Here is a 72,089-nt window from a genome sequence, read left to right as displayed (position 1 = left end):
TAATTACATTAAACATGAAAATGTGGGATGGGATAATTGGATTGCTTGTATATAATATTTTAAATCACCACTTTCACATCCTGGGGGTATAAATATATATATATATATATATATATATATATATATATATATATATATATATATATATATATATATATATATAATTCCATGTAATAAAGCAAATTCAAAAATGAGGTTGACAACCTTTTATTAAGTCCTATTAACCAAATGAGTTTAATTTGAACACATAATTAGAAGTACATAAGAAAATACCTGGTACCAGATGCATGTTACAGATGTAGGAATGAAAACTATTAACATTTGCCATGAAATTTGTGACATTACTGCAATAGTTCCCACAAATTCGAAGATTGAGACAATAAATTCCTCAAATTGACGTGGAACATCAGTATCAATTGCATTTTGATCTATAGACATCTGTATACAAAAAAGAGTATGCATTTAGAATTATTGTAACTATTATGGAAATAATACAATATCATCTAGGTTCATGAGTTTAAGTATATTTACTAACCCGATTTAGAATCCTTCCACTTGGAGTAGAATCAAAAAATGACAGAGGAGCACGGAAAATGCATAAATGCATTTTATTGAAAAGTGAAGTAGCTGTCTTGTATCCTACTATTACAATAAGCATGGACCTTACTAATACACAAAGAGAGCTCCCAAGGGTTAAAGCAATATAAACAGAGACGATAGTGGATCTTTTAATTTGAGGTTTCACATCTTCTAAAGTTGGAGTAACCAATACCATCCAATAACTGCTGAATATTCGAAGAAACTGAAAAAGAATTTCTGCTAGCAATATCAGTGGGACTAAAGCTCCTTTATAAACAGCAGAAACATATTTGCAGTAAACGAAAGACTAACTCCACCTTTTTCTCTCTTTTCTTCTTGGACAAGCTGCTGCCCTGGCATAACCAATGTTTTACTTTTGTAATTCTTTTGTTCCCTATCTTTATCATTTTGAATAAATTTCTCACCATACAATACACTATCATGTTCTTTCTCACCAACAGTTGAATTATTATCCAAAGTAGTTTTATAATTGTAAAAAAACGAGTTCCGCCATAGCTTTTGTATGTGGACCCACTAGCTCCATAAAATCAGTTCCTGGTTTAAGAATATCTTCATACCTTCATGTTTGAGTAATTTTACCATCTCTCATAACCTATTAAACAAGAAAATATCAAATAATCACTGTCACAAGAAGTTAAATATTTAAATTCATAAAAATGTGTCATATACATTCTCACCAATATAAGATCCGCAGAAGGTAGAAACTCTACTTGATGGGTAACATAAATAACTGTTTTTAAACCCAAAATTCCTAGCAAACATTCCTATCACAAAAATTAAATGCTAGGATTTAGGTATTGAAAAAATATATATGTTTACTTAACATATATATATATATGTATGTATGTATATATATATATATATATATATATATATATATATATAGAGAGAGAGAGAGAGAGAGAGAGAGAGAGAGAGAGAGAGAGAGAGAGAGAGAGAGAGAGAGAGAGAGGGGAGAGAGAGAGAGAGAGAGAGGAATTGAAAAGAAATTACCTTAAATAAATGAGTTCCTGTGTGAGCATCCACTGAGCTAAAGGGATCATTAAGCAAATAAATATCAGCATCATGATACAAAGCACGTGCAATTTGAATTCTTTGTTTCTGGCCTCCACTCAAATTGACTCCCCTATCTCCTATGATTGTTTGGTCACCAAATGCAAATAATTCTAAATCTTTCTTTAACGAACATGCTTCAAGGATCATCTCATACCTTTCCTTGTCCATTTCTTTACCAAACAATATATTATCAATTATTTTGCCACTTTGTATCCAAGGTGATTGTGCAACATAGGCCTTCTTCCCATTTAACTTAATGGCTCCAGATACCTTTGGAACTTCTCCCAATATGTAAGAAAATAGGCTAGATTTTCCTGATCCAACAAAACCACAAACAACCACTTTCATCCCATACCTTACTTGAAAGCTAAGATCTTTTAGTGTGGGATTAGGGGAATTATGGTCCCAAGAGAAATATCCCTTAGTTATCTCAAAGGCAACCTCTACTCGATCTGTCGAAAGCTTTTGTATTGTATTCGGGTGAAAATCATCCAGACAAAGAAATGATGTTATTCTATCAAGGGAAATTTTAGTCTGAACTATCATGAAAACTGTGTCAGGAAAATTATAGATGGGACCTCGTAACATTGCAAATGTTGAAAGTGCAGATAGAATCTTTCCAGATTCTAATGGAATTTCCATAAGTGTACATAATCCAAAAGTAACCACCGATACAAACATAGGAGCAGACGCGTAAACAAAGGCAGTCATAGCTGACGTATAAAGCAACTTCTTCAACCATACTATTTCAAAGTTCCTTAGCTTAGTTATCTTAGCTAAGAACTTCATCTCCCATCCCTGGAGCTTAAGAATCCGCATATTCCTTAATGCCTCAGACGTTACCTTCATCCTTTGATCCTTTGAGTCCATTAATTCCCCCTGAAACTTGTTTTGAAGTTTTCCAAGTGGAAAATTGGCTATCATCAAAATTATTGTGGCAAGAAATGCAACAAGTGAAGCAATTCCAAGGTTCTTGTATAAGATCAATAATGCTAGAACAATTTGAAGAGGCACTTTCCATGTATCATGCAAATACCAACTAAAAATACCAATCCTTTCAACATCAACACTTATCAAATTAATATTTTTCCCACTATTGTAGCCTTGCTTTGATAGGCTTGAAAGCTTGATACCCTTCTTATAAATTGTTGCAAGCAAGACAACACGGATCCTGATTCCCATCTTCCGCAATTGAAAGAATAAGTGTCTCTCCGAGAAGCATCGTGTGATCTTTGAGAAGAAAAAAATGATAACTAATGGATAGCCTTTATACTTCAGTTGGTGAGGGTTATTGAGATATTGAATGAATTCGTCAATAAGATATGGTCCAACATATGAAGCGAATACTTGTACAATAGATAATAGAGTTGTCCACAAAATCTCTTTCCATATTAAGAGAATCAATGCCTTCACTAACTTCAGTGTGCTTACCAAGTCACTTCTCACACTGTTATTACCACTATATTCAAGTTTTTCTTTAAAATTTGCAAACACAACACTTGCACTATCGTAATTTGCAAGCTGAGGAACATCGCCAAGGTCCAATGTCTTTCCATACCCAAGTTTAAGCAAAGGATTCATCCAGGAAAATGTAAAAATACTAAGAAGACTAGCATTTGCATAAGGAGAACTGTCTACACCAAAATTTGAACCTTTTCTAGAGTCTCTATAGCTTCCACTAGAACCAGTTTTCAGAAGAGGCTCTGAAAGATGAAAATGTTCATACCCTTCACTCCTTCCAGAAAATCCAACATAGCAAAAGAACAAACCAAAAATAATCGAGACAAAATCGGAGACCCATATAAAGAAAGGTGAGGATGAATATTTCCAGTACAAATTCAAATGTATGAAAAGGTAAGAAGAAGACATTAGGAAGTGGAAGGTCCACCAAATCCTTAATAGAATTGGCAACCTATGTTCACTTGAATTGGAAAACTTCATATGCAAGTAAGTAGAGATTAGAAACCAAGTGAGTGTTCTGAATGTAAAATCCAATTGGACAACAATCTTTAGATTAGACCAACTGTTGGGGTAATTGTATTACAAAATCTTCAAACATACAAAGATGAAATCGTAATACAATTGAGAGATGAAGATCGTCTTTAGCAAATTTGAAGAGCTTGTAGTAGCAACCGAACGAACCACCGATTGATGAGGTTGAGTCACACCTTGATGCTGTCTTTAAGGTAATTGATGCACCCTACTACCAAGGGTTCTTCGCACCACCACCTCCAAGATAAAGCAACCTCCAACTAGAAGATGAGGTAGTTCTTCTAGTCCCTTAAAGGAGCCAAAAGCTAGAGCACAACACTTAGACAACTCAAGAAAGAAATGAACTTTGTAAAACAAATAATGTGAGTGAGGAGAGTCACAATAGCACACAATATGCAAGGAAGGGTTGGGTTTATATAGGCCCAAACCACACCTCCCCACTAGGGGAGAATCAATTCTCCACTAATGGAGAATCAATGGTTGTCCCTCCTCCACTAATGTGAATAAACCCCCTTGACCTAACCTCCCCACTACGGGGAAGTAACCTCATATTCACTTCTTTGGAATGAATAGGCTTTAACCCATTCAAAGACCTTAACCCCCACTCATGGTAATGGCCATGAATGGTCATGAAGTTGAAATGAGAAATAAAGGTCAAGAGTTAGAATTTGAGTAATTCCACCATTCAAGTTAGCCCACCTCATCACCATGATCAAGACCTTAAGACCCATGACCAATGTCATGAAGAGCCCATAACCAAGGTCATGAAGGGCCTCCTTTACTCATGGTGCCTCATTACCACCCTTACCTCATGGTGCCTCATTACCACCCTTACCTCAAGGGTCCCACACACAAACAAAACAATTAAATAAAAGAAATGCAAAAACTAATTTTGAAACTTAATATATAGATAATATAGATTTTAATAAAAAACCTAACAATCCCCCACAAGTTTCAAAATTGCAAAAAGGACTCGTGTTGTGACTTTATTAGACACTAAAGGACACATCGTTGTAGGTGTCTTCGGACTTGAACCTACACTAGGTCTAATGAGTCGCGCTACAAAGTACGGGAGAGTCGACTCCTTGAACCTTTCCTCATTAGGAGCTGACGCCCCATCATCCATGTCCTAAAGGTCGACTTTTGGAGCTACCTTTTACACTACACATTGGACTTTGAATCGGCCATGTCCCTTATCTTGGATTCATGAATGTTTAGAGCACTCGCCATAAGTTCTCATTAGTGGCGGCCAAACCACCTACACCCACTTAGGTTAGTCTCGATGTGCACCACAACTAACACACCCCCACATTCCTTGGGATTAGACTAATTAAGAGCTTCGCTCAACCTTACCCTTGTGGTAGTACTATTACCTTCATCTACACCCTAGAATGGAATCATTATAAATGGTAGTACGAACCGGCTTCCCATGACTCGTTTGTACCCCTTGAACCTAATTCAGGTATTTAGCCTCTTCACATAGGTAGGGTATCCATCATGTGACCCGAGGATAAGGCATTAACCCCATCCTGTAGATGCAATACACAAGTTTTTGACAGACATAGCCTTTGTGAACATGTCAGCTTGATTCTCGACTTCACATAATCGATAGCTATCATTCCTTCATCTATGTCCTGTCGCACAAGATTGTGTCTAAGGCGATATGCCTCCTTTTACCATTGTACACCTTATTCTTGGCTAAGTGAATAGCCGCTTGGTTATCACAATGTAGTGATACCGATGGCGCGGTTTTTCCACAATGGTATATCCGCCATTAAACTTCTAAGCCATTCAACTCGTTCTCGCCTTCTCTAATGCTATGAACTCAGCTTCCATGGTAGAACCTGCTCCACATGATTGCTTTGTGGACTTCCAAGAGATTGCACCACCTGCTAGTGTAAACACATACCCACTAGTGGCTAAGGATTCGTTTGTATCCGAAATCCAATTAGCATCGCAATACCCTTCTAAAACTGTTGGCTTACCACTATAGTGTAAACTATAGTCTATAGTACCTTTTAGGTACCTTAGTAATCTATCAATTGCACTCCAATGCTCTTTACTTGGATTTTGAGTATGTTGACTCAACTTTCCTACCGCAAGAGCAATATCCGGACGGTACAATTCATGAGATATGAAATCGAACCAATGATTTGTGCATACCTTTCGGTCGGTTCACCCAAGTTCCTTTTCAAATGACATCCCACCTCAAAAGGTGTTTTGACTGCTGAAAGTTCATGGTAGCCATACTTTGTAAGTATGTTTTCCACATAACGAGCTTGAGATAGTGAAATACAATTCCCTTGCTTGATGATCTTGATCCCAAGAATCATATCAGCTTCCCCTAAGTCTTTTGTGTCAAAATTAGACATCAAAATATGCTTAGTTTGATTCACTATTGCCAAGCTCGTCCCCATTATCAACATATCATCTACGTATAGTAGAATAAATACACCTTTACCACCGTGAAACTTGCTATATAAGCACCTTTCAGCATTGTTGATGATAAAGCCATTTGAAATTAGAGCCTGTCTAATTTTTCATGCCATTGCTTAGGCGCTTGCTTCAATCCATATAAGGATTTTCTAAGCTTGCAAACTTTGCTCTGTCCTTTACAATACAACCTCTGGTGTTTTATGTAAATTTCCTCTTCTAAATCACCATTTAAAAAAGCGGCTTTTACATCCATTTGATGGATGACCAAGTTATGTATTGACGCAATTGCTAACATAACTCTTATTGAGGCAATTCTTGACAGGGGCAAATGTGTCAAAATAATCGATGTTTGGTGCCTAAATCCCTGACAACAAGTCTAGCCGAAACGACAAGGGACCCACACAACTTCTTTCGAGATATCCACTGGTCTCCAAAGTTAGAGCCAATTGGTAAATCTACCAACCCAAGATTATTCGCCAAGATTGAATCAAGTTCACTCTTGATTGCCTCCTCCAAAAGATGGCATCTAGTGATGTGATAGCCTCTTATAATTAAGAGGATCCATCTACCAAGTAAACAAGCACCATCATCCTATATTTGGGTCGAGTCGCTTGCTTGTTTGATTGATTCCATCACTAATACCCAATTGATTGATATCTCTTCAATTGGATCCAACTCCCAGATCAATTGGCTCTCCTTACTTATCGGAAGGCGGAGTTAAAGGGAAAATTCTCAAAGAACTCAACGCCCTTGATCTATGATGCTATTGGTCAATAACATCATCCATGGATTTAATTACCATGAATCGGTATGCCGTGCATTTATCGCATACCCCAAGAACACACAATCACATGTTTGGGACCTAGTTCCTTCGGAACCGGAATAACACCTGGCCAAACAGCCCCAAACACGTAAATGTTTTATACTTGGTTTTCTACCAAACCATTCAAATGGAACCAACCGGTCGTATGTGGGATTCTATTAATAGATAACATGAAGTCAACAGGCCCCCCACAATCAAGTGGTACATTAGAACTCAACAACATGGAGTTCATCATCTCTTAAGAGATCACCTTCCGCTACCCCAGATCCGGTGGTAAGGAGCGGTCGTTCATGGATGATTCCATTTTCCTCACAAAACTTATCAAGATTAAAAACCAGCCTCTATCGGTTCTAAGTCAATCCTTGCCAAGTTGATTTCAACCCGTTGTAAGTTATAAATGCCTCCGGCCTCATCCTTTGATTTGAGCAAATAAATCATGGTATATCTAGAATAATCATCTATGAAGGTGATAACATAATTGTTTCCTCCTTGACTCATATGACTTATAGTCACTTAAGTCACTATGGATCAATTCCAAGAGATCACTCCTATCCATAGTCTGTGAGGCATGGTTAACTAGCCTCCACACAAGTTTTACACTTGTCCGGGAGATTCCACCTCGGTGATCATCCCAACGCATAGTTTGATGATATATTTTACACTACTATGACCTAACCTACCATGCCACAAATCAAAAGAATTAGACGAAACAACAAAGTAAGGGAAGAGGTACTAGCCTCAATTACAACATTGGAAATACTAAGTACAAACAACCCCTCACTAAGATATCCCTTCCCACAAATACATTGTTTTAGTGATAATTGCCTTATCACTCAAAAGCCAACTTACCTACTATTAAGCAAAGGAATTGAAATTAAATTTCGCCAATATCCGGCACATGGAGAAATTGGTGAGAACAATAGTTTTCCTGAAGTAAGTTTCAAAGTCACCACCCCCATAACAGGGGCACTTGGGAGTTTCCCATAAATACCTTCATCATTTGAGCCCATGGAATAGGAGGAAGAATCTTGAGATCACCACAGATATGTCTGTAGCACCGCTATCCAACACCCAATCCTTTGGTTTCAACCAAATTGGCCGGATCATAGCTACAAAACATCATCTTCAACTAGGTTCACCTAACTTTTGAACCTACAATCTTAAAATGGCCAACCCCACAAACAAAACAAGGTCTCTAGAAGACTCATAAGATGACTTCTCTGTTTGCGTTGGCCACCAAGTTCGCAGGCGATCCAAGGCTACCGTCGAACCGGTCCAATCTTGATCCACAACCAACTGGTCTAAGGTCAATCGATGTTTCATAGACATCTTGAAAGCATCCAAAAGGTGGAAGTCTCAATCAAGGCACCGGACAAATTCAGTAAGACCATTCGCTAGCTTCCCAACCACAAGAAATAAATCAAGGGTGATATTGTGTCACTATCTCATAGTAAAATTTAGAAAGCTAGCCACCAAGTATCTTTGAACCAGATCTTCAAGAGAATACTAACCAAAGCATCCCAAACGAATAAGCATATTCTAATGAACATACACATGGTATAAGTCATTAGATAATGCATCGAATCGACTTACAGGAGTCCGCGAACCAAGACCCGCCCTCAACAGGATCAAACGGGCATGGGCCAAGGCAAATGCCACCCAATTGGCTAAGGCAAAAGCAACATGCCTCCACCGAAGTTGACCTCCAAACGCTGATTGTAACGGGAAATCCTCACTACCCAAAGGGATAAGATCCCCGTGGAATTACATAGTGGGGATTGAACAGAGTAGCAAGGAATGGATATCTCATACCATCTATGGCAACGAAAGTGCGTCACCTTGTTGTTGACATTACCTCAACGGAGTTTGAAGGACTCCCCGGTTAACCACAACAACGGGTTGTGCCCGGTTGAAGTCGCCATTCCAAGACTTGCCATTGGATCTTCCAAATGAATACCAAACTGTGGGTAATTGTATTACAAAATCTCAAACATACAAAGATGAAATCGAATACAATGAGAGATGAAGATCGCCTTAGCAAATGAAGAGCGAGTAGCAACCGAACAACCACCGATGATGAGGTTGAGTCACACCTGATGCGCTAAGGTAATTGATGCACCCTACACCAAGGGTCTGCACCACCACCTCCAAGATAAAGCAACTCCAACAGAAGATGAGGTAGCTCAGTCCCAAAGGAGCCAAAAGCTAGAGCACAACACTTAGACAACTCAAGAAAGAAATGAACTGTAAAACAAATAATGTGAGTGAGGAGAGTCACAATAGCACACAATATCAAGGAAGGGTTGGGTTAAAGGCCAAACCACACCCCCCACTAGGGAGAATAACCCACAATGGAGAACAATGGTTTGTCCCTCCTCCACTAATGTGAATAAACCCCTGACCAACCTCCCCACTACTGGGAAGTAACTCTCATATTACTCTTTGGAATGAATAGGCAACCCATCAAAGACCAACCCCCACTCAGGTAATGGCCATGAATGGTCATGAAGTTGAAATGAGAAATAAAGGTCAAGAGTTAGAATTTGAGTAATCCACCATTCAAGTAGCCCACCTCATCACCATGATCAAGACCTTTAAGACCCATGACCAATGTCATGAAGAGCCTCATAACCAAGGTCATGAAGGACCTCCTTTACTCATGGTGCCTCATTACCACCCTTACCTCATGGTGCCTCATTACCACCCTTACCTCAAGGGTCCCACACACAAACAAAACAATTAAATAAAAGAAATGCAAAAACTAATTTTGAAACTTAATATATAGATAATATAGATTTTAATAAAAAACCTAACACCAACCATGTCTATACCCAGAAAAAAAGCTTAACACAGAGAGGAGAAGATTATATGATGCTAAACTTATGCAAGATATGAGGGTAGACCGGTATAAAAGGTACGTATTTTTCAACACTGGTTTTGGATTTTGGTTAGGCATCATGGGTCTCTTACAAAACCATAAAATAAGAAAAACTAATACAAAAATTAGATGTGAAGAGGCAGAAAGACCATTTAGAAAAGTGATGGTAGAAGACTGCGAAAAGAATAACCAAGCATTTATATCATTCTTCGGTTCTCCAAAAGCATCCATGTTTGTAAGTTCTCTTTCTTCTTGAGCAATTTGATTTATTATGATAAGCAGTTCCAATTCGAACTCTACTAGCAATACCACATTTTGAATTGATCTAGATCCATTTGCAAATTTGTTGGAAACTCTAGAATCTAAATACCAATTTCTTCCACCTCGTAGGTGCTAAACAAACTGAACCAACTTTGGAATATTGATGTTACTATGAGACATACAAAACTGTAGTTGAACCTGTTGAAGATAAAACAAAACAAAATAGTATAAGTCTATGGAGTAAGAGAATACTAATCTTTTTACAAAAAATCATAATTGGATTAGCTACAGTAACACGAGAAGAAATAAACCAATAAGATATTGTAATTAACCTATTGGAACTTATCAAAATGAACATCAATTGAAACATTTTATATGTACCAGATATTGACAATATACGTAGTCAAAAATGGTGATCCAAGAAATGTAAGCAAAGAAACATAAATAATAATAACAACAACAATAAAATGAGTGGTGGTTACTAAATTTTAGGAGTAAATTACTGGGGAAATTTTAAAATGATATTTTGTGTTGTCGAGGTCAAAATTATTATTAGGAGGAAAACAAAAGCATTAAATAGGTAATAATAAATATTTTTTTAAAATTAAAACCCATCAAAGTAAAACTTTTTTAAACACTGTATGAAATAAATCTATTTCAAATGCAGTACATGAAGGAAATTTTTCCAAAGTATATGCAAGGCGTTAAGGGCAGTACTATAAAATCACAAGACATCGAGGGCAATTTAGGAAATATGAAATTATCTAACCATGTTTTAGCGGAATTTGCTAATCCAGAGCACCATTATAAAAATTTAAGAGACATTTTGGGGGTACCTTTGCAAACTTTTTAGGCTGGGTGCTTGTCGCTATTTATTTTGGGGTGTCCTTAAAATTTTTCCTAGTAATAATAATCAACCTATGAATAAAATGATCAAATGTTAATAATGCAAATACATTCAATATGATATGAATAAGACTCACATTATGAGTTCATATACAAATTAAAGTGTCTTCAAGTCATGGGGCTAAGCCATTGTCATTGCTAGCTAAAACATTTTACAAATAATCTTTGATGACCACCCTCAAACTAGACATTATGGTTTTTCTTTTTCTTTATATAACAAATAAAGGAAACATATGCCACAACTAATAGCAATAAAAAGTACTTAACCTTAAAAGCAATTGTGCAATACAATAACAAAGAATTTATGGACCATCAAATTTGGAATATTTGAACTATTAGGCACCAAAGTTAAAAATTAATAGCGATTCCAGTTGAGGTCCAAAAGTTTGATGTATGATGATCTTTTGCTTTTGATCATTCTTAATTTAAATGTCATTGTTTATACTATTTCTTCCAATCAAAAAATAACATAAAACAAAATCCATAGCTAAGGCAGTTTTTGGCATCAATTCTCATTCTCCATTATACCTAATTAAAAGAAATATGGTACCAAAAAAAGTGAAAGAATTCATCTTCGGCAAAAGATGAAAACTGATTTGGCAACTTTTGTCTAGAATAAATTATAAAATGAAAAATAAGTTTGTATTAATATATCCACCTTGCTCATCTTCCAAGTCCAACCTTTCCTACCATATCTAAAATCAATTTAAGTGCATCTTGTGGAATTCCATGAATGCAATGTCCCAAGATCATTGCATTCCGTAAACTATATTCCTCTCCAACATTCCATCAAACATACCTTTGTGTGAATTCCACCTTTTGACATTTACAGTACATATCTATCAAAGTTGTGGAAGTGATCAAGCTCAATTTAGATGGGTTTTTAATGGGAAAACATCATCTGCTGTGCACATTTCTCTATTGTATACAGCAGTGCACTCAAATGCAGACAATAGGCTGAAAAAGCAAAAAAATTACAAGTCTATTTTAGACTTTTTTAATTTGAAATTATGCTTTAAATTTCAGCCTATTATTTGACATTTAAATGCACTGGTGTGCACAGCAGAGGATTTTTTTTTTCAATTTTTAATGAGAAACGGATGAAATGACTTACCTTCCTTTAGCCTAGCAAACTTGCCATATTTAGTAAGTATACTGTACACTAAACATTGTTGTATCACTTTCTTTACATCAAATTTCCAGCATCTCTCTAAATAACTTTGGGCCGGGTTCCAAACCGAGATGAAGATTCAGAATCCGAGATTATACCCGTGGTGGAAAATCTCTGGATTCATGAAATCTAGAAACGGCCAAATATTTTTTAGGATGAATCCACAAATTTTATTCCATAGCTAAAGAGTTACTTTATGAATTATGACTCCATAGATTTGAAATTTCTAGATATTTGAAATCTCCAAACTCATGTAACCAAACAGACCCTTAAACAATTTCCTGGTTTCCCACCGTCTTAATATCTAGATATCATGATGTTCCAAGAAACCACATTCCTTTATGGCATGATGCCAAACAGGATATGGGCAGTAGCAAAGTTACCCAATTTTGCATAACCATCAATTATGGAATTCCAAGATACCAACTTCTTAGCGGATTCACTAAACCCGCAAGATGCATATATACTTGTAGATCGAAGAGTTCATTAGGAAAGAACCCATTTTGAATCATCTTAAAATAGAAGACCAAAGCTTGGGAGGGAACAAAACCACCAGGATAGGCCTTGATAACAATGTTAATATAGAATGTATCAGACAAACCAACATGTCAGAAAATCAAGATAGTGTAATCGATGTCCCCAGAATCAGCAAAGAATTTCAAAACACAGCTGACAACAAGTGTCTCTGAAAAGATCAAAAGTGATCAAATGGATGATTTCGTAGCAGAACACCCCCATAATCTCTATTGACGGAGAAATAGAAGAAATCCCTTCAAAGTCTGTTGAAGAAGAAGAATCCATGAAAGACCAAACTGAAATTTGTTTTGATCGGAATCCCAACAGGAATGCGGTGGAGAGTAGTGTGGGTGGTATACATTATGGCCACCAAGAGGGCAGTTTGTTATTGGTCTGAGAGAGAGAAAAAAAAAAGGAGAAAAACATCATTTAAAAGAAAATGTGTATTTACCATTTTAACCTCACTTTGGAATTTTAATTGGAGTTGTGCATAAATAAGGAGAATGAATTTCTCACCCAAAATCCATAATAGACAAAAAGTCTATTATGGATTTTTGGAATTTTTCTGTTCTTTAACTAAAAATAAATTTTAAAATAAAGCACCAGAAACATTAAGAATGAAAAATACCAAAAAAAACAAGAATGAGAATAGATTCCAAAAAAACAAAAAACCTATATGTCTAATGAGATATTAGAAAGCAAAGAATGAAATAAGGAAACTTGCCTCCTTTTATCTTCAATGATTATATAACAACTCAACCTTTGGTTTGTGGAAACTAAATATTTTCTTTTCTTTTTATTTTTCAGTATATCCACAAGCACCACTATATGCTAGAGAAAGCATTCCTCCTATTTTGAAAATAGACCAAATTCAAATTCTATTGCTATTGGAGTTGAACATGGAATTTTCACTAACCCTTCTTACGCCACTAAATCAACCCTCTTTAATAGAATATATTAACGAGATTAAACATGCTTTGTATTCAAATAATTGACGGTAACACTAATTTAGATGGAATCTCAAGCATATCTCTCACCAGGGGTAGAGCTTCTCTAGGGCTGAGGAGCCCAATTCGTTTTTTGTTTAAATTTTTTCCTTTGGCCTTCTTTCTTTTGGTTTTTGGTCATCTGATATGCTTTCCATGTGTGAAATACGAGCATTTGCCCACCCAATCCCCCTTGGGAGAAATTTTTTAAGAGTTAAAAACAATGGGTAGAGAGGTCATTATGCCTCCCTTCGAATGTTAAATTCTAGCTTTGGCCCTATCTTTTTCCATGCCTCTCCATTCTTAAGTTCGTTGCTAAAGAGGCAGAGGGAAGAAGCTTCGATCATTTGTATCCTATATTCTTTAATATAATATAACAAATTATAGGCCAAGATAACAGTTCTTTGTGGAGAAAGTGTTTTTAGTGTGTTTATACTCATAAATGTTTTTAGAATCCTGCAAATTTTTCCTCTGAGTCTAGATCCTCTCCACCTAAGTGCACAGTCCACCCCATTTTACCTCTCGCACTCAACTCAATACAGGTGGGCCCGGGAGGCCTGTGTCAGGTTGAGTATGAGAGGGAAAAATGGGTGGATTTTACACCCCGGTGAAGACAATCTGAATTAGGGTTACTCTCTCCTTTTCTCTTTTCCCAACTACAATAATGAGTCTCCAAAATCATGCAACTTCTAACATTCCTTTCTTATATCTTCTTCCCAGCATCACGTATCAGCATCATAAAGCTTTACCTGTAAATCACGGAGCTTCAATTGAAACCTCAACCGTCCCCAATCCATGTTAAAATTCTTTAACAAAACCAAATTTAAATCAGTAGTTCAGGAAGAAGTGCTGTATTCCATGAAGAACTAGTGTTGAAACAATCAAAGCCTAATTTTTCTGTTCAGGGAAATTGTGTTCTACTGTATTCATGATTTCACTTTCATTCCTAAGAAGTTGATTTGTATACATCAACCAGCTACTAAGATCACAAACCTTGTCTTAACCGTTACTTCTAGCTTAGTCAACCCTGCAAAACCTCAAATTTGTTCATCATAAATGGAAGAAAACTGAAATCCCACATGAGTTCTTTATAGAGAGGAAGAGGGATGTACCTTAACTTCTTCAAGCACATCTACAATGAACCAAAAGTTTTTTATTGAATCTCTTCAGCATGGACGAACCGTGGGGCATCTGCTGGTATCTTAACTCGACATGGGAGATCGAATTGAAGGGAGAATCTTTTTTATAGTATCGAAGGAAATTAATAGGTGAGGATGACTTCTTATTTCCTGAGGAAAAGGAAAACGCCTGGTCTCCATTTTGTTGAATGCGCATTCCAAGCATTACGTTACATTTTCTGAGCAGTGTTTGATTACTTCAAACCACAGAAACATAAGAAAGTTTTAATTACTATTTCTTGCGAGAACCAGAAACACCTAGAATTATGAATTTGGCCTTTGAAATGGAATTATTTGGATTTCATCTGCTGAAATTATTTCTCGACCGATAATCCCAGTTGGCTCCCAATATATGTAAACCTTCCAACTCACCATGATTCCTCTTGTGGATCCAAAAGAAAACCACCCACCACTATTGTAGGCCTAAAGATTAAAACTAGAGAAACTCCATTGCGACTGTTAATCGTAGTGGGTGGGTCCCACTACAATTTGAGTCATAGATGGTGGCAAGACGATTATGTAATTTAAGATAATTATCCCTCTATTTAATTGAGTCTAAGAATGACTCTAATATTCCTCTATTAGATGAGTCTAAGGAAAATCATAATTAAAAGAATTAGGGTTGAGGAAAAATATTATAAATAGATGAATGGAATACCAAACAAAGTACCATTGATACTAAATGCTCTTTTATGTTCTGCAAATTCTCCAAGCTAATCCTGAACCTCCATCACTGTGGTTTGCCGATTTGGAAGCATGAAAATATCTATAGAGTACACAACCTAAAAGAAAGGAAAGGGAACGCAAAGAGGCACCTCTAGTGTCTAGATCCATTGCAGAACATCACTAAGATAAATAATCTAAAACTCTTCATTTTATGATTTCTATTTACATTGATATCCAAGCCATGTTGGGGTTTGGGTCTTTGGCAACGACTAGTTTTTTGGGTGTTAGTTGTTTTAGGATGAAAATCATGGGTATTATTTTTCCCATTGGATATTCTTTAAATTTTTCCAACAGTACTTTGGATTTATTATTTGAAAGGAGCCATATAGGGCCACTGCATTCTTGACAATGGATTTTTTAAATTAGATTTGATTCCGTTTTTCTCTAATTCTTCTTCTTTAATTGTTAACAGTAATATAAAATCTGTAAAATGGCATTCTAGATTAAGTCACATTGGGAACAATAGGATGTCACGGTTAGCTAAGTCGGCCTTTTAGTTCACTTGCTAAAGTAGACCTGCCCATATGTGAACCTTATCTGGTTGGAAAGGCTTATTGAAAGCCTTTTGGAAAGGCACCCAGATCAACTCAACCATTAAAATTAGTACACTCTGACATCTGTTGACCCATGAATGTTGGAGCCTCCTATTTTATCACCTTTATAGATGATCATTCGTGATATTGTTACATTTATTTGATCGCTCACCGTCATGAAGCATTAGATTGCTTTAAACATTTTGTGACAGAGGTTGAGGAATCAATTAAGCAAAAATTTAAAAATTCTGCGAATTGACCATGGACACGAATATTTATTTGAACAATTTAAAGAATTGTGTGAAGAAGAAGGAATTGTGAGACAATTAACTATTCCTAACACTCTGCAACAAAATGGTGTAGCAGAAAGAAGGAATAGAACTCTATTGGACATGGTTAGGTCCATGATGGCGCAAACAAACCTTCTAATTAGTTTTTTGGGAGATGCACTTCAGACTACAGCCTATATCCTGAATAAAGTACCATCTCAATCAATACCATCTACACCCTATGAGCTATGGAAAGGTACAAAGCCTACTCTAGGACATTTAAAACCATGGGGTTGTACTGGGTATGTTCACACCCCTTCCCATAAGTACGAGAAGTTAGGACCTAGAGCTAACAAATGCATTTTTGTGAGGTATCCTAATAGCTTTAAGGTTATGTACGGTGAACACCCTAGTGGAGGTATGATTGAGATTGAGTCATGAGATGTCGAATTTTTAGAAGTAGATTACCTTGGTTAATCTAATGCACATAGAGATCTTAACCTCTATGAGATAGAGGAGGATCACAAGTATACTGCGAAATCCAGCCATAAACCTAGCCTGGACACTTTATTTGTTTTGGGATAAAGAAGTGACTTGTGGATTTTAGACCTATAAGTGGGACCCAAAGTTCAGTGTGGATAGGTTTAGAAGACCCTAGAAAGTCAATTCAGACCTTTCCCTAAGTTGGTTGAAGGCCTTAGTGATTGGATTTAACCCTGGAGATCAAAATTCAGCAATTTGAAGGTGGAAGACCCTTTGGTCAATCCTCTTTGGTTGATCCCATCGACCAAGGCATCAACCAAGGCAACTCCGGATGCTGAATTTGTTATTTTTGGAAGCTTTGATCTTAGGATCCTCTATATAATGCAACCTCGTGTTAAACCCTATTGTTTGGCATCTTAATTGCTAGTGAACGTGGGAAGAACCTTAGAGCCTTCTCCTCAAGCCAAGGAAGATCCCTAAGCATTCCTCCTTGTTACTAATTTGATTCATCTTCATCAAGATTAGTATTCTATCTCTATCTTCTATAATTTCTCTCTTCTACTGTTCTAGCTTAATATTTTGATTGTGGAGAAGGTATTACACTACTGTAACTACCTATTCTCTGATCTCCTTGTGTCTTAGAGTGAACCCCCAATCACTGTATGCATTCCTTGAAGCCATATGGTGAATCTCCTCAATTCTTCATGTTTTTGATTGAATTTTGATAGCATGATCATCCTATTGTATTTTTCCTTTCTAATAAATGTTAAACATGTTTATTCTTAGCCTCTACTTCTGATCTAATGTATTCCATCTCTTTGAATGAATCCCCATTCATTCTAGCCATTCTAGCTTTCTATGTTGAGCATTGATTTAAGCATTCTAGCAAGTTTCTATTTTAGTTCCTCTCAATCAAAGTTAGTATTCTATTAATGTATTATTACTCTTGCTATGATTATGAAGATGGTATTGCATCCTTGCAAACACCTCTTCTACGATCTTCAAGGTTGTGAATCCATTCATTCTAATGATGCTATGATCCCCCTATTTGATTTTCTAAAAGAAATCATGGATATCTTCATGAATGCATGTTTGATCTTATTTCTCTAGCATGATTTGATCCATTCTTATGATAATTCTTATCTCTGAGTTGTTACTGATATTCCATTAGAGTGAAGCCTTGTTCTCTTTAATTCCTCCCTTGAATCCATGGTGTGTTTTGCTATGAAAACCATGTTGTTTCCAATTTAGAAAGTCATGTTTTCAAATTAGAAAGTTATGCTTTTTTACCATGGATGATGTCCAATTCATGCTAGATAGTCTTAGTATGTTTGTGTGAAGTTCCCCTTCGAATTTCGGATCAATCAGACTTCAAACGATGAAGTTATGACCAAAACAATGTATTACATCCGTACTGAATCTACTTGGTCGATCCCATCAACCAAGGCATCCCAAGCATGCTGTCAACAATAGAATTTTCTCAGTTTTGCTCCGTTTCGACTCCAATCTTTTGGGAATTGTTTCTTATGACCTATACATGTTTTGTCAAGCTTGTTTAGGTGATTTTGGATCTTCTCTCTGATCTCTTATTTGAAGACTATAAATTTGGATTTCGAGGTGAGTATTGCAACTCACAATATGCCTATTTATATGTCTTATTGTAATATGACATGAATGAATGACCTAGCTACTACTATTTAATTTCCTTTACATCATGATACTTCTGCAACTATTGTAGCTTGTCCATATTGTGAATTACATATTGGAATTGATTATTGATTATGAGAATGTGATATGGACTATGATGTGGATATGAGTATGAATATGATATGTATGGAATCATGATGTGATGTGGATGCCTAGGTCGTAGTTGTGGAATGGGGAATGCCCTATTGGCGTTTCTGTCTTTGGACACCAGTGGAGGTGGTATGGGACACTCTCCTATGGTGCCCCTTGACTCTTTCCCTAACTACTGGTTGATATACCTAGGATTGGTCTAGCAGTGTTTGGCTAAGAATTCCCTGTTATATCATACCCAATTCGAAAGGGCATTGAGACCAAATGACCCATGGCAACAATGGGGATTTGTGGGCGCTCAAGACTGGTAACCAACCTGTGAGAGAACATGAATCCCATTGTGGGGTGTCACATCCTCCCAGCCGGTACCCTATCTGGCATACCCGAGAGTGTGATCCACAGCCCGAAGATCAGGTATCCAGTAATCAACCTCCCACATAAACAATAACATAATCCTGAACAATAATAATAAAAGTGCGGAAGATAAACCATAGATCCAAATAAGGAAAGAATGAATCATATATATAAATTAGAGTACTAGATATAGTCAGTGTGTCTAAAACAGATAAGTAAAGTGAGGCAAAATCCCACTCTACAACCAGCGGAAAAGTAGTTCTAAAAGAGAATAAGCAAGACAGAATCTAATCCCAGTAGCAGGTACAATGGGTAACTAAATTGTTCTCAACTTTATAGACAACATCCTTATAAGTATAAATCTCATAAACGGCACAAGGGCGCTTCCACTCAATGGTTGGACTAAGCATCGTACGGAGCATAACCACTCGCGGGATCTTCAGTGTAATTGTTGTAACCGCAATCACCTTCCTGGAGATATGCCTCTTCTCCTTGCGTTTCTTCATAGGGGCCGTCATGATATTCAGTTACTAGTGAGAATAGTCTAACAAACATTGTACAATAAAGGAATGAGTTTCAAAGAAACTCGGTAAGCGATTAAATCCATAATAACATAAATGGCAGGATTTCGTAACAAACATAAATGCAATATGGTATGAGACAAACAATGAATGAATGAATCTAACTCTACATATGCTGGTCTCTATTGGCGAGACATGCTTTAAGTCATAGCACCGTACTTCTTTAGGAAGGTCTCAATCACTCATCATCAGTTGGTAATGGGTCTGGCATCCCTCGGGACATTCCATGGCTGGGGGTATAGGTCACCACTCTCTCACATCACCATTGGTCTAAGTACCGGCGCATGTCGGGGTAAAGCCTAGCCAAATGCAAGTCTTCTACTTAGTTACATCAAGTCGAGATCCGGATACGTCCATTCCTCGTCCCCCGACGATCCTTTCCGTATCCTTCACACTAGAGTCCTCATAGTCCCCGACTACGGACTCATCAACCCTCCCGGCCATCCACATATGGTAAACGGGAAGCTCTCACGTCCTCTCACGGGTTGGTTACCGGTCTTAAGCGCCCGTGAGCCCAAGTCTATCCATATGCAACCCTCCAATAAATGGCCCCCACAATGTGATTCCTGTCCTCTCACGGGTTGGTTACCGGTCTTGAGCGCCCATGAATCCCCATTGCTACCATGGGTCGTTCGGTCTCAATACCCCTCTGATTAGGGTCTGACATAACGGGACATCCTAGCCAAACACTACTAGACAATCCTAGATATGTCATCCAACAGTTTAAGAAGGTGTCCAGAGGGCATCTCCAGAAACATCCCATAATATTCCCGTAGTAGTCCAAGGACAGAAGTGTCAAAAGGACACCTCTCCTTTCCAAACCATACTTAAGCATACACATGCATCAATTCATATCATCACATATATGGTAACTTCATATATGGAAAGAAATCAATAACTACAATCAATTTGTATATAACTGGTAAGTAAATCATACATGAGTCAATTCAATATGAATAAGTAATGCTACTGATATCAAGACAGTACCATAGTAGTATGACATTATAAGAATCTAATTAAAGAAATAACTTAACAAGATTCAAATATAGAAACTAAGATATGCAATTTATGTTGTTAAAGAAGTAACCATCCTTACCTTTTATAACTTGCAAAAGAATCCTAAGAAATCAAGTAAGATCTTGACAAACTTGAGAAGAAGGTCCTAAACAAGTGCATACAACATATTAGGAAAGATCCCTAACAGAAAAGATACCAAATCATCCAAAACAGACCAAATGCTGGAGGTTGTGTCACTCATTGGTCGAGTGGATTGGTCGACCGAGTCCGAGTCGACCAATGCGAACGAGTAGCCTATAAAAAACAGAGTTTTGAGATATAAAATCCGAATTTGGTGGTTCAAAAGGGTACTAATCAAGGGGTAAACTACATTAGTAGTATCCTAACATATAGGGGGTCTCAAAACACTAATCAAATCAAGTCATCAAGATCCAAATTAGGAAACAAAAAGTTACCATAATTAGATCAATCATGGATCTTGAAGAATTCAAGATAGAAATCAAAGACAAGAACAATAGGAGAATGGATCATTGATTCAGGAAAAGGTATCATGAAAAGCATACTTAGATCTTCAAGAAAATAGACCTAAGAGCATAAATCTAAATAAGGAAACAAAACCTACCATATATGTAACTATCATGATTCATGAAGAAAACATGGTATGGTAGAAGAGAAACAACTAGAGATTGATAGATCATGGGTAATGAAAAGAAAACACAGCAATTGACTACTAACATTATCAAAATAGAAGATCCAAGGAGATCAGAATTCAAATCAAAAGTTAAACAAAGACTAGATCATGGTTTGATCATGATTCCTTCAAAAGCTTGCAATGATCATGGTTAAGATCATTGTTTTAGCCATTAATCCTTAGGAAGATCATGAGAGACAAGTCCAGAGATGTTTGCAACAGAGAATGCAGCATCTCCTCTACTGTCTCAACTCAAAAAGGAAAGAAAAACAGAGATGGAGGAGAAGAAGAGAGTGTAGACATACCTTTGATGCAAAAGGAAGAGTTTTGACGAAGATCCGTCAAGAAAATCACCAAGGATGCAAGGGAGATGACTTGCAGAGGTCTTTGGTTCGTTCCAAAGAGTTTGGAGGCAGCAAATACGAAGTAGACTCGAGATTGGACTTAAATAGAGCAAGCAAGACCTAATTGCCAAAGACAGCACCCATTGGTCGAGTGGATTGGTCAACTGGTCCAGTCGACCAATGCAGACAGCAATTCCAAAACAAGGAATTGAAGACCCAGATCAAGTCCAAACCTAAAGGGGTTTTGCACACTTATCAAGTGACTTACCTAATAGGTAGAAATGCCTTCAAACCATGATAGAGAGCACTCCAAGTCCATCAACTAATCCGATCTTCATCAAGATTCAGTTTCCATAAATAGAACTTCATCATCAACTCTCATGGATTCAAAGCCAGACAACAAGTCCTCCACTGGGATGGCCCAAAGCTGACTTCTTACTTTACTTCGGGTCACTGGACCTACAAATAACAAGGTTTCCGGGTCAAGGTTAGGGCTGGGTTTTACAGTGGGGACCATTTATTAGTAGGGTTGCAAATAGTAGACTTGGGCTCATGGGCACTCAAGACCGGTAGCCAAACCCGTGAGAGGACATGAGAGCTTCTCGTCTATTATTTGTGGATGACCAATAGGGTTAATGAGTTCGTAGTCCGGGACTATGCTGACTCTAGTGAGAAGGATACCGGAAAGGATCACCCGAGGCGAGGAATGGACATATTTGGATCTAAGTTGATATAACTATGTAGAAGACTCGCATTTGGCTAGGTTTTACCTTGACATGCGCCAATACTTAGACCAATGGTGAGGTGAGAGAGTGGTGACCTAAACCCCAGCCATGGAATGTCCCGAGGGATGCAGGACCCAACTACCAGGCGCAGAGCCCAAGATACCTAGATGGTTCAGGGAGAGTGACTTGACCTACCCAAAGAAGTATGGTGCTATGACTTAAAGCATGTCTGCCAATAGAGACCAGCATACATACATAGAGTTAGAAGCATATTTGCATATATTGTTTCATATCATTGCACAGATGTTTGCCTTTGATTGCATGTGAAGATGCTTATTGTGTTTGGATTACTTGCTAAGTTCTTTTGAACTTACCCTTTGAGGGACTTGTTTTTAGATGACCTTGCAAAACCGGAAGAGAACTCGTGCCACAGCACGGAGGACGCTTCCATATATGGTACAGCTCCGGAAGTCATTGGACAAGGTGTTGACCAATGAGGCAGCCAACACTCAAATTTGGACTGCATTAATGGCTCCTATTGACGGCAGCCGACATCATCTTATTTCGATGGGATCGTGAGCTTGATGTTGATTTGAGGTTGCAAGAGCATGACCCAAAGGTGAAGAAGATGAAGACTGAAGAAAAAGAAGAGTCGAATGAAGATGTGGATTAGATCCTCTTGTTTATTCTAGACTCTTGTTTTACTTGTATTAGCTTAGAGCTTTACTTTAGATTTCGATCTACCTTCCGCATATGTTGTGGGGTATATTTCCGCTATACTCTACAGTTGTCTTTTGATTTGGTATCATGTTACCCGCACTCTGATATTCTTTTGTGATCCTTCTGAGATCCTTTCTTGACTTTTATTAGTAAAATACTTGAATACAATGATTTGTTCTTGCTTTTGATTATGTTATTGTACTAAATGGATATGATTGTTCCTAAACTTGACCTTCGGGGCTGTGGATCACACACTCGGGTATTCCAGATAGGGTCTCGGCTAGGTGGATGTGACAATACCAAATCCTCTTGGCGAGGGTGGGGATAGAACACATCCTTTGGTCGCCGGAGAAGATATTGGTCATAGTGCACTAAGTGGGAGCATGAATGTAGACTGTGAACCTACTGGGAGTGTACTTGGTGGGGACACACCCATAAACCAATGTGATCTCAATGCACGTAGAAGCACAAGAGGACATATTCTTCGTCGTCGATTAGAGATTGAAGGGGACACCCTTTTGTGTGCCTTAGCTGATGAGGAGGAGCCTGCATCCCTAATGGAAGCGCTATCATCACATGTTAAGGACAAATGGTTGGTTGTCATAGAAGATGAGTTGAGTTCTATGGAAAAGAACCAAGTCTAGGAGTTAGTTGATCCTCCACCTAATTGCAAAACTATTGGGAACAAATGGGTTCTTAATGTTAAATGTAAGGCCGATGGATCAATTGAAAAATATAAGACACGACTTGTGGCCAAAGGCTACACCCAAAGACAGGGTGTGGACTATGATGAGACATCCTCCCATGTGGTAAGGATAGCATCCATTCATCTTATATTGCCCATTGTAGCAAGACTAGATCTAGAACTCTTTCAAATGGACGTTAAAACGACATTTCTCAATGGAGAACTGGATGAAGAGATCTATATGGATCAACCTATGGGTTTTGAGTCCAAGGGACATGAGCGCAAAGTTTGCCACCTAAAACGTTCTATATATGGCCTTAAACAAGCATCTAGACACATGGTATTTTAGATTTCATCTTGCCGTAACTTTGAATGGCTTTGATGTGATTGAAGAAGATCATTGTGTGTATATAAAACGGTCAAAGAAAAGATTCTTAGTTCTCTCTTTATATTTCGATGATATCCTTTTAGCAAGGAATGACATTGACATGATTGTCGCCACTAAAGAGTGGTTGTCCTCCACATTTGAGATGAAGGACATGGGCGAAGCCAACTTTGTGTTAGGCATCAAGATAGTGAGGAATCACTCAAAGAATTTTCTTGGTTTGTCTCAATAAACTTACTTAGAGAAAGTCCTTGAACGATTCCACATGCAAAATTCTAAGCCTATTGACACACCAATGGACAAAACGTGCAAACTGGCCTAGATAAATGTCCTATGAATGAAGAAGAGAAATATCAAATGTCAAGAGTACCCTATGCTTCTCGGTTGGTAGTCTGATGTACGCGATAATGTGCACGAGCCCAGATATCTGCTATGTTGTTGGGATGGTTAGTCGTACCAAAGTAACGCAGGACTTACCCATTGGTAGACAATAAAAATGATTTTCCGTTACCTTCGTGGGACGACAAATCTCATGCTCACATATAGTGGTTTAGATTTGAGGTTGAGAGGTTACTGATGTGCTGACTGGGGCAGTGATCAAGACGAGAAAAAGTCTACCTCAGGTTATGTTTTTGTCCTTGGAGGTGGAGTTGTTACTTGGAGCAGCAAGAAGCAAACATGCATTGCTTTGTCCACGATGGAGGCTGAGTATGTTGCATGCTCAGCTGTTGTTCAAGAGGAGGTTTGGCTTAGAAGATTCTTGAGAAGTCTCAACCTATTCTCATATGCAGATGATGTGGTGCTCTTACACACTGATAGTACAGCAGCTTTGGCTTTTTCTAAGGATGCTAAATTCCATGGAAAAGCCAAACACATAGAGATCTACTACCATTTTATCCGAGATATGATTGCGAAGGGAGAAGTTGTCTTAAATCACATCTCCACATCTAACATGGTGGCTGACCCATTGACTAAGCCTATACCAAGGGATGTGTTTTTGTCACATGTTAGGAGTTTGGGTCTTAGACGTGGATTATGTTTTCTTTTATTTTTTTTAAAACATCTTCTTTTGGACATAATGAAATCATTTTTTATAAAGATGTCACCAGACATTGAATTGACCCACTCTCACGGGTAATTCAGCTTGGCGCTTGTAGATAGTGAGCAAGATGAGCCTATGGGTTTGTAAGTCTTTAGGGGGCTTTCAAACCAATGACAGGCGCCTTAGTTGGAACTAAGATGAGACCTCAATGGTTGAACATAGAATCATCACATTTCTGTGTTCCCTGTATTGTAGCCGAATGTGAATATTTTATAATTTGTCATTGTGTGACTAATTGTAGAAGAATCAGGTGAGGCGCTTTAGGTAGCGACTGAACCAAGATTTGTATGACATTTTTTTCTTTCTTTTGTGACATGCCCATAATCAGTGGGAGTTACACCATAGCATGCATGCTTGTTGCATATGCTGAAGTCGACCGATGATGAGAGTGATTGAATGGATCCCTGCTCCGTCACTGTGTGAGCCATCAGGATAACATTTTGTTAATCCTACGTATACCCTTTACTTTAGACTATGCCATGAAGAGGACACCCAATGATGCTACTTTAGTTTGTTCCTTAGGATCATGGATGATGCGGTCTCGCAGGGCAAGACTGGGAAAGAGTTGGGGATAATCCAAATGGCATAAGGGCTATGGGAAAATTTTTCATTCTATACCCAACAATGATGTGAGTCATGTGACTCATTGCCGAGCAACTTGTCATTTGACAAAGTCATGAGTACATTATATGAGGACAGTTCACATTGCTCACTATGAGGGATCGAGAATGTGGAACCGGGATATAATTGAATTGTTTAGGGTATAATGAAATAACTTCGAGTGATGTGCTATGTTGGTTAGATGGAGACTTGATATAGCACTCCTAACCTAAATACATCTCTTAGGTCGCACGTTCAATTTTGGCATTGCAAGGATTAGAGTTGAGGAGAGCATTTGGATAACTATGCCACCTTGTGGCGAGTGGGAGATGTTAATCGTAGTGGATGGGTCCCACTACAATTTGCGCCATAGGTGGCGGCAAGACGGTTATGTAGTATAAGATAATTACCCCTCTATTTAGTTGAGTCTAAGTAGGACTCTAATATTTCTCTTTTGGATGAATCTAAGGAAAACCCTAATTAAGGAATTAGGGTTGAAGGAAAATATTATAAATAGAGGGATGGAATACCAAACAGGGTACCACTGATATTGAAAACTCTTCTATGCTCTGCGAATTCTCCAAGCTAATCCTGAACCTCCATCACTGTGGTTGGCTGATTTAGAAGCGTGGAAATAACCTATAAAGTACACAAGCTAAAAGAAAGGAAAAGGAACGGAAAGAGGCACCTCTAGTGTCTAGATCCATCACAGAACATCACTAAAGTAAATGATCTAGAATTCTTCCTTTTATGATTTCTATTTATAGCAACTTTCACTAGAGTTCGTTTAAACTCATTGGAGATCATGTTTGTTTTCTTCTTTGATCTCTTTTTATTGTGTTCATCCTCTACTACTCTTCTCTTTCATTCCTTACACAAATTAACTCTCTCCCTCTCTTGTGTAATTAATCATTTGAAGTTACCTATGACTTCTCTTCGTGGCTTTGTTTACTAGTTGCAAAGATTCAATAGGGCAACGACATGGTTAGTTGTTTTGTTCTAGGGGAAATGCAAGTATTTTGTTGAAAAGTAAAATTTATTTTTCCATGAAAAAATTACAGGTTTTTGATTGTTGGGGTAATAATTTTTCCAATGTAGAATAATTTCCATTTCACAATTCAAATAAGAATGGTAATTTTAATTTACTTATAGAAACCACAAGTAAATTAAAAGGCCAAGGGAACTCAATTCTTGACTTTCCATCTTCAACGAGAATGTCAGTAGTTGAAAGCAAACTTATTTGGGTCTTTGCCTTTTATCTTGCAAGTCTGAAATTACAAATATCAAAGGAAAAGGCTATCCATGCATCCATGCCGCGAGATGAACAGATAGACATGAATATGCGTGTTTGCAATGCAATCATCGATATGTATGCGATGTCTAAGTTTATTGACAAGACATTTGATGTTTTTAATATATTAGGAATTTTATTTCATCCAAACCATAATCGTGGTATTTACAATAGAGTAAGTTAATTTATAAAAATTTGCCTCTATTTTTGCATCAATCCTGCATCAATTCTACAATTAACCAAATCAACAACATGATAAAGTTAATTCATTAACTCCATTTGCAAACAAATGACATAAAAGAGAGAAAAAAAATTCTTTCACTTTACTTTACTTTCTTGGACAGCTTGACTTTCCTTTCTGGTTCCTCTTAATTGAAATTGAACATACTTTATCTTGATAAAAAAAACTTTCGCACTGCAATATGAAGCTCCGTCTCACCCTAAAATCTAAACCTTCCATCTCTAGACTTGGTATGTCTTATTCTCAGACCAATCTAGAGATGGAAATCATTTTCCATCTTCTCACAGTTGTGAGGGATTCCTATAAAATTATTCTCCTTTTTATCAAAACACCCCCTCCCCCATCAAACAAACGGCCCTAATAGATTGTTATCTTTTGGCATTATCCATTCCATCAGAGCCCCATCAAACAAATGACCGTTGATAACTACTTATCTTTTGGACTAACCAATTCCATCGAAACCCCCATCGAACAAATGGCCCTAATGGCTGGTCAAATTTTCGCCTCCACATTCTATCAAAGTACCATCAAACAAACAGTAATGATGAATCGTTGCCTTTTGGCCCAACACTTTTCATCAAAATCTCATCAAACAAACGAACCCTTAATGAATAGTTATCCTTCAGCCTAATCAATTCCATAAAAGCCTTGAACAAAAAAAAAATTCCATTAAAGCCTACTAAGAAACCAAACCCTAATCCTTTTTTCCTTTATTCGGTTGAAAGATGCCCATAAATGGATGGATGCCTTTTGGCCTAAAGAGAAAAATGTATATTGAATCAAAAATGCCCATGTAAAAACGTATCATCTTTTTTTTTTGTAAAAAAAAAATCATATTATCTTTAACTGTCTAAAAAACAGTTTTTATTGTGATAAAGTATGGAAATGATTTTAGGTATATTATTGATGATATATACTATTCTTATAACAGTTTTGTAATTGTAGATACATGATAGTATAATGCATTTTTGGTTCTTTTCCTTTTTTATGTAAACAAATTTTTTTTGGTCTCGGCATTAATCTTTTATATCATATATCATATATCATATCACCAAAGCCATACATTTGACATCTTTGCCCTATTGTTAAAACTTATTATATACTCTTACCCAAAAAAACACTTATATACTCTATTAAAAGGTAGAATCCAATGGAGAGCTTTACTTCTGTCCTCCCAATGGGCCCTGCTCACTTACAAATACTATTGGCCCAGGCGGTATCTTCTTTATCAATGGATAAGCTTCTTATCATCATTAAAAATGATTCTTTGTAGCTAATTAGTGATTAGGAATGGTTTATTTTAAAAGAGCGTATGCTTTTGGAAGCATGGAATCATTTTAGCGGAACTAAAAAAGCGCTAAAACAAGGGAAACCGTTTCCACCATAAAAGAGAAACAAATACGAAAACGGAAAGCGGTATTGCGTTTCACTGGTCAGATCAGAACACTAAAAAGAACGAAACCAAAGGAACCAACTTTCTTACCAAAAACATAATCTCTATAATAAAAGAAGAAATATCAAAAGAACAAAGACCTACTGCTGCGCTCACTTCTTCAGGGCTCGGCTCAGGCTCCATCCTTCGACAGTCCGGTGACTTCTTCCGGCGACACTTCTCTCATTCCGGTGAACAATTTCCCCATTTTCAGTTTCTTATCTATTATTCTATTTCCCCCTCTCTTCTCCGTTATTCTCCTCATTGATTCTTTTCTATAATGGTCATTTTTGCAGCTGCTCTTCGGGTTTTTTCTTTTGAATTTTTCTGTAATCTCTTATCTTATCCTCTGTAGTGATTTTTTTTTTTTGAGGTGCAATTCTAGTATTATGATTCTCCATTCGTCTGCAACTGTTAATACTACTCCGTTTCTTTATGCGCTGAGTTGTGCTTTTTTTTCCCCCCTTCTTCGTATTCCGTACTATGCTAATAATGCCATCATTCTGATTTCTGAGTATGTGATATAAACAGAGTGCTACTCTCTGGTTGTATGTGTGGCTTTGCGCTACAAAGTTGCTGTGAGTTTGTGTTCAATGTATATGTGTCTATATGTGTTGGTGTGTTTATGTGTGTGTGAGTTACCGTTGTTCTTACTTTAATCACTTTTTAATTCTTGTTTTGCAATTTGCTATGCTACCAGTAGTAAATATAGCTGTTACATTGGCTAAAAGATGTAATACTGGAGCTTTTAGGTCATCTTGGTGCCCTCTAAGTGCTTAGGGAGGATCTTGAAAGCTTTCGGTTGCCTAGAGCCTTGACGACTGTATTCTTTCCTGCAATTGGAATCACCAATTCGTTTACCACATGGCACAATAGGTAGTCTGTTAACATATGCTTCCAAATTTTGCATTTCTCTGTATTTTCAATATTTTAGTTTGAAAACATTCGGCCGACCCCCTCCCCCCCTGGCGGCCCCCAAAAAAGAAAATTCACTTGTGAATGAATGAATTCTCAGAGGTCCGTTCTGCCCTCTGGCAAACCATTCATTAGCTAACTTTACATGCGAATAGGTGATCAGTCTCTACCTAAATTTGGGCATTTTCAATTTACAACGCAATTAGATATAAAGCCTCAAAGCAGTGCTTCCTTAGGTGATCCTTCAAATAGTACGTTGATTGGTCTTTAGTCTGAACGTATGATATGGTAGCAATTGTATGCTTAGTCAATTTTTGTTTGCTTTGTCTGTATTGTCTATTGGAAAAAAAAAACTAGTAATTGTCTGTTGTGAATTATATGTTAATAATAATAGATCATACATTCATAAGTCGTGAATCTATGTTATGGGCGTATCTGAAATTTGTGGGACTTTCTATAAATGTTTCAATTGCCTTCTGAAATATTTCTAAAGTTCCAATGTTCTACTTAGTTCTCTTCACTGGAAAAATGTCTCTATTGACTGCATCCTATTATATCTGATCCAGAAAATTAGGTGGAGCTGTCTAGTGTCCTTTCTACCTGTCACAATGAGTATGAGCTGTGGATCAACTGCAGAGCTTGTTCATTTTGTTGAGGGTTTAAATAAAGCTACTGATCAGAAATCCTACTTTTCGAAGCCCTCAATATGCAAACCCAGTATCAGGCGCCTCTCAAGCCAACTTTTCCCACAGCCCATCGCTGCTGAAGTAAAAGAAATGAGAAAAACCATGAAGAGGAGATCTTTAATATCAAATTCCAAGAATAGTGGTGTGGGAGGTCTGACGTATAAGGATGCAGGTGTTGATATTGATGCTGGGTCAGAGCTAGTTCGAAGAATTGCTAAGATGGCTCCAGGCATTGGTGGCTTTGGTGGCCTCTACCCACTTGGTATTATTCCTCATAACCCTTTTTTTGTTATTTTTCTTTTGGGTCCAATTGTCACTTTTTAGGTTATTCTTGTTGTTTCTAGTTTTTTATATATGTTTGTAAGTAGATAGATTTATTTATTGGGAAACATGAAGAGCAAACTGAAATTCAACTGTTAAGGTTTGGTTTGGGGTAAACTGATAAGTTTTAGTTATTCTGATCAGTTTGGGCTGGAATTTGACACCCCTGGTTAGGTTAATAGATAAAAAGATTTAAAGATTTAATTTTGCTAGATTTGTGAAGTTTATTCAAGTAAAATCAAAGGTAGAGTCTGTTGGTGATTTGTTGGATCAATCAAAAAGGACATATTGTAAGTATAGTTGTGACTGGATATAGAATTGCCAACTTGCATTGGTTCTTTGAATAAGAACAGCTATAAGATAAATCCAAATTCAAGATTGGGCATAAATTTACTGTATGTGTTAGTGTAAGTTTAGTGTGAGAGTGCTGATCTCAGATAGATAGCTCTGTAATCTGTTGTCTCTTGGGTAGTCTTGTAATAATTTATTTGTGGAATTTACTTGTTCTAATATTCTTATTGTATTAAGAGTAATATTTAATTAGTTTTACGTAGTCTCTATTCATCATAGCAGTTTTTCCACCAATAGCTTGTTGCCATATGTGAATCTCTTGGTTTTATTAGTGCTGTCTTATATATATGGTTTTGAAACTTAAGGTGGCATGTGGTGTAATTTTTATTTTATTTTTTGTTAGTAGTCTGATGCAGCCTTTCCCAAATAAGGTCTTGGTCTTCCAAGATCTCTAAGGCCAGACTAGCTTCCAGCCCCAGATAATGAATTTGGGTATGGGATGTCATTCTGAATGGGTTTCCTAATTGAGTTTGAACACGTGGGCTATGAATTCCCTGGTTGGAGTAATTGATGGTATTAGGGATGTCAGGGGTAGTTTTGGAGAGTTTACAGTGATGTATGGTGGAATGGGGCAGGTTCATGGGAAGCATGATATGAAAAGTTTTTGGAATGGGGATAGTAGAATGTAGGATGTTAGGACTCTTTTGGAAAGAAAAGGGTGATACAAACAAGAATCCTCAGATTGGAGAAATGGCTGGCTTGTTTGGGCTGAATTTAGGATCGAAGGTAAGAGGTATGATGGGGGATCGATGGCTGGAATATGGGGTGAAAGTTATTGCTGGTTGTGGAGATATGGCATTCTTGACTACCCTTTTTTTTTTTTTTGGGGGGGGGGGGTGTTGGATAGAAAATTTAGTTTATCAATACTACTCCACTGGAGCCTTGTAGATGGAATAATGCAAGGGACAATGAAGGTTTAACTTTGTTCTTCAACTTGCAGCAGGTGTCTAGGTCAAATTTTACCTTAGAACCCTTCTTCAGCCTTGGATCTTCAATTCCCAAATGACAGAACCAGAACTAATGCAGGAAACAGAAGAGCAATTATTTGAAGAGAAACCTTATTATCAATATTCAATTTGATCTCCTCCTATTGAGTGGAGGGGTCTATTATACAAGCTATGGGCCAGAATTCCTAACCTGACTTGAATTCCCAACCTGTTCTAACTTAACTTTACTACCTGAGTTCTTTATAGTTAGACATAAACCTGTACAAGGACTGACTTTTATTAATAAATAAAAACATGTTTAAAAGAAAAGACTCACATGCCTAATATGCCCTTCGAGTGTAAAGAATTACAGTTCTGCCACAGTTTCTATTGAGTACACTAAAGAACTGAACTAAAACTGAAAATAAGCTGCTTGGCAGCAACACTAGGGGTTTCTCTTGGCCTTCCACTTGGTCTTGGACTTGGAAGGCTGGGATACTGCATCGTAAATTCCCCCTTTAATTTTATGGCAGTGAAGTGGTTACTTCATGTTAAATAGTGAAAATCAACTTCTTCACAGTGATTGCTTATATTCTTACCTAAGGGATATCCAACTTGTTCAAAATGAGATGCTGTATTTATTTGGGACGAATAAATAAATTTTCCTTCTGAAGGAAGTATGTTTGTATAAAGTTCTTATCTTATATGACAGTAGATGGGATTCCTTGAATTAGCTCTTCAAACTCTTCAACAGATATGAAATAGGTTTATTTTCTCATAATCACCAAAAATAAGATATTCTGATAATGTCATTATGTGTTAAGGTCATTGATAGGTCCTTAGTATCACGAGTCTACATTCAACAGGGAAAGCAAATCCCTACATTCTAGGGAAGGAAATGATTGGCAGATTTGAAGAGTCCTATTGTATTCAGGTTACTTTTTAGGATTAGATTGAAGAGTCATATTACATTCAGGTTACTTCTGAAGAGTCCTATTCGAATTCAGGTTACTTTTGAAGAGTCCTATTCGAATTGGGATGATTCTGTTAATTAATACTGTATGAACGTAATTGCTATAAATAGGGGGAAGGAAGAATAGAAGAGACATGTTTTGAGCATTGGGAAAGTTTATGTGAGAGCAATTGCTCTTGGGTAGCCGTAGGAATCACCTACTGCTAGTAGTATGTATTGTTTCTTATTCAACTTTTATTCAAAGTCCCTCTTTTCTTCTTGAGTTATTCCACCTTGTTAAGTAGCCTCATTCAGATACCTAACAGTCATACAGTTCAATAGATCAATCTAGTGATCGTTTTGACTGCCCTTTTTATGTTGAGAAAAAGCTGCTCCAATTCATCTCCCAAAGTTTTATTCTCACCAAAAGATTCCAGTTGTTAATGAGACTTGTGCTCCTCTGAGTTGTCAAATTTTTCCATTTTCACCATTTTTTATTTTTATGAACAGGGGATTCATTTCTTGTTGCTGGAACTGATGGTGTGGGAACCAAACTTAAGCTTGCATTTGAGACTGGAATTCATGACACTATTGGGATTGATCTGGTATGATCTGAAAGGGGTCTTCATTAGGCATTTTGATATTAGGGACTGGCATTATTAATGCATCTTTTCTCCACTATTTAGGTGGCTATGAGTGTCAATGACATTGTTACTTCTGGAGCAAAGCCATTATTCTTCCTTGATTACTTCGCCACAAGCCATCTTGATGTTGACCTTGCTGAAAAGGTAATGATTTTCATTCATGTTTGTTTCTTATTATGAGTACCTTATCTCTTTGCTTCTTCAAGTCTGTCTCCTCTTATGTAGGTTATTAAAGGCATTGTTGATGGATGTCAACAGTCCAACTGTGCTCTTCTAGGGGGAGAGGTATTCTTCTCACTTTGCCAGAACTTGTCCCAGAACTTATCCCTTCTTTTCAGTTGTCAAACATAATGAACAAAAAGGAAACAAGTAACTTCTATGCTGTATACATAATACAACAGTATGACATGCAACTTGTTAATGACATAGTTTGTATGAGGGTGCATATGAAAGTGAAAAGACCACATGGTGCTCTGCACCCTTTTTTTCTTTTTCTGGGGGTGGGGGAATAAGAATGAAAAATATTATATTGCACATTTTCATTTTTTTTTTCTTTCTGATTACTGTTTTGTTTTGTTTTGTTCTTTTTTTTTTTTTTTTTTTTTCCTCATGTTGACTGTGATGGATGTGGCTTTGTAGTTTGAGACTGTACTTCAGTGATATAGTGCCTCTGTCACTAACATCTTAGAAAAATAGTGATTTCGGCAATCTTCATTCCTTAAATAACTAACTCTTGCCTTGCAGACAGCTGAAATGCCAGATTTCTATGCTAATGGAGAATATGATCTCAGTGGGTTTGCTGTTGGCATTGTAGAGAAGGATTCAGTGATTGATGGGAAAAACATTGTGGAGGGAGATGTTCTCATTGGACTTCCATCTAGTGGAGTCCATTCTAATGGGTTCTCTCTTGTCAGAAGGTCTGCTGTTGTGAGAAAAACCTTGCCTTTTTATCATCTCCACTTCATTATCATAGTTTAGGAAGGTTTCTCTTGCTTTTATGCTAAAAAAGGAAAAGGTGAGCAATTATTATTATTTTTTTAAATTGAAAATACTCAGAAAACATTTTTCTGATTTATTTACAGGGTTCTTGCCCATAGTGGCCTTTCTTTGAAGGACCAACTTCCTGGTGAATCCATCACTTTGGGTGAAGCTCTTATGGCACCAACCATTATCTATGTTAAGCAGGTCATTCCTTGCTCCTGTGTCAAGTTTTTTCCCCTTCTCAATTATTATCAATAGGCATCACATATTTTTTTATTGTTTCACAAAGGTGCTTGAGATTATCAGCAAGGAAAGTGTGAAGGGAATAGCCCACATCACAGGTGGTGGGTTTACAGATAACATACCTCGAGTTTTTCCAAAAGGTCTTGGGGCAGCCATCTACAAAGGTTCTTGGGAAGTCTCTCCAATATTCAAATGGATCCAAGAGGTAAGAATTAAGAAATGGAGAGCTTTTTATTTCAATCATTAGTTCACCTCATGATGCAGATCTGAGGACCTGCATCTGAAGGATGAAGAAGTCAGATTAGTTGCTGTTTAGCCTTCTAGTTTGCCTGTTTTAGTGTTGTTGTTGTTGTTGTTTTGTGTGTGTGTTTTTAATTGTATTTGGGTCCAAGTTGGTCCATCTTTGGTTCAATTTAAGTGATTTACTTTTAGCTTATCTGAGTTGGATGACTTCTTTCCAAGCATAAGAGAGGAAGTGTTTTGTTTTATAACTTGGCTAGGTGGACTTTTAAAGCAATTTGTGGGACTCCTTTTAACCTCTGGGTGGATTGTGTTGGCTTTCTTCTACCTACTCCGCTGCTGTTCTCTTGTCCTAGATGATGGAACCCTAGGTTAAAGACCTTGTATGAAAAGCTACCTTGGTAGGTTAAAACGGGTTTTGGGATCCTCTAGAAGGTGAAGATGAGGTCAAAGTTAGGATTTGTACTTTGTAGGTATGGTTAAGACCAGTGAACGGTGGGGAATTTAACACTGAAGGTTTGGGGCTTCACAAAAAGGTTTCAAATGCTTACTATGAAATTCCAGCAAATTGGTGCCTGTTTTCTGGGTTTTGAAAAGGTGGACGTTGGGACTTGGGATGTCAGAGTTGAAATACAGGAAAGGGGGGTGTGGGTTGAGTTTCTGTGGGTGAGGGTTGTTCAATCCAAATATGGGTAGAAAATTGATGGTTGAGTTGTTATATCTGAAAATTGGGTCTACTGGTGAAACTTATGATGTTAAATTGTAGAGTTTCACCAGTCAGATGTGAATGAAACTTGGATTGAGTTGGAGGGCTTGTGTACTGATGTTGTGGTTCAAATATGTAAGGGTTTTGATAGTTAGACATAAAGTAATTGAAAAGTTTTAGAATTATGATAAGGATGGATTAGGAAACTAAATGTTTTTGATGGTTGATGGGGTAGAGGCAGACTTAATGTAGGATATGATGTGGAGGTGCTGAGTTGAGATTTGAATGGATTCTACTGGTGAATTTGGGCTGCGGTAAGGTTTTGGTGAACTAACATTTCAAAAAAGGAAAACAGTAAAAGGGAGGGTAGTTTTAGGGATTTGGAGGTTTTGAAGTAGAAATTTGGATTGCTTACAAGCAAATCTGCAAATCTGAAGATAGTGTTATTCAAACTAATGAAGAGTTTGGTTGATTGAGGACTCTCTAGGCTTTCCATCGTCAAGGTGTTGACTGGACAAACACCAATCTGACTAAACTGAGTTCTCACCATGTCTCAAGAACTCGCTCTTGCCAGCCATCTTGTTGGGTGAAAAAGCAAGATCTCAGGGGTCTCAACTAGTTGGGAGGAAAAAAATTTCTTTCAGATATGGGAAGATCACTATAGATGTTGTAGAAGTACTGATGATGCAGTACTGATGTGTTCCAATGAAGTTACCAACAAAAAAAGGGGGCAAAACTATGTGTTCGTTACCAGAAACATGGATGGTAGCTTTTGATAGATTACAATATACTGATGATGTTGTGTTATTGATTGAACGACTTGTACATTCTGCATGGTTGAGTATTTCTTTCTGTGCAGGCTGGAGGAGTAGAAGATGCAGAGATGAAGCGAACCTTCAATATGGGTATTGGAATGGTTCTAGTTGTTAGTCCAGAGGCTGCAGATAGAATTCTTTCAGAGAGGGGGAATTCTGCATACCGTATTGGTGAGGTCGTAAGCGGTGAAGGTGTATTTTATCATTAAATAATTTCTTGTAAGATGTTAGTAAACCTTTTCTTGTGATCCTTTTGTAATTTTTCTTATTGCAAATTTTCTCATGCAATCAAATATTTAGTTTTTGATAACCTTTTCTGCTTTAGCATCAAGTGTTTCTTGTGACAAACTTCTATTCTCTCATTAAGTATTAGCTTCACTTCCATCAGGATGGATGGCTATGGGCTTGTTTAGGACATTTTAGGTTAAGTTGGTGTATGAAATGGCCAATTTAGGGTTATATATTTATTGTTTACTCTCTTATGTCTTGTTGTTTATATTTTTTTTAAGTCTTACTAATTACTATTTCTACACTCATTTGGCCTCTGTTTCTCATAACACAAGTTAAGATGGACTAAGATTTCCTCTGCCCATAGAAGATGGGTAACCTACCATCATGTGGGTTCACAAATCCCTCCTTGTTTCTTCAATTCTGCCCTCTCACGGCTCTTTTGGTTGTTTCATGGGCTCATAACTGAGGTCCTTCTATAACCAATCATTCCTCCAACCATCAGTTCTCTGTGTGATCTGAAAGCATGATTCTTTCCAAGATGCAGAAGTGAAGTAAGGTATCTGTTCTTTCTTTTGCACAATTGTGTGAAGGACTTATCAGATTCCCATAATTCTTTGAAGAGTTTTTTACATGAACTCCCTCCATTTCAATTGAAAACTCAGCGCACCCCCTTCAAAGTTGAAACCTTACAAAGCCCTCCTCCACATTTAATATCGTCAAGTTTCCTTTTGTTTCAAATTTGCTTTTACAATTTTACTCTCACTTGATAAATTTGTTTGAAATCTTAAATAATATTTGTGAGAATTTTTTTACATGAGCCCCCTTTCATTTCCATTGGAAACATGATACACTCCCTCCAAAATCAAAACCTTACAAAGCACCTCCACACTTCACACCATTAGTGAAGGTATGCGGTAAATTGACTAAAGTCAAATTAATTTGTTTATATGACCACATTGGCCATAGAGTGATAAAATGATTATGCAAGAGTTTTTTTTTTTTTTTTTTTTTTTATTTGAAGAAAATTTTGGTCATATAATTTGGAGTAATATGGTGACATCAAAATATTGTTTAGGATTCTAAAATGAATATTAAAAATATTATTTATAATTTTATATAAATTTATGAGCAAATTGCACCGACATCCCAAAATGGAAGCCTTTAAGTATTGACACCCCACTTTATGTTTAAAAAACACAAAGACCCAAAATTGGATTTTTATTAGATATATTTGTCCAATTTTATCATTGAAAACAATTAAATTAATGTTTATTTTGTTTCAATTCCAAAAATATCCCAACAATAAACAATATGTGGACTGTTTTCAGTGATAAATTGGACAAAATATATCCAATGAAAATCCAACTTTGAGGTCTTTGTGTTTTATAAACATAAAGTGGGGTGTCAGTGTTCTAAGACCTCCATTTTGAGGTGCCAGTGCAATTTGCTCTAAATTTATTAAGTGTGGGTGAAAAAGTAAAATCATATCACAGTTAAAAGCAAACATATGGTGTGAAGTGTGGACGGGGGGGGCTTTGTAAGGTTTTGATTTTGGAGAGGTGTTGACTGTCTCAATTGAAATGGAGGGGGCTCGTATAAATTTTTTTTAGGATTTTAAATAAATTTATTCAAATAAGGGTAAAATTGTCAAATTAAAGTTGAAACTAACGTAAACTTAACAGTGTCAAATATGGAGGGGGCTTTGTAAGATTTCAATTTTGAAATGGAAACTGAGTTTTCAATGGAAACAGAGGGGGCTCATGTAAAAATTTCTTCTTTGAATTAAAGGATATTTTCAGTCCCACCTTCAGAGTTACCCTTAATACTTATACCACCCCTGGAGTTACCAATTCATTAGTGAAACTTATGTTACTAATACCGTTAGTATCAGTTGGTTTTTTTTATCTATTCCCAATGTTACCCCAACGTCATAAAGTTTAAACAGTCTATGAATTATGTCTCTCAAGCTTTGAGGATTATGAATTGAAGAAGAAGTGTAACCAATAAAGGAAGAAGAAGAAACGAGTTGAGCATAAGATTTTTCATTAAAGATTATTCTTGTCTTTTTAAAAAGTTTAACTAGCTCACATGAGCATTTAACTGTGATTTTCTAACTATTTGGAGGTGTCATTGAAAAAAAAAATTATCCTATAAGGGGCTGATAGATAATTTGAATAACTCAGGGTGGCATTACCCAAAAGATAAACCTTCTGGTTGGATTTAGGGGTGTATCTTTTGTTTTCCTTTGCATTTTCGAGTTTACTTTTGCAGTTTCATGATCTTCCTAATCTGATATATTGCTTTAAATTTGCGTTTGGTCCTTTCTTTGAGCTTGAGAACGACTGCTAAATCTCAAATATAGCTTTGATTGAGATTGCCCGTTTACTCCTGCTCGTCGTGATACAGAATAGAAGTCATAGTTAGGGTTTCTTTAGGCCATATAGAGGTCATCTCATCCTATAGATCCAGTTCATGCTCTACTACACAGTCCTATGCCTGAGCAGAATACATTTCTGGAAACTTCAAAACCTGGAACTGCTGTGAAGCCCACCTTCTAACAACCATCTATCAAATGTCGCACTTTGATGTGAAGAATTCAACTAAGCCTGAGTTCATTTCCCCCACAAAAAGGCTTATCAACTCTAAATTCTTAATGACCCTTTGAAGAAATTAGGTAGCAGCTGAAGATACTTTTTCAGAAGTAATTAATGTTTCACTTGGAATTCTCATCAAGAAAGTGTACTTTGAAGATATCAATTTTCTACCGGTACTCGATCGAGTGCGAAGTCCGATAGAAAATGAGTGTTTGAGAGGTCCTTCATGTAAAAATTAAATCAATACGCTTTTTCAGTGAACAAAATCTAGCGGCGGGATCAGCTACTCCTGGGTAGCCATGTAAATGGATAACCAAAATCTGTATCCAAATTCACATCCCCTTTTTAAATGAAATTCACATCTGTATTTGTTTATTAGAATCTGAATATGTTTGAAAATCATAGAGCCATGCCTTGCACTTATGTGAAAAATATAAAGAAATCAAAGATAACAAAGAGTAAAAGAAAGTAAATTTATTGAATTGCCAACATTCAATCTTATTCTTCATCAATAAATTGTGAAGATGTCAAGGTAGTTGAAAGTTTACATTTATCCGTAAAAAACTTTTCCATCTACTTCTCTGTTATAGTTGTTAAAGCATCTATTTCTATGCAATTTGTAAAGTAATCAATAGCTACCACCACAAACATCCTCCAAATGTCTATGGAAATAGTTCTAGGATATCCACTCCCCATGTAGCAAAAGGGATTGGACTAAGAACTGGAGTTAAATGTTTAGTTGATTGCCTTTGAACAGGTCCATGTAGCTGGCACTAATGCTAGTTACAGACATACTCAATTGCTTCTTACTCCATCTGTCCAACAAATACCTTTTCTAAGTACCTTAAAAGCTAAGGCTCTTTTAGATGATTGCCGCATATTCCTTCATGTATTCTGCCAAGACATACTGAGCATTTGATAGTCGTAAACACGTGAAAAGTGGGACTGAAATGGACCTATCTTAAGTGTGCATTTGGCTGTTCTTATCCTTATTGTTCTTGCAGCCTCCCTATCATCAAACAAAATATCAACACGAAGGAATTGAACTGTTGGGTCCATCCAAGAAGGTCCTTCATTCATGTCCATTACTTCCAATTATGAGTATGTAGGAGTATTAAGTTCTTTCACATTTACCACAGGAGCCAATTTTGAGAATTTTGCTTGAGCCAGACGAGCCAAGGCGTTAGCCATGTTATTGTTCTTCCAGGGAATTCGAACAAGCTTAAAGAATTCAAACCATGCTCGACATTGATTCACCTTCTTGAGATATTGTGCCATTCTATCCTCTTTTGCCTCATGAATGCCAAGAACTTAGTTGACTATCAATTAAGAGTCACTTTGGGCCTCTATGTTTTGAACACAAACAAATTTGGCCAACCGAAGTCTTGCAAATAGTGCTTCATACTCTGCCTCGTTGTTAGAGGCTTCAAAGTCAAAATGAAGGGCACATTGTGTTGTACGTCCCTCAAGGCTTTGAAGCATCAATCCAACCCAGACCCAACAGAGTTACTTGATCCATCCATGTAGGTTCACTACATGAGAGATAGCATGATATTTAGATTCATCATTCCACAAAGAGAAGGAATAGAATCTTATCTAGATACGCTAATCCCAAATAGAAATGCAGCGGAAATAGAAAACGGATCCACTTAGTTGTTCCTCCACACAATTTGTCACCAAAAAAATTCTCACTCTCGAGTATAGAGAATACAATCCACAACCCAAGTACCATTGTGGATCAATGGTAAAAAACAAGATCAAGTGAGAGCAGCAGCCAAAAAAAAAAAAGAGTTCCTTCTTCAGGCTCTTGCGCTTCTTGGAGAAAGAGAAAGAGTCCAACAATTATGGTGTTCCCTTCTAAGAGTGGGACGGTGGTTACCAATGTATCCTCATATATTGTAACTGCCCAATAATGCAATTCCATAATTGCCATTGGGCATAATTAAAAATTCCCAACATCTTCCACTTGCACAAGGGCAAGCACCAATCTCCCCATCACAGTGTGTCCCAGACACACATGTATATCCCAGATATACACATTTCGATCTCTCTATTATGTATCCCAGATATATGGACTACTTGTGTCATAGACACCAACATCCACAAATCATACTGGTAAATTGGTCATACGATTGATAATATACCTACACTCGTGAGCCCCGAACTAGAAACCTTCCAAGAAGGCTAGAATGGCAGCATCACTCAAAGAAATACATCAAAATAAACATCAATATACCACAATGTCTAAGGTTTATTCAAACTCACCAGACAAAAGGGATTTTGGTCCCTTTGAAAGATCACATTTTTGTCCTTAAAATGTTTGATCCTATAACTAATATAGTTGGCGCCAACAAACACTTTTAAGGTGCAGTTGAATCAAACATTTCCTTATGCTCCATGCCATCACTACACTTGGGATTGACTCCTTTCTCAGTCATGCCCCTTTAGGCAATCATATCCATAGGTAACTCCCCAAAGGAGCCACATCAACCCTTGTTTCATAATGTCGTCAAAAGTCATTAAGAACACTAATGGACCATAAACTCCAAGACTCACACAATGAAAGGAGCAGGGACCCATCCTTTCATTTCCTATGGTCTCTAAGCACACGTAGTATGATATACGTGCTATGGTGGAGCATTCTATACACAATAGAACGTACGTATATCCCAAAACCATATAGGTCTTAGTCTAGTCGCACCACTTGTGCATTACTCGAGCTTTCTTTATTGTCGCTACCTCAATGCCATATAAAGTACTCGCACCTAGCTTCTATAGGCAACATGAATGGTGGGAACATTCATGTCGATTCTCTTTCACCATAAAGAATCTCATCTTGATTCCAAAACCAAGGCAAAAGCATGATTATGAGTCTACCTACACAAGGTCAGTCATAATCTGTTTGATCTCCGCTCGCTACCAGAGTGCCAAAGGCTGAATGCTTGTGTAAGTGAGCCATTCTCATGTCTATTGACATGTCACATTTTATTCTAGAAGAACACAATCACAAAGAAAGTGTAAAGAAAATAAATTAGAATGAACTTATATTGTTCAATAATAAGAAAGTTTCAGTACATAAATAAGTTATAATCTATGCAAGCCCAAGGACTTTACATGAGAAACAAAAACATCATTCACTATAGGTTTGGAAAGAAGGTCAACTACCATCTGACTAGTAAATATGTGCTCAAGTACAACTTTCTTCTTGCTACAGTGTCTCTAACAAAATGATATCTCACTTGTATATGTTTGGCCTTCCCATGATACTTGGGGTCCTTAACATAACTAAAATCTACCGCATTATCACAAAAGACAATGGTTGGCTCTTTGGATGTCAACACAAACCCAGTATGTCATAGGAACCTCTTCAACCAAATAGCCTCCTGCACCGTAGTTGCGCATGCAACATACTCTGCTTCCATAGTCAAGAGTGCTTTACAAGTCTACTTCCTGCTACACCATAAAATGGCACTGCCATTAAGCAAGAAAGCATATCCAAAGGTTGATTTATGTTCATTAATGTGTTCAGCCCAGTTGGCAATGCTATAGCCAACCAATCACAAATTTGATACTTGGTAACACAACATGTAGTTACTTGTTCCTCTAAGATATCTCAATATCCTCTTGACTGCTTTCTAGTATTCTATGCCTGGGTTTGATTAGTATTAATTTTCCAAATCCACTACATAACAAATATCTGACCTAGAATATATCATTGTATCCATTAGGCTACCCACAACACTGGCATATGGAGCTCTTTCCATTTTGATTTTCTCCATTGGAGTTAGGACCCATGTTAAGGCTCAAATGCAAACCCTTCTCCACTAGAATATCTATTGGTTTGCAGTTGTGCATTTGGTATCTCTTCATGACATTGTCAATATAAGTCTCTTGAGATAAACCCAGTAATTTTTTTCCCCTATTTCTAACATTCTTGACACCAATCACATAGTTTGCTTCACCCATGTCCTTCATATTAAGGATGGAAGACAACCATTTCTTAATGTTTTCCAGTAGCTCCTTGTTATTGCTACCCATGAGTTTGTCATCTACGTACAATGTCAGAATGACAAAATCACCATTGGATCCTTGGTGTAAACATAACGGTCTTCTTCAAGCATGGAAAAACTGTTTTCCATCATAGCTTAATGGAAGCACACATTCCACTGTCTAAATACTTGCTTTTAGCCATATATGGACTTTTTAAGCTAGCACACTTGCTCTCTAGTCTTTTAGCTTTAAAGCTTTGAGGTTGATCCATATAGATCTTTTCCTCAAATTCTCAATTGAGAAAAACAATGATTACATCCATCTGGTAAAACTCTAAGTCTATCTGAACAACAATGGTTAATATGAGGCAAATGGAAGCAAACCTAACCACAGAGGAAAATGTTTCCTCATAATCAACGTCCTCCCTTTAGGTGTAGCCCTTAGCTACCAAACAAGCCTTGAATCTCTCAATAGATCCATCTACTTTTCTCTTGATTTTGAGAACCCATTTGTCCCCAATTGCCATTCGGCTCGGTAGTAAGTCAACTAAGTCCCAAACATGTAAATTTCCTTAAAATCAGTTGCAGCAAAAGAAAGTCAATTATTAATAATATCAGTATAAAAGGGAATCCACTTATAAAGTATTTATGCTCTCATTCTCTTCCTTAGTTAAAAATTTATCAGTTATGCTAATTTATACAAAAGAGTATCTCAAGAAAGTAAACAATATCAAGATTACAACGATCTATATCTATCGAAAGCACAAAAATCACAAGCACTTTTTGAGTCATGCTCCTTGGATTTTCTGTCCCAATGATCATTGCCAAGGTCCCCTACGTATTATGAGACATCTTCACCTAATGCGATTGCAACTATTCTACAAAGTAAGCTAAACAAGTGATAAATAGAATAAGTAGTAGAAATGATCTCTCTTTATGGTTCTTTAACTATTTTCTATGAATAATAGAGTGTAGAAATAATTTGAAGTATACAGTACACTTTTTTGTCTATTATGGATTCTGGGTCAAGAATTCTAACTATTCATTTTTGCTCAAGCCAATTAAAATCCAAGTGCAAATTGAAGGTATAATAGTAAATATACATTCTTTGTATCTATTATTTCTCCCTTTTCTCCCTCTCAAACTGTTGGGGTAATTGTATTACAAATTCTTCAAACACATAAAAATGAAATTGCAATACAATTGAGAGATGAAGATCTTTAGCAAATCCGAAGAGCTTGAAGTTGCAACCGAACGAACCACCGATCGATGAGGTTGAGTCACACCTTGATGCTGTCTTTAAGGTAATTGATGCACCCAACTACCAAGGGTTCTTCGCACCACCACCTCCAAGATAAAGCAACCTCCAACTAGAAGATGAGATAGTTCTTCTAGTCCCTTCAAGGAGCCAAAAGCTAGAGCACAACACTTAGACAAATTCAAATAAAGAAATTAACTTTGTAACACAAATAATGTGAGAGTGAGGAGTGTCTCAATTGCACACCACATGCAAGGAAAGGTTGGGTTTATATAGGCCCAAACCTCACCTTACATTCCTTAGGATTCTTAAGGCAATGAATTGGAGAATCAATTCAATAACCTTAACCCCACTCATGGTAATGGCCATGAATGGTCATGAAGTTGAAATGAGAATTGATGGTCAAGAGTTAGAATTGAAGTAAATTCCACCCTTCAAATAACCCCACCACACCACCATGATCAAGACCATTAAGACCCATGAACAATGTCATGAAGAGCCTCATAACTAAGGTCATGAAGGGCCTCCTTTACTCATAATGCCCCATTACCACCCTTACCTCATGGGTTCCACACACTAACAAAATAATTAAATAAAAGAAATGCAAAAATTAATTTTGAAACTTAATATAGATTTTTAATAAAAAACCTAACACAAACCCTAATGATCTATTCTCAATTTTCATTGTCTTTTTTTTTTTTTTGTAATCAATTTTTCATTTTGATATACCAAACTTATTTTTCATTCTATAATTTATTATGGACAAAAGTTACCAAACTATTTTTAATTTTTAACCAAAAATGGATTCTTCTATTCAAAGCAAAAAAGAGAATGAGATTTGATACAAAAAATGCCTTAATCTGAAGCTGAGAGATTAGTTGGGCAAACCGAATAGATAGATTTTGAAGTGCAAACCCAAGAATTATGACAAATGAAGTTTGAAACATGTTGCTGAAATAAGAGATCTGAATTCTAAATGTGAAGACCTATTACAAACTTTAGGGATCCAAGGATCATAGCATATAGAGTCCTTTCTAGTTCCAATGATCCTTGTAATCTATCTTTAAGGAGAGGTGAGATAAAGACCAATCTATTCAAGATTGAAGAGCCCGTTGTTCTCTATATGGGGGTCAAAGAAGGAAGAATTGTTGAAACTATTTACCCTTTAAAAGCTTAGGGCAAATGGAGTCAAAATCAGTCAAAATTAGTCAAGAATCTCTAGGCCTGTTGAGAAGGAGGGCTTGGTTATATACATAGACTTTTTGAATCCCTAAGCCTCCAGCTGATCTAGAAAGGCATAATTTATCCCAGCTTATTAAGGAAGCATTTGTTCTGTTGTCAATACTCGCATTCCAAAACCTGGAAGGCAAAGAGTGTAGTTTGATATCTACCTGATCTGGAATGCAAAACCAACAACAACAACAACAACAACAACAACAACAACAACAACAACAATAAGCCTTGTCCCAACTAAATGGGGTCGGCTACATGGATTCTTGCCCTCCAATCAGTTCTGTTCGAGGTCATGCTAGATACAAGGCCTAAGCTATACATATCCTTTCTCACCACTTCTCCTAAGGTTATCTGGAATGCAAAAACAAGTTATATAATTAGTTGGAATTGATGCCAACATTGATTTTATTAAGACCTGTCTACCTGCAAAACTCTAACAATTAGCATTCTATTGAAGAATCTTTAGAATCACAAGATTGAAATCTTTTACCAGAGACAGAGAACGGGGGGGGGGGGGAATCCAAATTTAAAACTAAGAAATTCTTGCCTTGAGGGAGGGACATTCTTATTGAAGAAAAGTCCTTTTTTTAAAAAAAATTACCTATTGCCCTGAGATCAGAGAGTAGATCCAAGATAGCCTTAATTGTATTCATGTCTTCCTCATTGGTAAATGAAGGCATTGTCTGCAAAAAAATATTTGAGAGATCTTTGAAGCAAGCGTGGTATCAAATCAAGGCAAACTTTGAATGTTACTCTTATATTAATTGAGGGTAACTAGGGCTTTAATTCCTAGGGTAATTGAGACTAATTTGGGTTACATTAACTTATCCTCTGAGTTAAGGGTACTTCCAAGTTAAAAAAAAAAAAAAAAAAAAAACTTAATAGCAAATGTACAAGTTAACTAATAAAGTTAACAAAAAGGAGGGATTTGTCACATTTGGCAATAAGAGGAGGTAAGTGTCGTTATCCAACTAGAAGGGGTCCAAGTGCCACTTGGCCAATTAAGAGAGGAGGATACCTACCCCAGGATTTTAACTACTAGGATAATTGAGGGTATTTTGGGGGTTTAGACTAAAAAAACCTCCTAGTTAAAGGATACTTCAGGGTTTTAAAAAAATATTTGACAATAAAAGTACCACTTAACAAAAGGAGGGATTCGCTAGCTTTGATAAGAAGATGTATAATTGCCATTTTTAATAAGAGGGGTGTGAATGTTATTTAGTCAACTAAAGGTACGTGTCATTCATCAAGTGGAAAAAAACTATGATTTGTGTAGTCACTCTAAATAAACTTTATTTATTCTTTTATGGAAACCATAAGAGCCATAGTAATTGCTGAAAACACTTCTATACTTGCTCCTACTAAACTCAAATTAAGTGAAACACTCAATACATAAATTTATACATTGAAAAGGGTGAGATGTTTGATCCAGGTAAAGTATTAAACACAATCAATTTTTGGCTAGGTGAACTATCGATTACCCCTCCCCCTTGCCTAGGTTCTCTTCAACCCAATTGCCTAGCAGCTGATCATGTTAAGCAGGCTTTAAGTTCTTCTGAAGAGTGGCATTTGATACACAACTCTACCTTGGTGATTGTAGGTGTCCAAGTCCCTCCAGTAAGCACTTGTAGTTTCTTTTGATCCGAAATTGATGTTGTATACATATTAAGATGAGTAAGTAGGGGGTTGACATCCTCTAGAAGCAGTTACTAATGAGGTGCTATCGGGAGCTTGCATGGCAGGAAACTGGCAGGTGTTAATATGAGAAATATGGGCCAACTACCCCTTGCTAAATAAACTTTTGCCTTCTCCTTGCAAGTTTCAGTGGCGTTACTGTCTTACCCTGGTTTTGTGAGAAACTAACTTGGTATAACATTTTGTGATATACCTATTCCCCTTGTTTTGTTTCTTAGAGTTGTACATCCTTTGGAATGTACAAATAGTCATTATCTGGTAGGGGTGTCAATGGTGCGGTTTCGGGCTGAAAAACACCTAGCCCAAACACTGCCAATTAGTAAAATAACGGTTTCGGGCCGGTTTTGGTTTGGTGCGGTTTGGGTTCGAATTAATTAACGTTTTGAGCTAACGGTTTAGATTCGGGTTGACTAATGGTTTATGGTGTGCAAGAAAAAGAATAAGAATAAATAATTGAGCATCCTACAACTGATGAGCACATTTATGTGTGAAATCTTAGGGCATAAATCATGCATTTTATACACTTAGAGTGGAGTTACCTTGGGTTTTATGTTGTTTTTGCAGATTTTAAAACTTTTCAAGATTTAAGCAAATATTCGGAGTTTTGGGCTTGAATGCTATTTTACACGTCAAGAAGTCCATTCAAATTCTCAAATGCAAAAATGGGCCTGATCTAGAGCATGATGGGCTAAGGATGTGTGATTATGGGCCAACTCTGAAATATTGAAGAGATAAAAAAGGCAAGTTTGATCTACGGCTGCGATTTTAAATCAAATCTACAGAGATATTATTGAGAGAGTCCAAATGGAAAAGAGTCATTGCATACCTCAATATCTTATCTCCTATCTTGGATTTAATTAAAGAAAGAAAAAGAGGAAAAATCCCGTTTTTGAATGCCTCTGTCCAGTTTCGATCAAATCCTTCATCGAATGGTCATCAGATGTCCGATCGTGTTGATTTTTGGAGGAGAGCTTCACGACTACTTAAACCTCAAATCCAACGGTGGAATTATGCATCTGATCTCTCTAAGTCAGCGCGATTAGTACGTCAAACCCTAATTGGCTAAGTCAGATAGAAACCCTGAGTTTTATTCAAATTCAACCGTGCCTCATATCTCATGTAAACTCTATAAAAGGAGAGCATACTCCATCAAAGGAGAAGATGTTCTAGAGCTTAATAGAAGCATTCTTTCTTCTCTCTTCAGTTTATTTAGGTTTTCTCTAGTTTTCTTTGCTTGCATTAGTGAGATTTAAATTTCTAGATTCAATGTTTAGGTTTAATCTTTTTATGTAATGCAATTCAAGTTCAAGCTTCAAGCTTCAAGTTTCAATTTTTTTAGATTCGTTTTTCTCTGGGTCTAGCAATTGCAGATTTAGATCATTCTAGATCTAGATTTGGTTGTTAGGGTTGGTTGAGACTCGAATCGTTTGTTCAATTCGCAAGTAAGTAACCTTCCTTATTAATCTTCTCTCCTCCCTCCATTCCCGCTTCTATCTACCCCTCCATATTCTTAATTTAGGATTTACTTTCAGCATTATTTATTGTTCCCCCTTCCCCTGGATCCTTGATCAGAGATGCCTACAGTTGTGCCTCTCTTTGGTTAAGGCTTCCTTTTCCTTTTAGTACTTTGTTTATTGCTTTGTTATTTACTTTCTGTTATTTACTTTCTGCCTATTCATTCATCATCTTGGACCACATAACCGGAGCAAGCCTACAGTCATGCCTCTGCTTCTGGTGACGGGTGGTGTTGCATCTGCATTTTAGCTATGAACTAAATTTTACTGACTGTTTTAACATACTAACTGGTTTTACTTTTTTTCCTTTTTATTTTTAATGTTCACATTTTTTTTCCTGTCTTTTATTTATGCATTGATTGTGTTTAATTTATTTTTCGTTTCAATTCGATTGCATTAGACGTATAGATTAGGATTGTTTAGTTTAGTTAATTAGTTAACAAAAATTGAATCTTTCCACTCTCGCATTACTATTAAGAAGTTGAATTATAAGTGGCATATCTCCTTGAGATCGACCGTTAGCTATACGATACCGTGCGCTTGGGGTTACTTTTAAATTTCAAAAACAACAACAAAAGTCAAAATTCTATGGAAAGCAAAGTTGCTATTGATCAATTTCCATTAAAAAAAATCCACCCATCCTATAGAAATTAAGAAACTAGATATTTAAGTAGTAGAATAACTATTTAATCTTTGAATTCATGCTTGATTTTTTTAATTGTCTATACCAACTACTTAATGGTAATATAATGATTCAAATACTATTTAATGTAAAATTACAAAACGGGTTGTAAAACGAGCTATAACGGGTTGTGGTTCGGTTTTGGGTTGGTGTAGGCTCAGCTACCCTCAGCCCAAACATAGCCCATTAAGGTTCGGTTTGGGCTATAACGGGCCGGTGCAGTTCGGTTTTAACGGTTCAGGCTACAAATTGACACCCCTACTATCTCGCGTCCGTTGTATTGCAAGAAATGTGCATGTAAATCTTTTTTTTTATAAAGAAATATAACTTTAGTTGTGTGTTAATGGGAAGCTTTCTTTCTCCATTAAAAAAAATAATAATAGCCAACGCAGAGCTGTTCTAGTGATTGAAACCAACACTTCTTCGACTCTTGCAGTTTAATAAAACCCCTTTGTTAAAAAAAAAATAAAAATAAAAATAATAATAATAAAAAAAAGGGTAAACGAGAAATTCTTATGTTTAAAAAAAAGAAAAAGAAATAACCGATGAGGAGATACGCAATTATAGTCAGAAAGTGATTCCTCTTCCCGTCGGACGAAGTTTCGAACCCTAGCCGCTTTCACCGCAGAAGCATTCTCCTCTTCCCCTTCTCCAGTTTGCACTCTTCAAACAGTTGGTGGTTCATCTCTTTTCCATCTTCTCCGTCTCGGTGGGGTTGTGGGAAGCAGAGAAGTTAACTGAAGGTCAGTTATAGAATCTCAGAGTTAAATTCATGGAAAATTTAAGGTTTGTAATGGATCATAGCTTAATGGTGAAGCAAATACCAAAGCCAAGGCTTGTAGTGAATCTATCTCTTAAAGTTAGTTTGTTCTTCATCCACAAAAATAAAAGAGTTAGTCGTTTATCTGCTAATTATTTCACTTAAACTGCGAATACATACTGAAAGTCTACTCGTCTCCTGTTTCTTCTTCATTTTCAGCTGTGGCTTCAATCTTTTTCGTCCTTAACTATCTGTTATGTGTTTTATTGATTCTTCCATAAGAAGCTGTTAATTTACTTTTGGAATCTTGGGTATTGGGTATTCATATGCAATGGAGGTCTGGGGAATGAAGTCGAAAACAATGACAGAGAAACGTTATATCCAAAGTAGTACATAATTCACCACAGTCGGGTGGTTGTTCCAGCGAAACCGCTTCTCCATTTAAAAAAAAATAATTACAAATTTTCAATTTCCTCTCGTGCCTTAACTTTTCTTATTACCTCTTTGGGGCTTTCTGTTTATTCTTCAGAATCCTATTTGTCTGCTGTTAATTTCCCTGTAGACTTTCTGTTTTTCAATCCTATGTTGCCCTACATCTTCTGTTTTCCCTATTTGTAATTATTTTTGTTAGAATGACACTAATCTTTCATTCATGTTGATTCAACAGAAAAATGGAGTGTGATCAAGAAGTGGAGGGTGATGCACCCCAACAAATTGCAGAAAGTGCACTAGAAATGGAGCAGGAAACTCGTGAGCAAATGCTTTCTAGGCACAAGTAATTCCCTTTCCCACTCAGCGCTGTTGTCTTATTAGCTGATGAAGTATATATATTTTATATATATTATAATTTTGAGTTTTTTGGACTTTTGGAGATAAACATTTGTTTAGGATATAAATGCGTGATAACATTATTCATAAAAACATGAGTAGTAATCACTGGAAATACTGTCTAGTGTTTGCTCCACTGATAGATGGATTCTGTTTTTCAGGTTCTAGTCAATAATCAGGTTCATTCTAGGAGCTTTATTTGGGAGCAGTTCTAAAGTTGGCCCATAATGTAGATTTTTTTAATATATAATATAATTTAAATTTTTTTTTTTTCAATCTGAAATTTTATCCTAATATAAGCTAGTTAAAAGAAGGAAATCTAGTATACTTTGAAACATACTTTAACAAGGAAATAAGATGTCTAACCAACTATTATGATTTTGAATGTATTAATTGACTGAATAATATATCGTTTGCCTAAAATAAAATAAATTCTTAATATCCTACTAGACTGAAGATTCAAATAGAACCTGTTCGTCTCTAACTAGATACCCAAAATGGGTTTAGATTGGTCCAAGGTGGTGCATCTACAACAATTCTTCTGGTGTTTTTTCAAATTTTTGCTTGTAAAATGAGAGAATCAACACCATTTGGTTGGCACCTGTAAATATTGACATTGATAGATGATGATTCAATGTATCCCAGTATCAGTTGGTACAATCTGTTGACGTTTAGGGCCTAACCCCATCTTTTCAATGGGAATTTGATCTTCAGGGTTTCACAACTGAAGTTGGATCACTAATCAATTCTTTAGTCAGAACTTTGACCAGGATCATGTATGCTTCAGTTCAGCTGTTGTGTTTGATTTCTACCTCTGGCCTGCCTTCCAACAATTTATCCTAATTCACACCTTATTATGGAAGAAATTGTTCATATTGGCAAGCTCTTGAAGAACTTGTCTTTAAATTCATAAGTTCTTTCTGTACTGTATGGAACCCATCACCAAGTGAAAAGGATGGAACATACTGACCAACATCCATGATTAAGTGTGTTTGTTATGACAATGGCAGAATTGTAATTAGAGTGCGACTCTATAAAAGATGCCACTAGCATACCATGGGAGTTCAAATAGAAGCAGAACAGTAGTGTGTTGGGTAGCATGTATGGCTGGGGGCATACATTTGGATTGACAGGAATATCCTTAGGTTTAGAGCCCCTCTGGCCATTCTCTGTAAGTAAAAACCAGACATATCTGTGTTGTGAGAGACAAATACCTTCTGCTTGACTGAGCAACTTCAATGCCCAAAAAGTACTTCAATTTTCCAGGATCTTCAGTTTTAAACTTCTGTTGCAAATATGTCTTCAATTGTACAATGCCATCAATATCATCCGCAAATATTGCCAGAAATATCCAATCCTTGTGAAGATATGATAAAATGCCGAGTGATCATTTTCAACCCGTGACAGATCAAGCTCTAGGATAGCAGTAGTGAATTTACCAACCAGCACCTAGGGGACTGTTTCATCCCATAGAATGAACATTTCAACTTAAGACACTAAACCTGAGGCCCCCTGAGCAACTTACCCCAAGGGGCTGCTCCATATATACCTCCTCATTTAAGTCACCATACAAGAAGGCATTCCTCATATCCAATTGATATCTGAGCCAGCAATGGGAAGCAGCAAAAGAAATCAAAATGTGCACAGAACAAAGTTCGGCAACAGGAGAAAATGTATCCGGATAATCAACCACAAAAACCTGGGTATATTCCTTGGCAACCACAGGCTTTTAACTAAGCCAGGTACCATCGTGGTTCACCTTTGCAACAAAAACCCATGTGCAACCAACCACAGTCTTACTGTGTTGTAACGGTACAAGATTCCAAGTGTGATTACTTTCCAAGTCAAAAGTTCTTCCTTCATGATTGTCATCCAGTCACAATGTGCCTTAGAAACAGATTTTGGTTAAGCTGGGTAGCAACTAGCAAGCATATTCAAAAAAAGAACGAAAAAGGCAAATGATCCAGAATATGAAACAAAATTACTCAGGGATGTTGGGTACAACTGCAAACTCCTTTGCACAAAGTGATCGTGAGATCATCATCTGAAGAGATATGACTTATGTTGCCAGAAGTAGGATTAGTAATATTAGAGGCTAAAACAAAGGAAGCATCTTTAGGGATAGTTGAAGTTGCATTAAACTAGAATCATTAGTTGGAGTATATGTGGTAGGCGCTGATGGAGGGAGGGCAGCATCAACTCTTGAACATATATGAACCGAAAGGGAGGGATAGGTAGTAGCACAGGCGGCGATGGAAGAGACAACATAGCTGGAGGCGGTTGCTGCACAGCTGAAATGGGAAGATCATCCATGCATTTAATTAGAAATAAATGAAAATCCATTGTACAATGTTGACTCAAAAAATGAAATGTCGAAAAATGAAATGTTTATTTAATGATGGACAATAACATCTATATCCTTTATGAGTGCGATAATAATCAACAAAAATACACTTCAAGGATCTAGGGTCTAATTTAGACAAGCCGGGACAATAGTCACGTATAAAACAAACACACCCAAAAATACATGGAGGGAAAGGAGACAAAGTTATAGATGGAAACAACAAAGTATAAGAAATCCTACCATTTAATGTAGAAGAAGGCGTGCAATTAATGACAAAAGATGCCATGATAAGTTGATAACAACACCTGACTAGAAAATTTGTGGTACTACGCTAAAAAATGTAGTGTAACTTCCATTGTGTATCTTTTTTTTTTTCTCTTCCTTCCATTCAGCCACTACTTTGTTTTGTTGAGTGTCGAACAGGAGGATTGATGAATCATTCCATGGGCAATACCGAAAGTATTAACAAGTGTAAACTAGTACTCTTTGGTGTTGTCACTACAATACTACATGGAATATAGATACTTTTATTAAACTGAGTTTGAATTTCATTGATAAAAGTATCGGATATTTAAAATAATTTAGAACAATTTTTCATTAAAAATAACCAAGTGACCCTGAAATGGTCATCAACAAAAGTGAAAAAAGTAACAAAGTCCCAATTTTGATGATGTGATAGGACAGGACCCCATACATCAGAGTGAACTAAATCAAATAGATTCGTAGACATGTTACTGACTTTAGAGAAGCAACTCACATGGTGGAGCTTTTGATAACTGACACTGTTGGTTGAGTTCTCCTAGGAGTTCAATTCTGTTAGAGTTTTAGTTCATGTGATTTTCTATTTCTTGTTATCCAAGTAGGGGTATTTATGTAATAGTCCTCTTTCCACCTTATTATAAATAGAGGGATTGAGATCACACTGATCCATCCAGCCATTCTATCATTAATCGATTGTCTCAACATAGTATCAAAGCTAAAGATCAATTAGGCAGAAGCAAGGAAAAAAAATCAATTCTCTCTCTCTCTCTCTCTCACAATTATGCATCCACCATCGCCGTTGCTACTACCCTCCCACAGCCCTTCCTATACTTGTAATGACTGTGGCAACCTTGCAACCTCCCATCTCTGACCTGTAACTATTCTCTTCGCTATTGCCCAACCACCTTGCCTTCTTCCATTGCAACACCAGAACCCCTGTAACTCTTTAGCAACCATCGCTAGATCTGCTTCTCCACTAGCACCCACTTGTAACTCAACCTGCAACTTCCAGCGGTGGTTGTCGTTGACCTTTTCTGTCAAAATTTCCCTATTTTTTACCCTTCCTTTCATCCCAATCATCACCTTAACCACCTGCTACCTTCATCACCTGCCCCCTAATTTTTCTGTCAATGGAAGAGGACATTGGACTTTTTTTTTTGAATCGCAAGCCTCTTGCGACCTGAAAACTAGAAACTTTTTCTTCTTCTAGCAACAAAATCCACATGGACCAGACCAGGCCAACCCTAACTGAACCATGTCTTGTTTTTCCCTTTCTAACCTACTGTTCCATTAGCCAAAAAGAAAGAAAGAAAAAGAAAAAATATATACTGATGTTCCAGGAGTCTCTTTTGTAAATTTGGATTGGATATTCTTAGGGACCTATATGTGAATTTGCATATTCTTAGGGACCTATTTGCAAATTTGCATATATTAGGGGCTTATTTATGAATTCAAATATTCTTAGGGACCTATTTGTGAATTTTCATATATTTAGGGGCTTGTTTGTGATTTCACATATCTTCAGGGGTATGTTTATGATTTTCCATAACTTCATGGCCTCTTTCATAAAAAAATGGTGTTACTTGCCCTATGCACCTTTTGAGTCATATATTTCCTAGAGTTGGTTGGGTGGTTTGGCTATTTTTATTTTATGATGTTTTAGTTGTTTTGAAGGGGTAAGACTGAAGAACTCACAACCATCGAAGGTACTACTGCCTCCATTGGCTCCAAACATTATCCCACTCTTCATCCTTTTTCAGTAAGATTTGATGGAACAAATTGTTTGATCTGGTCTTGATCTGCCAACGTGACGATTGCCAGAAGATGACTTGTTGGATGCATTATGGGTGCCACTACCAAAACTACCAACACAGGATTTTGAATGACTCTCTTGCTATGCCATTCCTTTTAAATTCCATGAATCCAAATATTGCCCATGGACATCTATTACTTGATACTGTAGCCGAAATTTTGAAGGCTACTACTGATACATATAGATAGTTGGGGAATGATGGACAGGGTTATGAGCTATGGAAGAAGCTTCATGAAACTACCCAAAAGGAACTGACTGTGGCCCATTATTATGCTGAGTTGTGATCTCTTTCTCTTTGGCAAGAATTGGATCATTATAAGGATTATCACCCTACTAATCCGAATGATGTGGCTATTTATAGGAAGCATGTCGATAAGATTTGGGTATATGTTTTTTTTTTTTTTTTTTTTTGGTAAGAGGTATATGTCTTCTTGGCGGGTTTGAATGTGGAGTATGATCAGATCAAAGTGCAAGTATATATTCGTTCTCCCTTTCCTACATTAGAATAGTCTTATGCCCTTGTTCAGTGTGAGGAAAGCCATTGATTAGCCATGCTTTATACTCCTATTGTGGAGAAATTAGCTTATAGTCTGTTAGCACTAAATCTTATTCGGCCAAGGAGATTGTCAAGTGTGAGCATTGTCACAAACCATATCATACCAATGCCAATTAGTGGAAGTTCTATGGGAAGCTTGTTGATTTTGAGCAAAAAAGGGCACAAAGAAGGGGGAAATCAAAGGCTAATCTTTCTAAGACGGTTTCCACAACACCCTTTGTAGACGTTGATTTTTCACAAGAGTTAGTTACTTTGTGATGTATTCTGTAGTCTTATACTGCTGGTACAACCTCTACTGCTGCTCCTCCACTACCTATACCAACTCTTACCTTGCTATTTCAGGTAAAACTTTTACGAGCTTCCATGTTTCTTTCGTTTCTGCTCCTTGGATCATTAATACATTAGCCACAAATCATATGACATGTTCATTCTCCTTTTTCTTATATTATTCTCCAACTTCTAAAAAAGATAAAGTTTGAAATACAATGCCTATTTTTCCATTGCTAGAAAAGGGACCATTTAGCATTCTCCATCACTTTCTTTGTCTAAAGTTTTATATGTTCCCTCTTTTTCTACTAACTTGCTCGCTATCGTAGTCTTACACCAGACTTGAATTGTAAAGTGAAAATTTTCCCATTTTACTATGTCTTCTGGGATCTGGTAACGAGGAAGGAGATTGGACGTGGTAAGCTAGACAATGAACTTTATTTGTTGGAGCCGATTGAAGGAATCTGCTTCTGCTCTAACTACATCTTCTAATCAGATCCATTTGGTAATATCGGACCTTCATCAGTGGCATCATGGGCTGGGTCACCCCTCCTCTAGGAGCTCTTAAGAAAATATTTCTTGATTTAGTTTCTTCTTGTGACAAGGATGAACTTTTTTGTGAAGCTTGCATTTTTGCAAAGCAGACTCGTTCTACTTATTTACCGTTTCTTCATAATAGAAAATCTATTCTTTTTGTGCTAATTCATACTGATGTGTGGGGCCCCTACCGACGTGTGTCTATTACTGGCCATAGGTACTTTGTTATTTTTATTGATTGTCTCTCTCATTCTACATAGATTTATCTTTTGAAACAAAAAAAATGAGATTTTTTTGATGTTTTTGTGATTTTTATAATATGATTAAAAATCAATTCAATGTCACTGTGAAGATCCTTCGCATTGACAATGGCGCAGAGTATATTGATGATGAATTTCAGAGATATCTCTAACTTTGACATAATACATCAGACCAGTTGTGTTGATACGATTGCCCAAAATGGGGTTGTTGAAAGGAAGAATCAACATCTTTTTGATATAGCTGTTCAATTATGATTGTTATGGATGTCTCTGGCCAATACTGGAGTGATGCTATACTCACTGCCTCTTACCTTATGAATGGTATGCCTAGGAGGATGCTTGGTTTTAAATGTCATAATGAGATTCTCTAAGGAGCCTCTTCTTTTGTTATTCCTAAAGGTTTTTGGATGTGTGTGTTATGCTAGAATCACAGCCCACTAGGATAAGCTGCTCCTTGTGGCATACCCTGCATATTTCTAGGGTATTCTGTTATTTAGAAAGGGTACAAATGTTATCATCCACCTTCCAGAAAAACCGTTGTGTCCATGGATGTAATTTTTAATGAGTCTTCCCCTTACTATACATCTTTCCAAGGGGAGAGTCCTAGAGGATTTGTTCTTTATACCTCTAGACCTTCTTATCACACATAAACTCCCACACACTACCACGACACAATTTAGGAGTTCAAGAAGAGTTTTCGGACCAGGGGAAGACTTCGGCATGTATACTTGAGGACTCTAATTCTCCCCCTTTGTTTTCTGAACCATATGAAGAACCTGGTTAGGGTAGGGGGAGACCACTCATGTGAGACACACTATTAAGGTTTTTCAAAACAAGATTGACCAGAATAAGGAGGTGTAGACTTATTAGAGGAAGAATTACAATCGGCCAAAGCAGGTGGAGAAAAGTAACATGGTACCACTTCAGTCCCTTACTCTAAAATCAAATTCTATTGTTCTCCCTGAGATATTTTCTTATGATCTTCCTATTGCTGTTAGAAAAGGAGTCCATAGCTAAATATGTTTCTTATGATTCTATGTTTGACTATTACCGTGGTTTTATATCCTCTCTATCATTTGTTTCTGTTCCTAAAAATTGGCAAGAAGCCTATGCTGATAAGAAATGGAAGGCAACTATAGTTGATGAAATGCAGACAATGGAGAAAAATGCTACTTGAGAGCTGGTTATACTTCCTTCAGGAAAAAAACTTGTCGGCCTTGAATGGGTTTTTGTGGTTAAACAAAATATGGATGGATCCGTTAACAGGCTGAAGGCTAGATTAGTTGCAAAGGGGTTTACCCAGACATATGAGATTGATTATCAGGAAACTTTTGCCCCTGCTGTGAAACTGAACATTGTCAAAGTTCTGTTGTCTGAAGCTGTGAACTAAGACTAAAACTTGCACCAACTAGACGTAAAGAATGCATTCCTGCATGGGGAGTTGGAGGAAGGAGTCTATATTGACATATGGTTTATTTGATGACAATATTACAGAAAAAGTTTGTCCATTGAAGAGGTTAATTTATGGGTTAAACCAGTCTCCTAGATGCTGGTTTGGATGCCTCAAGAAGGCAATGACCTCTATTGGATACAAACAAAGCATTGTTGATCATATATTGTTTGTTAAGAACTCAGGTACCAATATCACATTTTTATTGTTTATGTGGACAATATTATCAACACAACGAATGATGATAAGGAAATATAAAGGTTGAAGGACTTTCTTGGCAGAGAGTTTGAGATTAAAGTTCTAGGGAAGTTATAGTACTTCCTAAGGATTGAGGTGGCTCGATTAAAGAAGGGTATATACCTATCCCAGAGGAAGTATGTCCTAGATTTATTATCAGAAGTGGGAATATTGTGGTGTAAAGCAGTGGATACCCCCATTGAGGTTGGAGCTAAACTTAAGGAAAAAGGAGAAGCAATGGGTAAAGGAAGATATCAAAGGTTGGTAGGAAAGCTTATTTACTGGTCTCACACTGGGCCAAATATTGCTTATGCCGTGGGGATAGTGAGCTAGTTCATGCATGATCCATATTTTGCTCATATGAAGGTTGTTACCAGAATATTGTAGTATATGAAAGGAGCTCCTAGAAAAAGAATACTTTTGTCACCCACTGATAATCTCAGGGTAGAAGCACACTGATGCTGACTGGGTTGGATCTCTTGATAGGAAGTCAATTTTAGGTTATTTATTGTACCTTTGTTGGAGGTAATCTTATTACTTGGAGGAAGAAGAAAAAAATGTGATAGCTTTATCCGGTACTAAAGCTGAATATAGAGATATGGTTTGTGGAGTTTGTGAGCTACTATGGTTGAAAGACCTGCTAGAAGATATTGAGTCCAAGTTCCAAACCCTATGATGCTATATTGTGACACTGAAGCTGCCATTAGAATTGCCAATAATCCTGTACAACATGATCGAACTAAGTGCATTGACATTGACAAGTTTTTTGTCAAAGGAAAGCTAGAAGAAGGGCTCATCTGCGCATGCCTTTTGTGAGGTTTGGAGACCAAGTGGCAGATATTTTCACTAAGGGTTTGAAGGAAGGAGTTCCTTCCTATTGTAGGCAAGTTAAGCATGACTAATACCTATGCCTCAACTTAAGTGGGAGTGTTGGTTGAGTTCTCCTAGGAGTTTAATTCTATTAGAATTTTAGTCCGTGTAAATTTCTATTTCTTGTTATCCAAGTTAAGGGTATTTATGTAATAGTCTTCTTTCCACCTTATTATAAATAGAGGGCTTGAGATCACACTGATCCATCAAGCCATTCTTGTCTAAACAGACAACTCACAATTCAAACTACAGATGGACAGAGTGCAAGAATCGAGTTATTGTAGGCTTTGTAATGCTAAATGTCCCAAAGCGACGATGGACTCATGAGGAGAGAAAATATTGGAGCATACCATTGGCAAGGATTCCTCAAGAAGATACAACCTCCCTTTCTTATGCCCCCACCAATTTTCTTATTTGTCGTAAGATCTTGAAGGAAACAATAACCAGGATAAAAGGTTACTGAACAGTTTTAGGCCTCAGTAAGCTTACTAATTGGCAAGAGATTAAAAGGGAAATCTTATAAATAAAGGGCATCTGAAAGAGAGAAAGAACTACAAGGCTGAGCATTTTCTGGTGCCACTTTGGGTACAATATCTCTTATTATTTATTCATCCACAAAGGGAGGGGAGGGGACTTTGAATTAAATACCCATTGGCTAATGTAACTGTGGAATTTGACAGACGAAGAGACAAAAGATTACCTGATGCTCTAGACATATGATTAGATGCTCCTGAATCAATAAACCAGGGACCAGTGGAAGGAAAGCATGTGGTGGCATTACCTCTCTTGACAAGAGTAATTCAGAGGCTGAGAACGCTGAAATTGAGTGAACTTAGCATAGTCCTCAGCTGAAATATTAACCATTTTCTCGCCTTGCTGTATTGTAGGTGTTCCGTACTTGCTACAGAGTTTGTGAACTGTTTTTTGGCCTGGTTCCCATGAAGTTCCATGCAAAATTTTTGGATATGCCCTGGCTTTCTACAATGATGACTAGTCCGTACACCACCTCTTTCAACTGAGTTGGAGGTTGGAGTATTCCTATTCCCATAACTACCCCTTACTCTATTCCTTAGCCAGAAGCTGCCTAGGCTGAACTATTACCCATGGCTGTTGTAATTGGTGGAGGATCATGATTTTTCGCACGATAGAACATGAAGAACCTGAGAGGAAGTGTCTGCTAGATTTGGCCCCTTATCGTCAGCTAAAATATTAGACCGAGTAGGATCATATTCTTGACCAAAAACCCATTACTGCCAGCTGCCCTCACTGGACTTGCATTTGAGTCACATCAGAACTAATAGGGAATAATGGATTCAAATTCTCATACGTTTTTCTTTCATCAGCTTAAATATTGGAGTATTGGCCAACTATTTTGATTGGCATGATAAAAGTCCTCTGATAGCTCATAGACACAGGATATACGAGATTTAGATGATCTCACAAGTTTTTTACCATATGGATATTAGAAAGCTAGTCAATTGTCGGATTGTCTATACTATTGAAAAGCTGTCCAAAAATATGTGCATCCATGATCTCACTATTTGGCTTAGACTGTGTTAGGTGTTCTGATTGACCATGGCCAGTCAAGACTAAAGTAATGATGTGTTTGGTCAACTACTTGATGGGAGGAAGAGGACTTCACCTTTCCAACTACACTCTTCTCGCCAGCCATAGAAGATTTAGATTCCTTGGCCATAGAAAGTTTAATAATAAACTCTGATTATAATGAAATTACAAACGGCAGCAGTACTTCCAATTAAGACAACAGAAAAGATCTGCAAAATACATTCAGAAAAGAGCCAGCTGATATCAGAAAGGGAGTACTAGCAGCAAAATGAAAATTTCAAAATCTTCAGATAAAGGCGGCGACAAATACAAATTCTTAGCTGACAGAACCAAAAAAGGAGTAATTGATTCTAACGGAATCCTTCAATGAACAAATCTAGAAAAATATTTCTCAGAAACAAAGAATAAGTCCTAAATCAAATAGTGGGCCAGAAGTTGCAACTCATAAAGAAATCAGCAAAAGATATGGTTCCTCATTCAATCCATGAACCACTCTCTAAAACATAGCAAAATTTCTCAGCCCAGGCTCACCCATTTAAGGCCCTCCAAAACAGCTTTGGGAGCTTTCCACCTATAAGGCTGCGTTTGTTTGCTGGAATAAAGGTGGGGTGGGAAAATTCTTGAAAAGAGTGTAGAGTTTTTACTTTTCCCTTAAATCCCAAAATGGTAGATTGTTTGGTTGCTTGGGGTGGAAAAGTGAGAGACAAGTTTCCTTGAATCAAGGAAACTTGTCTGCTGATGTGGCAGCCCAACTTTCCTACCCCAAGCCATTTTAAAACCCTACATATTTGGTGGGACTTTGTGGGAAAGTTGGGAAAAGTAAAAAGTGGGACCCACCAATATCACTTATCCACAAAACCCTTTCCTTTCCTTTCCTTCTCCCTCACCCCATTACACTTGGGACCCACATGTTTTTTTTTTCCCACCCATTTTTTCCCACCCCACCTTTGAAAACAAACGCAGCCTAAAAGAAATAGGTAATAGGAGGGAGTTCAGTTAATTGAACCTTTGGTAGTCCCTATTAGGCTGGCTCTGATACCATGTTATTAGAAAACTGAAACAGTGAACTGAAGAAAGAAGAAGAGAGAGTCTGAGAACCGGGGAGAGCTTTTCTTGTTAGATGGAAAGCACTCCCAAGTATCTTATTTATAGCAATTGAGCAATAGTGGAAGAGTTTCACTTAAACTAGAAAGTAATTAAAAAAAAAAAAAAAAAAAAATAATAATAATAATAATGAAAAAATAAGAGAGAGGAAAGGAAAAGATGATGTAAACTTAATTTTAGGGTTAGCGTTTCTGGGATGAATTCCCTAAAATATAGGTTTGCCCAGAATCTTCTAGCAACTAATTCTACAATTCTATGGGTTGATCTAAAGTACTAGGAATATTATCGTAGGGTTGATGGGAAAGAAGAATGGAATAACTTGGTTCAATATGGTAGGGTTGGACTTATCTCAATTTGATATGGGATGAGAAGGGTTTCTATCAAACTTAGCTTGGGATGGTTAGGGAAGATTGTGGGAAGGATTCCCAGGATGAAACAAAAGATGGGAGGTTTCTAGGAAACCTTGCTAGAAACCTTGCTTGGGTATGGGAGAGTTTTAGGGAATTTCTTGGTAGGGATTGAAAATCTTGCAAGAGGAGTCATGGATTATAGATGTTGGATTCTTTCTCTCTCCTTCCTTCTTCTCTCTTTTTCTTTTTTTTTCCCCCTGAAATTTCAGAACTGCCACAAGATTCAACTTATCAAAAAAAAAAAACACAGAAAGGAGGGAGGGCTGCTGCAAGAAAGACAAGAAGGGGGAAGGGCTTTCTTGCTGCCGCAAAGGGGAAGGGGGGTTGGGAAAGGGCTGCAACGTAGGGGAGGTGTTGGGGTAGTACTTGGATGGAAGGAAGGGACTGGGGAGGGGGTTCTTGGTTGCTGTACTTGTTAGTTGGAATGAAGGTGCTGTGATTGTTAGGCTGCTGCTGGCCTTTATTGAATGCTGTAAGAGGATGCAAGAACCTTGAAGAATTTAAAGAAGATGACTCAAAAAATCCACCATGGCCCTTCCATGAAGACCAAGACTTCATTCCCTTTCAGATCCTTTATTCACTCCAGACTGATTTTTACCATGATAGAATGGCTTATATATAGCCTTACATCAAGAAAGAAATAATCCAACTCTAATTGGGAGATTCTATTTGGACTCAACTAAGATTTATAAAAACCAACTTAACTAGGGTTTCCTTCATAAGTCAGGATACCCTTTACAACTAAATGTTAACCACATACTTCTTGAAATAGAAGACCCAGTTATCTACAAGAGTCCTACTTAAAAGAAAGACTCCTTAGGACTCAAAGAACTCAACTACCAACTCAAACCAAGACTTCAAAACATGACTGTACTCTAAAAATTAACACTGGCAGCAAAATAGGGCTAGAAAATGACCAAAAGGCCCTTTTTAGGGTTCAAGCTGCCCTAGGTGTGCCACCTTCGAGTGGCCTTGGGGCCCACAGCAGGGTTTTGGCCTAGGGATTGCCCTTGAATCCCCTTAGGAATTAGCTTCTGATGTGGATCCCAATGGGCAGTCTCCCATTTTCCTTTTCCCTTTTGCCCTTTACACTTTTGACACTTTTAATTCATCTACTTGATGGAACAATATTTATAGGAATAAATGAATGTAGGAATAATTACGGAAGAATATGAATTTAGTACCCCTTAAGCGATTCTGAGCTGAGCAGCACCTGTAAGTGGTGACTTTTGAGTATAAGAAACGAAGAAGAGCTTTTGGGAGAGAATGAATAATCAGACCTTTCAGTTGCTACTATATTGTCCTCCAACCTGCAAGTGACTAAGATTTTCAGTGGATCATCCATACAACTGTCTATTTACTCATTTTTCTATCTTATTGATCCTTATTTGGACTTAGAATGCACAATCCTACTTAGCATTTTAATATGGTTTTGATAGGTTGTATGATGCCACATTATATTAGGATTCTTATTATTGTTCTCAATTTTGTTTCATTTATACATTAGTGCTTCTAAAAGTGAATTTTCACAATGACTGGTTTTCACAGGAAGGAGATTTCCCAATTACAGCACAAGGAAATTGGTTTAAAAAAGGCAGCTGCAAAAGGCAGCAAAGCAGAACAGAAAGCCAAGAAGAAGCAGGTGGAGGATGAGATTTCTCAGCTTTCATCAAAACTCAAAGAAAAACAGTCACGGGAACTTGCTTCATTTGGCTACAGTAACAGCAATGGAAAGGAGAAGGATAATCTTGACACTTTAGTTCAGGCTATAGCTGGTGTTTCCGTTGCCACACAGGCTGAGACATCAAAGCCAAGCAGAAGTTTGAAGAGGAGAGAGAAAAGAGCACAGCAAGAAGCAGAAAGAGAGCAAAGAATACAGGATGAGCAGAGTAACTTGGTTAGTGACCGTATGATTGAAAATGAGAGTCTGGAGAGAAAACTTGAGCCCCTAGGGTTGAAGGTTAAAGAAATAAAACCAGATGGCCATTGTTTATATCGTGCCGTAGAGGATCAACTGGCATTCTTATCGGGAGGTTCTCCCTATAGTAGTTATCAGAGACTCCGAGAAATGGTGGCCTCATATATGAGGGAGCATGCATCTGATTTCATCCCATTTTTCCTGTCGGATAATAAGATAGAAGCGGATTCTGAAGATAATGTTTTAGGGCTATTTGAGAAGTATTGTCAGGAAGTGGAATCTACAGCAGCATGGGGAGGACAACTAGAACTTGGTGCTTTGACACATTGCCTGAGAAAACATATCATGATATTTTCAGGTTCCTTTCCGGATGTGGAGATGGGAAAGGAGTACAAGTCTCATGATAGCAATGGTTTGACAAATCCCAGTATCATGCTATCATATCATAGGCATGCATTTGGGCTTGGTGAGCACTACAACTCTGTCATTCCTAATGTCACAAGGTAGTACTGAATAGTGTCAGGTGCACCTCTGCAATTGGATTTCCCCCCAATTTGTTTATATTATGGGTTAAGTTCCCCACACGGGTGGCTGACCCTATAATGTTATTCACATCCCTTGCTCATCTGCAAGGAATACTCTATATTTCAGCCAGTCAGGGATGACAAACTTTTGAGAAGTATTTTGTTATTATTTGGGTTTTAATTGGATCTTTTACTTTGAACCTTTAAAGTATAAGGGTTTTTGTTTTCAAGAGAACCCGAAGGGTTTAAATGTTTGTATCGTTGGATATGTTGTTAACTTTCGAATATGTAACCCAGTGTTGGTTCGGTATTTTGGCAAAGACGACACTTATGAAGTTTTAGAGTTCAAGTATCCGGGGGACCTATAACGCATCTTTCATGCAGGGGGCGGGGGGTTGCGTCAAGGGGTACGGACACCTCAGAATCATGAACGAACTTTTAATGAGTCACTAGACTAGCTGTTTGGCTTAGCTCCTCTCCTTGGTGGACTTGTGTTCTTTCCCTGCCTTGGCGTCGGCATGAATAATTTCATTTTCTACCAAAAATAGTGACTAAATTAATTGTGTTTCGACTTCATAATTTTACGACAAAATAGATATCAAACATACAACTATAAGGGACTCTTAATACTGTTAGAGCTGAGGGGACCAACAGTAATTTCATAAAGAGGAGAGTCCTTTTAATAATTAAGGAGTGTACATGGGGGTAACAGTAATTTTATGGAAAAGACTATTTACAGAACATGTTTGATAAAGCTGTAATAGAATGAATGTTCCTATTATGAAAAAAAAAAAAGTTTAAATCATGCCCAACGTACATAATATGGATGAAAATTAAAAAAAAAGGATTAGAATATTGTTGATTTTTACAAGAAAGGGGTCAAGCACCAAAAACAAGAAAACGAGGCTTTCTTGTGGTGCCCTTTGACTCTTTCCCTGGTTATTGGCTAACATACCTAGGGCTTGTCTAGCAGTGTTTGGCTAGGTTTACCCTGTTATATCAGACCCGATTCAGAAAGGTATTGAGACTGAGTAACCAGTGGCAACAATGGGGATTTGTGGGCGCTCAAGATTGGTAACCAACTCGTGAAAGGACATGAATCACATTTGTGGGGGCCATTAATTGGCAGGGTTGCAGTAGTAGACATAGGATACACTGACTCTAGTGAGAAGGATACTGGAAAGGATCGCGAGAGGCGAGGAATGAAAGTATTTAACTCTGAGTTGATATAACTAAGTAGAAGACTTGTATTGGGCTAAGTTTAACCTTGACATGCGCCAATACTCAGACCAATTGTGATGTGAGAGAGCGGTGTCCTAAACCCCAGCCATGGAATGTCTGAGAGGGATGTAAGACCCAATTACCATCGGAGAACCTAAGATACCGAGATGGTTGAGGGAGAGTGATTTGAGACCTACCCAGAGGAGTATGGTGCTATGACTTAAAGCATGTTTGCCACTAGAGACCAGCATACATAGAGTTAGAGTCTTACATGCATGTCTGTTTCATATCACCTTGCATCCTTTATGTTTTGCTATCATGCTTTATTGTGTATTGTGGAATAAACTGCCTTGCTGCCTTTTTGCAAACTTCTTTGTTAGATCTATTTGCAGGTGTTGATGATTATGATGGATCATCATATGAGATTGCCCCGGATGATTTATACTACACCCAAGGTGCTGGCTACAATGACTACGATTGTGAAGACTATCATGGTGACGGAGGAGCATATTAGGATTAGTCGTACTCATGTGCTAGTACAACGTTATTTGGATATAGAGACCTTTACTTTTAGAAGTGTTCTCTATAGATTTGAAGAAACATTTGTTTAGATTAGTTTACTTCTTTCTTTCCATTTTGGGAATCAGTTGTAATCTTCTTTTAGTTTTGATCTACTTTTTCGCTGTTATTGTTGAGTGATTTTCCGCTATACTCTATATTTGATTTATTCTATTGGTATCATTTTTCCGCACTCTGATTATATTGTATATTCTATTGAATCTTATCTTGATCTCTTAGTTAATATAGTTAACATTGATTTTAGTCTTGTTCTTGATTATATTATTGTAAATGTGGGAGGTTGATTTCCTTGATATTGATATGATATTTGGGGCTGTGGATCACACACTCGGGTATGCCAGATAGGGTACCGGCTGGGTGGATGTGACAAAGTGTTATCAAAGCCCACAGTTCATGGACAATCGTAACCACATGAAACAATAATGGAATATTCCTGAGTCATAGATCCAGAAATGACTAAAACTTTCTTAGAAGTGAATAATAGAGAACTTTTGACTAGAACATAAATAATGAACATAATATGTTTGTTGAATAATGCACAATAATTATGATTGAACAAACATAACTTAATGCAATAAAGGAAATGCATAATGCACAATAAAAAAGTGAAACAAAATGAAACTTCATTAATTTCTAGGAAGTTTTTACAAAAGAGTTACATCAAAGATTACATCAAAGAAAGCATAAAAGGAAATCCTAGTACAATTTATCTAGGAGACTGTCTCTAACATCCTCCACAACCTGTGTAAGCTGAGCCTCCATCCTCTCCTGTCTGACCTTTATCCTCTCCAAAATGGAAGTCATAATTAAGCATCCGAGCATATAAATCTGGTGCCTCAGGAGCTGTATGTGAAAGACCCCCAACCTCGAAGTGTGGTGATGCAGGAATCTCATCATGACATGGAATAGCCTCACATCTCCGCATCCTTTCCTGCCTGGTCATCACTATCTGGACCGGCATCCTCTTCATCCTCTGCAGCTTGATCATCCTCAGACTCATCCTCATCATCATCCTCGCCCTTGGACCTCACAACATGACTAAGCTGCATCTGTCCGATGGTCTTGGCCCCAATGTCATAACCCAACTCTCGGGTACCATCTCCGTGTTCTCCAAGCTCACCCCAAAGTGCCTGAAGACAAGTGTCAAAAGTCAACTAAAGCAAAGGTTCAGCACTATCATGATGTTCTGGACGATGTAGGACAAGTCGATCTGGAATCCCATGTAGATACGGTAGATCACTAAGGCCTCCATCATTGACTCCCTATGATGATGTCCAGCTTTCGATATGATGTTTTGGCTTACGATGCGACTGATGACTCTAGCAGAAGGGGTCATCCTAGCACTGGTCCACGGACTGTAACACCTCATGTCGTCCCAGAGTGTGGAATAGATCTTGTGAAGCTCGTAGAAGGAATGAGTCTACCTTGGCACCCATAGGTATCCATCTACACTCACTTGGATAGTATGGTACCTGAAAAATGTGTGCCAGTAACTCCGTGGTGAATCTGATCCAAGTGTCTTGGATACGACTCTCAATGACTAGCTAAAGAGAACCCATATCTCTGCCCTCGCGGAAGTAAAACATGTTGTTGAAGAATAATCTCACTTAATCTAGATAGACCAATAGATCCTCAGTGAAAAGATGTGTCCACTGCATCGTGTCGAATCTCTAACGGATCCGAAATGTCATAAGCTGTCGTAATCATAATATGCAGCTGTACTCTATACGACAATGCTCGAAGTGTGCCTCATACAAGAACTCTGCCTGTGGTGTGATGAATAGATCTCAACGGATGACCTCATCCCACGGCTCTAGGAGTGGTGCCTGACCTCCACCCTTGCCTCTCCTACCACATAAGCATCGACCACGTGGTGGCATGATGTTTGTATCTATTGAGAAGACAAAGGAAGTTGGAGTTAGTGTTTTGGCAATTTAGCAAGAAGGGCGTTATCGTAATTTTTTTTGAAAATTTTTGATTTTGGCGAAATTATGATTTGATCATACTATCATGTGCATAATACTTGGAATAACATGTTAGGATGCTTTGTTTGAGAAAAATCCCTTTAAAACTTGGTCTACAAGAGAAATTCAGCAATGAAAGAAAGGGGATTTTCGCTTTAGGTCAAAATTTGGATTTTTGGAATTGTGAAATTGGTTCAATTGAATTGCATGCACACCTCTACCATATCATTTCAGTCATGTAGAAAGTGATTTGGTATCAAAATTTTTTGTGGATTGAAAATGGGATAAGTTTTTCAAAAAGGGGATTTTTGTAGTGTGAATAGTGAAAAGTGAGCATGAAATTGATAGAACTTGTTGTAGAAGTATGACATTGTGTAAAAATTACTTGGAGCATGTTTCTAAGTGTTCCAAGATATGATTTCTAACTATTAAAACAAGTATTTTATGGTTTTGAAAGAATGCATGTCAAGATTGGAAGCTTTTGAGAAAGGGAATAGTGTATATGTCACATCTTCCCAGCCGGTACCCTAACTGGCATACCCGAGAGTGTGATCCACAGCCCCGAAGATCAGGTATCGAGTAATCAACCTCCCACATAAACAATAACATAATCATGAACAATAATAATCGATGTGCAACAGATAAACCAAAGATCCAAATAAAGAAAGAGTAAATCGTATATATAATCAGAGTACGATTTATAATCAAAGTGTCTAAATCAATAAAGTAAAGTGAGGCGAAATCCCACTCTACAACCAGCGGAAATGTAGTTCTAAAAGAGAAAGACAGAATGAAATCTAATCCCAATAGCAGGTACAATAGGTAACTAAATTGTTCTCAATCTTATAGACAACGTCTCTATAAGTATAAATCTCATAAATGGCACAAGGGCGCTTCCACTCTATGGTCGGACTAAGCATCGTACGGAGCATAACCACCCACAGAATCTTCAGTGTAATTGTCGTAACCGCAATCACTTTCCTGGAGATATGTCTCTTCTCCTTGCGCTTCTTCATACGAGCAGTCATGATACTCAGAACCTGTAGAGTAATCTAACAAAACATTGAACAAAAGGAATGAGTTTCAAAGAAACTCAGTAAGGCAGTTAAACCATGACAACAGATATAACAGGATTTCAAACAGAGTAATGCTATATGGTATGAAGCACATGATGCATTATGATTCTAACTCTATGTATGCTGGTCTCTATTGGCAGACATACTTTAAGTCATAGCACCGTACTTCTTTAGGAAAGTCTCATTCACTCATCATCAGTTGGTAATGGGTCCTTCATCCCTCAGGATATTCCATGGCTGGGGGTATAGGTCACCACTATCTCACATCACCATTGGTCTAAGTACCGGCGCATGTCAGGGTCAAAGCCTAACCAAATGCAAGTCTCCTACTCAGTTACATCAAGTCAGATCCAGATACGTCCATTCCTCGCCCCTGGCGATCCTTTCCGGTATCCTTCACACTAGAGTCCTCATAGTCCCTGACTACGGACTCATCAACCCTATAGGTCATCCACATATGGTAAATGGGAAGCTCTCACGTCCTCTCACGGGTTGGTTACCGGTCTTAAGCGCCCGTGAGCCCAAGTTTATCCATATGCAACCCTACCTATAAATGGCCCCCACAATGTGATTCCTGTTCTCTCACGGGTTGGTTACCGGTCTTGAGTGCCCATGAATCCCCATTGCTACCACGGGTCGTTCGGTCTCAATACCCCTCCGATTAGGGTCTGACATAATGGGACATCCTAGCCAAACACTACTAGACAGTCCTAATATGTCATCCAACAGTTTAGGAAGGTGTCCAAAGGGCCTCTCCGGAAACATCCCATAATATTCCCGTAGTAGTCCTAGGACAGAAGTGTCAAGAGGACACCTCTCCTTCCCAAACCATACTTAAGCATACACAAGCATCAATCCATAACCTCACATATATGGTAACTTCATATATGGAAAGAAATCAATAATAACATTCAACTTGTATATAACTGGTAAGTAAATCATACATGAGTCAATTTAATATAAACAAGTAATGCTACTGATATCAAGACAATACAACAGTAGTATAACATTGTAAGAATCTAATTAAAGAAATAAACTAACAAGATTCAATATAGAAAATATACAATTTATGTTGTTAAGGGAGTAACCATCCTTACCTTTTATAACTTGCAAAGGAATCTTAAGAATTCAAGTAAGACCTTGACAAACTTGAGAAGAAGGTCCTAAACAAGTGTATACAACATATTAGAAAAGATCCCTAAAAGAAAAGATATCAAAACATCCAAAACAGACCAAATCTGGAGTTGCTATACTCATTGGTCGATTGGATTGGTCTACTGTCTCAGTCGACCAATCAGTCGACCAACAGAGACAGTGGCCTACAAAATCAGAGTTTTAAGAATAAAGAACCGAATTTGGCGGTTCAAAAGGGAACTAAACAAGGGGTAAACTACAATGGTAGTATCCTAACATAAAGAGGACTTCAAAACACTAATCGAATCAAGTTTTAGAGTTACAAATTAGGAAATAAAAGTTACCATAATTAGATTAATCATGGTTCTTGAAGAATTCAAAATACAAATCATAGACAAGAACAATACGAGAATGAATCATTGATTTTGATAAAGATATCATGGAAGGCATACATAGATCTTCAAGAATTAGATCTAAGAACATGAATCTAAATAAGGAAACAAAACTTACCATAGATGTATCAGTCATGATACTTGAAGAAAGCATGGTATGATAGAGGAGAAACAACTAGAGATTGATAGATCATGGATCATGTAAGGAAAACACAACGATTGTCTACTTATATGATCAGTAAAATAGATCTAAGAAGATCAGA

The 72,089-nt window shown here is 37.3% G+C and overlaps 3 protein-coding genes across 4 annotated transcripts in view; 2 read left to right on the top strand and 1 right to left on the bottom strand.

Annotated features, from left to right (window-relative positions):
* The window catches only part of LOC149024402 (ABC transporter C family member 3-like), an 11,849-nt gene extending 8,324 nt beyond the window's left edge, over window positions 1–3,525 (bottom strand). Inside the window, 6 exon segments of the mRNA XM_089142937.1 lie at window positions 274–438; window positions 536–882; window positions 885–1,068; window positions 1,070–1,192; window positions 1,278–1,364; window positions 1,594–3,525. Coding sequence (XP_088999063.1) covers window positions 274–438; window positions 536–882; window positions 885–1,068; window positions 1,070–1,192; window positions 1,278–1,364; window positions 1,594–3,525 — 2,838 coding nt within the window.
* Window positions 3,526–28,785: 25,260 nt separating this feature from the next.
* LOC149024401 (phosphoribosylformylglycinamidine cyclo-ligase, chloroplastic/mitochondrial-like) lies at window positions 28,786–37,024 on the top strand. Of its 2 annotated transcripts, XM_089144656.1 has the most exons (10): window positions 28,786–28,970; window positions 29,532–29,655; window positions 30,261–30,642; window positions 33,441–33,535; window positions 33,617–33,718; window positions 33,800–33,859; window positions 34,319–34,491; window positions 34,657–34,759; window positions 34,845–35,003; window positions 36,604–37,024. In XM_089144656.1, exons 3-10 carry the CDS (start codon window positions 30,303–30,305, stop codon window positions 36,766–36,768), a joined length of 1,197 nt encoding a protein of 398 aa, XP_089000782.1. In that variant the 5' UTR covers window positions 28,786–28,970; window positions 29,532–29,655; window positions 30,261–30,302; the 3' UTR covers window positions 36,769–37,024. The 2 variants fall into 2 exon arrangements, with proteins under 2 accessions (XP_089000782.1, XP_089000781.1); XM_089144655.1 differs by lacking the exon at window positions 29,532–29,655 and having other exon boundaries at window positions 28,787–28,970.
* A 13,271-nt stretch (window positions 37,025–50,295) lies between these two features.
* Window positions 50,296–65,804, top strand: LOC149024400 (Cysteine proteinases superfamily protein). Its single transcript, XM_089144654.1, has 3 exons — window positions 50,296–50,498; window positions 51,183–51,290; window positions 64,567–65,804. Exons 2-3 carry the CDS (start codon window positions 51,187–51,189, stop codon window positions 65,441–65,443), a joined length of 981 nt encoding a protein of 326 aa, XP_089000780.1. The 5' UTR covers window positions 50,296–50,498; window positions 51,183–51,186; the 3' UTR covers window positions 65,444–65,804.
* The last annotated feature ends 6,285 nt before the right edge of the window (window positions 65,805–72,089 follow it).

Source organism: Hakea prostrata, chromosome 2, assembly GCF_041222555.1.
Source record: "Hakea prostrata isolate BN-2017 chromosome 2, UWA_Hpros_2, whole genome shotgun sequence".
In the NCBI taxonomy this organism is placed as follows: Eukaryota; Viridiplantae; Streptophyta; class Magnoliopsida; order Proteales; family Proteaceae; genus Hakea; species Hakea prostrata.
Note: the sequence above shows the minus strand (reverse complement) of the source record. Positions and strands in the feature narration are given on the sequence as shown.

Coding starts and splice junctions, on each gene's coding strand:
- LOC149024400 (XM_089144654.1), top strand. CDS start 51,187: ATGGAGTGTGATCAAGAAGTGGAGGGTGATGCACCCCAACAAATTGCA. Junction 51,291..64,566: donor CAAATGCTTTCTAGGCACAA/GTAATTCCCTTT, acceptor TGGTTTTCACAG/GAAGGAGATTTCCCAATTAC.
- LOC149024401 (XM_089144656.1), top strand. CDS start 30,303: ATGAGTATGAGCTGTGGATCAACTGCAGAGCTTGTTCATTTTGTTGAG. Junction 34,492..34,656: donor GGGTTCTCTCTTGTCAGAAG/GTCTGCTGTTGT, acceptor ATTTATTTACAG/GGTTCTTGCCCATAGTGGCC. Junction 34,760..34,844: donor CCATTATCTATGTTAAGCAG/GTCATTCCTTGC, acceptor TGTTTCACAAAG/GTGCTTGAGATTATCAGCAA.